The sequence below is a fragment of the Acipenser ruthenus genome, chromosome 13, assembly GCF_902713425.1.
Source record: "Acipenser ruthenus chromosome 13, fAciRut3.2 maternal haplotype, whole genome shotgun sequence".
Taxonomy (NCBI): Eukaryota; Metazoa; Chordata; class Actinopteri; order Acipenseriformes; family Acipenseridae; genus Acipenser; species Acipenser ruthenus.
Window position 1 is genome coordinate 386,173 of NC_081201.1, and position 60,948 is coordinate 447,120.

General features: G+C 42.9%; 4 protein-coding genes across 11 annotated transcripts in view; 1 reads left to right on the forward strand and 3 right to left on the reverse strand.

Moving 5' to 3' along the window:
- LOC117418249 (MHC class II transactivator) overlaps positions 1-3,499 on the reverse strand; it is a 17,219-nt gene extending 13,720 nt beyond the window's left edge. For 2 of the 4 annotated variants that reach the window (XR_004663973.2, XM_034031074.3), the window contains exon 1: positions 2,354-2,757. Coding sequence is in view for 2 of the 4 variants with exons in the window: in XM_034031074.3 (XP_033886965.3) it covers positions 2,354-2,627 (274 nt within the window). In the remaining 2 variants the exon portion in view is untranslated. Of the gene's footprint in view, positions 1-1,062; positions 1,153-2,353 lie in introns of those variants that run through there. The other 2 variants (XR_009330800.1, XM_034925967.2) reach the window with 2 other exon arrangements.
- Positions 3,500-7,002: 3,503 nt separating this feature from the next.
- LOC117418315 (cytosolic Fe-S cluster assembly factor nubp1) lies at positions 7,003-18,657 on the reverse strand. The gene is given in 9 exon segments (XM_059035290.1): positions 7,003-7,168; positions 7,476-7,559; positions 8,119-8,172; positions 8,175-8,220; positions 8,457-8,567; positions 11,029-11,061; positions 12,224-12,292; positions 17,806-17,924; positions 18,645-18,657. Coding segments are annotated over 9 exon segments (600 nt in total). The 3' UTR covers positions 7,003-7,097.
- An 11,451-nt stretch (positions 18,658-30,108) lies between these two features.
- Positions 30,109-41,820, forward strand: LOC117418234 (epithelial membrane protein 2). Its single transcript, XM_034031037.3, has 5 exons — positions 30,109-30,266; positions 38,520-38,624; positions 39,906-39,999; positions 40,287-40,427; positions 40,532-41,820. The coding sequence occupies exons 2-5, from the start codon at positions 38,547-38,549 to the stop codon at positions 40,696-40,698; spliced, it is 480 nt and encodes a 159-aa protein (XP_033886928.1). The 5' UTR covers positions 30,109-30,266; positions 38,520-38,546; the 3' UTR covers positions 40,699-41,820.
- A 1,654-nt stretch (positions 41,821-43,474) lies between these two features.
- On the reverse strand, positions 43,475-51,922 carry LOC117418235 (activating transcription factor 7-interacting protein 2-like). 5 transcript variants are annotated; one of them, XM_059035359.1, is made up of 12 exons: positions 51,824-51,922; positions 51,089-51,455; positions 50,733-50,836; positions 49,618-49,745; positions 49,211-49,342; positions 48,785-48,874; positions 47,879-48,057; positions 47,324-47,403; positions 45,496-45,569; positions 45,253-45,316; positions 44,910-44,974; positions 43,475-44,801 (listed from the first exon to the last, which is right to left on the reverse strand). In XM_059035359.1, exons 2-12 carry the CDS (start codon positions 51,451-51,453, stop codon positions 44,391-44,393), a joined length of 1,692 nt encoding a protein of 563 aa, XP_058891342.1. In that variant the 5' UTR covers positions 51,454-51,455; positions 51,824-51,922; the 3' UTR covers positions 43,475-44,390. The 5 variants fall into 5 exon arrangements, with proteins under 5 accessions (XP_058891342.1, XP_058891341.1, XP_058891340.1 ...); XM_059035358.1 differs by having other exon boundaries at positions 44,910-44,971; positions 48,767-48,874; positions 51,824-51,921; XM_059035357.1 differs by having other exon boundaries at positions 48,767-48,874; positions 51,824-51,921.
- Positions 51,923-60,948: the final 9,026 nt, after the last annotated feature.

The following is a 60,948-nucleotide window of genomic DNA, read 5'->3' on the forward strand; positions in this document are numbered from 1 at the left end:
GCTCTGGACTCTTGACCAGAGGATCGTGAGTTCAATCCCAGGTGGGGGACACTGCTGCTGTACCCTTGAGCAAGGTACTTTACCTAGATTGTTCCAGTAAAAACCCAACTGTATAAATGGGTAATTGTATGTAAAAAATAATGTGATATCTTGTAACAATTGTAAGTCGCCCTGCATAAGGGCGTCTGCTAAGAAATGTAATAATAATAATAATAAAGTATATAGGGTTCCTTTGTTCTGGATTTTAAAATATATTGCATATAAACAAAATAAAACAGCGGTGTCAATATGATGTCTGTTGTGCAGGTGAGTTTTCTACATGTTTCTCTTGCTGTGTATATGCAGCCCTCGCAGGTTCTGACTAACTCAACCTCTTTTTGTTCTCTTTTGAGAATTGCAAGGTGCGCGCAATCAACGTTGCAATATAGCCAAAGATGAGAATAAAATGTATTTAACGCGCTGGAAAAAGCAGAAAACGCACTTTATGAATAGAAAAACACTATGCGTGTCGGCCACTTACCCAAATGCCTAAACGTAAGCAATACAAAAGTTAAGAAAGTCGCTCCTGTACAGAAACCCGACTGCATGCTGCACACACGCACACACTGCATCTGTTAGTCAGTGTTAATACGCTATGATAAAGTAAATATCGTACATTAAAAAAAGTATTACAATAAAAAAAATAAGAAATAAAAATCAAATGCTGTACGCACAGAATAACATTTTAAAACGCATGCGTGTATTCTCTGTTTACCCAATTTCAGACATTCATAAAACACCGGCCACTTGGAATTCCCCAAGATTTTCCCCGATGACCTTAGAGCTATTTTTAATAACTGCACCAAAAAATATATATCCCTGTATATATCATTCATAAACAACTTATTAAAACGCATTTCGTTTTATATTATATTATTATATTTAACCCAGCAAGTAGACCATCAGCCTCAAATCATAAGGAAAGAAAATGAATCATTTGTCATGTTAAACTGAACTGCTAAGCTGTTCACATCACGGCGGTTTGCTCAACAGCACCATTGAAATAAAATAATACTTGGTTACCTCTAATCGCAGCTGCCATTGTATCACCGTTTAGCACCTCTTAAACTCGCCTCGGTGGAGCGCGTCTGTGGGAACTGTCCAGAGACGAGTACTGACTGATCGCAACTGTTTACTCACAACAGCCCGCGTCAAGAGTTACTTTCGATATCGTAACCTTAGGGCGTTTCACACAAGGCACAAGCAACAACACGAGGCAATTACAAAAAATAATCATACACTATTAATGCATGTCGCAAAAGTATATATTTTTTTCCCTAAATAATTTTTTCCTATAGTAAAAAAAATAAGTGGATAGTAGGCTGAGCGCCTCTGATACTGCTGAGTCCTGCAGTAGGTCTGGTTTATTATTATTAAGTATTTCTTAGCAGACGCCCTTATCCAGGGCGACTTACAATGTTTTTTTGTCTTACACCTTATTTTCACATACAATTACCCATGTATACAGTTGGGTTTTTACTGGATCAATCTAGGTAAAGTACCTTGCTCAAGGCTACAACAGCAGTGTCCCCCACCGGGGATTGAACCCACGACCCTCCGGTCAAGAGTCCAGAGCCCTAACCACTACTCCACACTTGCTGGTTTCAATGCAGAACTGCTTGGTCAAAAGACCACAGCAGCGCAGCTCCACACCAAACAAGCAGCCAAGCACTCAAAGCCAGGGCCAACAAACCGGAACCAGAAAACCAGAAAAGCTGCAGAAAGTCCCAGTTCATTTCTTTTGTTCAACTGTTGTGTCCATAATTAGTTTCAGTTTGTCTGACCAACGCAAACCCGACTCACTGTGCAAGAAGTGACATCAAATAAAAGATCCCATGGGCAGGTAGTTACTGAAAACCCTGTGAGCCAGTGCAAGCTGAGGCTTACAAGGATGCCAGGAACTAAAGCACATTGCTGCTGTGGCACGCCAAGACAACTTTACAGCCAGTGCCTTCATCAGGGTCAGATACTCCAGGCAGCTTCCTAACCCTGCCACTAATACAGAACCTGTCCTCCAAGGCAGTGCCCTCTATTCACATAAGTTATAGAATCTCTTACACAGCTGAAAAAAAACATCACAACTGGATATGCACCTTTTTGCACAGAATAATGTAACCCTGTTCCCGATCAGTGATATGCCAGACCTGCCTGTGCTGTTGCTGGACTTTGCTACAGCTGGCTGTGTTTTCACCAAGGTGTCGTATTTCACTGTTGTCCATGTGGAATAAGGATTGCGTGGAGAAGGATTACCTATCCTAACAGTGATCACTATCATTATTATTTAGTCATGCATGAATAAAGTCAGAAAGCTTACTGGTCGGAGCTGCTTGTCCCTTGGTTTTGCAGCTCTGTGCTTTGTCCAGCGCACAGTGGATGGTGCTGTGGCAGCAGTCCCATTTCTCCCACACTGGGAGGGAGATCCTCCTGGCCAGGTCCTCTGCATCCTTCTCCTTGAGCAGGCACAGGTAGTAATCCCGGGACAGGATGCCAGCCTCCAGCAGCTGTGACAGCAAGCCCTGGACCCCGCGGGGGGAGGCACTGCACAGTGAGCTCCTCACGCGGGAGAGCACCTCTTCAAAGTGAACCATTGTGTGTGCTGTGGAGCGATACAGAGCAAGCACAGTTAAGAGAAGTCTGGCTGAAGCAGACACTGCATTCCGAGTTCCTATTCCTCTTTTCAATCAGACCTCAGCTTGGATACAAGGAGATCAAAGGGAACAATACTTTATTGTGAGCGTGACGTCTAAGGAACCACAATGAGCTGAAATACGCAGGACAGAGGGAGGCTGTTGAAGCCGACATGAAGTGACACTGTCCGCCATGCTGCCAGTAGACTCAATGCACTATAAAACACAAAGATCATTGAACATCAATCAATACAGACTGACTCCACATCACACTTCAGCTCCCAGGTGGTCAATCAAAGTGGAAGAGCAGCCTGGTTTTGTCATCTTGCTTTTCAGATTCACTTTGCATGTGATTGTGTACGTCTCCGTCATCACATCCTGATTACCTTTTAAACTCTCTCTGTGACCTCAATATACTCCCAACTCTGTCTTCAGAATCAATACACTCGCAACCCTGTCTTCAGAATCAATACTCTCTGTCTTCAGAATCAATACACTCCCAACCCTGTCTTCAGAATCAATACTCTCTGTCTTCAGAATCAATACTCTCTGTCTTCAGAATCAATACTCTCTGTCTTCAGAATCAATATACTCCCAAACCTGTCTTCAGAATCAATACTCTCTGTCTTCAGAATCAATACTCTCTGTCTTCAGAATCAATATACTCCCAAACCTGTCTTCAGAATCAATACTCTCTGTCTTCAGAATCAATACTCTCTGTCTTCAGAATCAATATACTCCCAAACCTGTCTTCAGAATCAATACTCTCTGTCTTCAGAATCAATACTCTCTGTCTTCAGAATCAATACACTCCCAACCCTGTCTTCAGAATCAATACTCTCTGTCTTCAGAATCAATACACTCCCAACCCTGTCTTCAGGATCACAAGGATGTGAAGGCTGCAACAGAAAGTTAGACACAATGAATCTTCCACATGTTGGAGACACATTGAGACGATCTGCTTTCCTGTGTATCAATTAAGATACAGGAGTTGTTTTGTTTGTACATTTCTGCAGCTGAGAAAAAAAAAACAGAATTGAAATTAAATGGAGCTGATTAAGGATTTCGTTTTTGGAGGATCAAAACAGGCAACACATCATTCTTTCACTTCACCTTTCTTGTTGTTGGGTAAGACACTAAAGAAATCTCTATCTGATATACTTTTCAATTCATTACACAGAGTAAAGATTCCTCTATTGAAATGCCTTTAAAAATTTGAACAATTGGGATTATCCTTTATATACTCACCTGCATGAAAACCTCTGGGAGTGAGAATTTTAATTTTTGGCCAGTAATCACTGATACTGAAATATCAGGCACTCGTGTGAAAATGTTAGACTGCTTTGTGTTTTAATTAGGCGTCTTAAACAACTTCTAAAAAGTCTCCTGCATTTGATCATTTGTGGCTCTGTGTTCTCTTTCTCTTAGTATTTAAATGAATTGCGTGTGTGGCCTATTAAAGTCATCAATTAAATTAGACAATCACTAATTTGTTGACAGTTATATAACATTTTCAGTTACATGGTTTGATTTCAAATGCACAACAAATCAAAGTATATTTGTATATATAGTTGAAAATATTAACTCTACAAAATAGTTTTACAGTTATAGTTGATATATATATATATATATATATATATATATATATATATATATATATATATATATATATATATATATATATATATATATGAATATGATGAAAAACAAACCCAAAACAAATCCTTCTAGTCATACAGACAGCCACAGATAAGTTAGTAGTCTAAATTAATTTCCTGTGCGACAGCTATTAGAATCCCTCCCAAAACCAAAATCAAATGAAATCTGTGTTTGCAAAAATTCAAATTCATATGAAATCTGTGTTTGCGATAATTCATATGAAATCTGTCTTGTGTTTGTGATAATTCAGATTCATATGAAATCTGTCTTGTGTTTGTGATCATTCAGATTCATATGAAATCTGTCTTGTGTTTGTGATAATTCATATGAAATCTGTCTTGTGTTTGTGATAATTCATATGAAATCTGTCTTGTGTTTGTGATAATTCAGATTCATATGAAATCTGTCTTGTGTTTGTGATAATTCAGATTCATATGAAATCTGTCTTGTGTTTGTGATCATTCATATGAAATCTGTCTTGTGTTTGTGATAATTCAACTTGGGTCTGGATTCTGTTGTTCCAATGTGTTGTTGTAATTTTTCTCTAAATCGGAAGTGCAGACTGACGAGATTTCCTCTTTCTATTGAGTTAATACAAATATTCAACCTGCTATTATCATGATATGAATTTTCAGCGTGTATTCCGCTGTATGTTTTGCCAGTATAATATCACGTTGTGCTCCTTTCTGTTTGTCACCAAGAGGAATCCGCTAACTATTTTTCTGGTTTGTTTTTCAGCCGGACATTATAATTGGAGAACTATAGATAAAAGGTAACTGAAGATAAAGTAATTAATAAAGGCAGCTGCGTGTGATAAATTATAGTTTCAGTAACGTTCTCTTTGTGCTGGCTGTGAACCAGGCTTCTTGTGATCTGAAGCAACACACTTGATATTCTTCCCCCCCAGACCACGTGCTTTCGTTTGCATTTAATCTGTGCTGCAGTACGGCCACAACAGTCACAAAAATATCTTTTACAAACATCTCAGTAGCACAGGAAGCGGTGCATTTTCAAACTGCCTTCCGGCACCCTGTCCCGACCTTTTATAATTACACTGCGTTTCTAGAGCTGAGGAAAACACAAAGCCAGCGGCTTGAAAACCAGGTTGAAGCAGCTTTGCTGTATCAAACCCCAAGTCTCCCCTGGTGTGCCATGCAGTGGCCTGAAAACAAGTTTCGTGGGCCATGCAGTGGCTTCGTGTTCCCTCAGCTTTCCATGTTTTGCTGTTGCACCTTTCAGAACATCTTTGCAGGATACAGTGCCCACAGTTCAGTCTGTGTGGAGCATGTGTTTTTGTGCTTTTCCTGTGCTTTAGTTAGGTCTGCCGTAGAGGAGTTGAATTGATTTGTTTGTGTAATGGATTTTATTGCATCAAGTTTGTTATTTGGTGCTGTAAAGCATAATAAAAACAGGTGAGGTACAAGTTTAAAGTCATTAAGGAAGTTTAATTCTATGGTAATATGGCAAGATAAGCTAACCTTGCAGCTTTGATTACTGCTCATTGGTGCCAATGTAAGACTGCGTATAGATTATTTTGTACTAATGCCAAACCAAAGGTTTTGTCATAAAATAAAGCACAACACCATTGTAACTGTGCATCAAGGTTACCCATTAAACCCATTAATTGTACTTGGTGCTATTCTGCAAATCAATATTTCTGAAGGTCATTTGTCTTTTCCGTAAGTATTCTAATGTAGGAGGTCAGTTTTGCTCGGGTTACTTTTTGACACTCCAAACTTAAACCCGATCTTCCTTCTGTCTTACAGACAATCTGGAAAAAAAACACTGTTTTCAACTCAGAAACGCATCAGTTTATTAAAAGTTTGCTAAATTTTCCGTTCACGTCTACTGAACGACCAACCCAGGCTGCTGTCCAGTCTGTTACCTTAACAACACAGCCCCGGGAAAGACAACGGAATGCCTCATTTTACAAATAAAACCACATGTTCTGTTTTATTACATTTTGTATCAGACTGTTTTTAATATAATGGTTTAATTGCTATTTTTGTGAGTGGAGCGCTTTGGGATCCTTGTGATGAAAGACGCTCTAGAAATGTGAATTGTATTGTATTGTATTGGTTGTGATGAAAGTTATTGGTTTTTACTTCCTGTCTCACTGGGGCTATTGGACAGCAACTGACCTACAGCACAGGAAGCAATGAGATACCAGGAAGCAACAATAGCATGTTCTATGATGTTGTATTTGAATTATCTGCGTGTCCCGATAAAGGACTAAAGAAAACAAAATAAAATAGAACCAGTAACAGTGTTATTAAAAAGAGTTAAGAAAAAAAACAAAAACAACATTTTAAATCCTGGTTAACACTCCTTTTAAAATATTGAAATAGTGTTTTTTTTTTTTAAGTTGTTTTGATTTTCTTGACAGTACGTGACTATCTTATCACTGGAATAGTGATTTTATTATTTAGGGTTTTGCAGATGTGTTTCTACAATAACTCCCTATATCGCAATGTAGCAATAAAGAAGGTGGTTCAAATCTGCAGCTTCACAGACAGCACGCTGGCCAGTGGCTAAAGCACATCAAAGCTGTCGCACTGTACACCTCCAATATGAGGGGATAGCACAGCATTAACGTGTTCACCTTCACTGCTCTGCGAGAACATCCACAAGATCCTTTTTCAAAACTCCACATCCTCATGGCAAAGAGCCAGTGTTTGTGGGGTTCTTTGTTTCTCTGTTTAATTCTTGAGTTGCAAAAACACACACTACAAACACTTTTACAATATTCCGGGGTTAGGTTTTTGTTTATTCTTACAGCTCTGGAAGGCAAACAGATTTCCATGTTGCCTGGGACTCCTGTTTCATGCCAGCAGACCGTCTCCCTGGAGGAGAGAGTCACAACATTCATCACGACTGCTTTTCATTGATGCAAAGCTTCTACTGTGCAGCTAAACTGTGCCCCATCAGCATTGGGCTTGTGCTGCCCCTTACAGAGGCTCTGTGAAAGAAAACCACAAAAACATTGCTGCTGTAAAGCTTAACCAGAACAATTCTTAAAAGGAGAAGTGTGCTTTAATGTTTCCATGTCTCACTGCAGGGCACGGCAAACTAACCACCATGCTTCGACTGTGCATTGGTTTTTGCTTTTCTATCAAGCTCACTGCAAGAGTACACATTTCCAGCACTTACTGTGAATTATACTTCTATAGGCAGCTGTGGCTGCAGATTCTGGCACTCCTGATAAGAAAGACTTCCCTTCATCGCAGCTCTTTCCTACAAAACCAGAATGGAGAAGTTACTTCACCGGAACTGGAGACGTCTCATTTTGCTGATCCCTTTAATTTATATAGAAATCTATATACAGTATACATTACATACACACAGTGGGAGAAAGCTACATAGCGGAAGCAAGCTTATTTCTCTCATCCTGGCCTTATGCTGGACGTCAAGCTTCAGTTTGTAAAAACAAGACGACAGCGTTCTAGTAAAACAGCGATGTACAGCACTGAACTCTCACTAGGTGAGGTGTTGTGTTGCTTTCATTTTATTTTACTGAAGGTTTGACACCTGTCTCAACAAATACTTGCAGTTACCCTCCCATCGAGACTCTTTTAACACATTTACCAGTGAACGCAGCACGCTGATATCAAGAGTATAGGACTTCTGTTTAACATCCAGTTGCAGAGTGGCTGGACGTTTACAAAGGAGTGGGCCATTTGCTTGTGGTGTAGCCCAAGCCGTGCTTTCACAGCCTGGTTTCATGGTGCAGATGGAGACGTCCCACACTGGTTCCCGGCACACTTCCAGCCCCTTAGTGATCCTTCACTCCTACCTATCCGCGGGTCCAAAGGCACTTTCCCAAGCAGAGGAATGTTCAGCTCCTTCACATCTTCTCCACACCTCCAGTGGTAGGAGGGAAGATCTGAGAATTATTCTGAGAAACAAAACAAACAAAAAAAAATCACACAGCCTTCGTTTTATTTTTATTTCTTCAGTATTGCACAAGCCTGTAAATTCCTATTGACACGTTTATATCAGTCTAGCACTAAAAGCAATTTCAATGTTTTTAGTTTCTCAATATTATTTTGTTCAAATAAGGTACACCAAATATAATGGTGTTTAAGAATGCTGTAAAGGGGGGGCTCTGACCACCAGAGAGATCTGTCTCACCTTGCACCTGGGACACACAAAGCCGCTCATGTTCTCAACCACTCCGATAATCGGCAGATTCACCTTCCGCCAGAAAGCGATCTCTTTCTGGACATCCTGCAGGGAGACCCCCTGGACAAGAAGCAGGGGGTGCGTTCACGAGTGCGGTTCGGTTCTGGAAGCGTATGAGAACGATCCAAAAAGAACTCTGCCCCTTTCAGAGTTCGTTTTAAATCAAACCCAACCGAGACCTTCTCAAGAGGTGGTCTCAGTCCGTTTGGGAAAAAGGACTTGAGTTTGGTTTGTTTCAGTGCAATTTGAAAGCACTGAAGAAGATGAATGACTACAATACAAAATAAAATGACTCCTTTCTCTATAATACAAATATAGTGAAGCAAAAATGTAACTTCCCATGAATTAACCATGCATGAAGCACCATGAAATCAACGCTGTATTTTTTTTCAAAAAAAGGGTAACATTCCCACTCGTGGATCATTTTAATTAGCAGTTTTTAAACTATAAATAACCTGGCTAAACAGCGGTTGGGAGTTCAGTTCGAAGCGACAGACAAGCAAACCAAATGCGAGGAGGAGAGCGGGTCGGGAGAGGGGAAGAGGGAATGGGCTCGCCCCAGATTCGGCTGCCGGAGCGGGGCTGAAGCGAAGCTGAACCGGCTCGTCTCTCTGAGAAAGCCGCAGCTCCTCTCGCAGCACAAAAGTAAATACATTAGTTAAGATAACCGCGTAATAGGCCTAATATTTATTTAGTTATAAAAACCAATACTGAATCAAATGTTATAAAGTGCCAGCGCAGCTTTTCTTTAGTTCAGATACCGTATCAAAAGGGAGAGACAGAAACAGCCTGATAAGTTGTTTACAGTTTGAACAACACGGTACTGTATTTACTGTAGAAATATTGCATGAATCACTAGAATAGGGAATTGGGGGACATGCTGTAGAGGCGTTATATCCGAGGCGTGTTATAATTGAGAGCCTAATAGCGAGGGAGCACTGTGTATATTAAAATATTATTTTAAGATCAGGAAGTACTGTACAGTGTTCATAAAAGTAAACAAAGTGTGTTTTCCCACCTAATCAGCTGACAATGCAAGAAAGGAATGTTTAATAAAAATATTTCTAAGAAGAGTTATTTGGTAAAGCCGGATAAGGAGTTATTTGGTAAAGCCGGATAAGGAACTGAAAGTAACGGTATCACTGTACGGGGTGGGGGTGGGGGGTGCAGCAGATGGTCGGAGTTTTTTGTTAAAAAATAATAATAATAATAATTTGATCAGGAACCAAGAACCCCAGGGGTACAATCCACAAGGCTGAAGGGAAAGAAAGGGGAGTGCACCCACACAATGATTCTTAGTGCAGGGTTCCACAGCTACGAGATTGCGTTGTTTGTGTGCCACCTTATAACAAAAATGCTCTTGATGTAGCTTTTGTTGCAAGCAGAGACACAGAAGCCCCAAGAGACAATGGCCCTTTATCAATCCAAACATATCACAGCAGCTAACACATGACTTCCTCAAACGAATGCTAATCAGCACACAGTGAGATGCTTCAGAGCTCTGGCTTTGAGGGATGTAAGGGGTGGAAGGGTGCCCTCTTCAGTGACTCTAGGGTATTGCACTCACAATGAACGCACCAGGAGCAATCTGTATATTATTGGAGAAAAGACTGACAGTGGGGGACTTAAACACCTTCCTACCTATTCTACTGTTAAAGCTGTACAGCATGCACTTTGTGTTGAACAGGAGTGTCTGAAAGTGCAAAGGAAAGAGTGGGGGAGTGGAGATCCCATTGCATTCACGACTCTGAGCAGGCTGGATTTCTGTGTGTTTTTTCTCTTTCAAACGGAATTGTCTTTAAATAGGAGGCTGTGTGGTCCAGTGGTTAAAGAAAAGGGCTTGTAACCAGGAGGTCCCTGGTTCAAATCCAGCCTCAGCCACTGACTCATTGTGTGACCCTGAGCAAGTCACTTAACCTCCTTCTGCTCTTTCGGGTGAGATGTAATTGCAAGTGACTCTGCAGCTGATGCATAGTTCACACACCCTAGTCTCTGTAAGTCGCCTTGGATAAAGGCGTCTGCTAAATAAACAAATTATAATAATGTACAAAATCCCCCACAGCACTCCAGCACTAAGTGCGTTTGTGCTGCAATTAATCTTCACAGGTCCGGTGGTTTCCCTCGCACATTTCTGGCTGAATTCTGACTTGCACACTTCCTAGCATCAAGTCGTGGGGCTAGATTCTCAAAGAACCCTCCAATTACAAACAGCGTCAGACTGCTTACTGTACAAGCCCCTGAATGAAAGGGGTTTTTGTCTGGTTTGTAGCCCATGCTGTTATTATTATTACTGCTGTTTTGCTGTACTGTGCGTGGGGTGGGGAAGGCAAGCGCGTTCAAAGTATTCTTTTGACCTTCAGATGCTTCCTATTGTTTTGTATCACAATAGCAAAAGCAGAGCGGTGGAAAACGACACCAGCTACCTAAGAGAACAGGCAGAATGACATACTGTGAATTTATCAGCAGAAAATGACCCCCCAACAGTGACAGAATGATGGGCAGTATAAATATCTTATCTTACCACTGGAGACCACCCGGAGCCACTGTGGTGACCCTGTAAGGTGGACAGTAAACAATGTTACAGGGTGAGAATGAGATGTTTATATTTATCAAATGATTCCTACTATTATTATAATGATCATTACTATTTAGTGATGCAATCTCAGTACAGTGAGTGCTAGGAAAGAGAATGCTCTTCTCCTGCTTTTAGGTTATCTAATGATGTTTTTTTGTAATGGGTGTGCATCTGAACTGCATGCAAACAAGAAGTCAAACAGACAGACAGGCAGGCAGACAGACAGACAGGCAGGCAGGCAGGCAGGCAGACAGACAGACAGACAGGCAGGCAGGCAGACAGACACAGACAGACAGGCAGGCAGGCAGACAGACAGACAGACAGACAGACAGACAGACAGACAGGCAGACAGACAGGCAGGCAGGCAGACAGACAGACAGGCATGCAGGCAGACAGACAGGCAGGCAGGCAGGCAGGCAGACAGACAGACAGGCAGGCAGGCAGGCAGGCAGGCAGGCAGGCAGACATACAGACAGGCAGACAGGCAGGCAGGCAGGCAGGCAGACAGACAGACAGACAGACAGACAGGCAGGCAGGCAGGCAGGCAGGCAGGCAGATAGACAGACAGGCAGGCAGGCAGGCAGATAGACAGACAGGCAGGCAGGCAGACAGGCAGACAGGCAGGCAGGCAGACATACAGACAGGCATGCAGGCAGACAGACAGGCAGGCAGGCAGGCAGACAGACAGACAGACAGACAGACAGACAGACAGGCAGGCAGGCAGGCAGACAGACAGGCAGGCAGGCAGGCAGGCAGATAGACAGACAGGCAGGCAGGCAGGCAGATAGACAGACAGGCAGGCAGGCAGACAGGCAGGCAGGCAGACAGACATACAGACAGACAGGCAGACAGATAGACAGACAGGCAGGCAGGCAGGCAGGCAGGCAGGCAGGCAGATAGACAGACAGGCAGACAGGCAGGCAGGCAGGCAGGCAGGCAGACAGACAGGCAGGCAGGCAGGCAGGCAGATAGACAGACAGGCAGGCAGGCAGGCAGATAGACAGACAGGCAGGCAGGCAGACAGGCAGGCAGGCAGACAGACATACAGACAGACAGGCAGACAGGCAGACAGGCAGGCAGGCAGGCAGGCAGGCAGGCAGGTACATGTATCTAAGGGTTTATTTCCTGAGCTGCATGTTACCTGCTCTCCCTCCAGCCCCATGATCCTCGGTATTGACGGCCCACAGATGTCAACATCAAGCAGAGCAATCTGTTTAGAAGAAGGAATAAAAAAATAAAATAAAACATGAATAATATTGTGCATCGTGACGTTCAATTCACAAGACTCTCTCAATATTGTGCAGCTTGACATCCCCAATTCACAAGACTCTCTCAATATTGTGCAGCGTGACGTTCAATTCACAAGACTCTCTCAATATTGTGCAGCTTGACATCCCCAATTCACAAGACTCTCTCAATATTGTGCAGCTTGACATCCCCAATTCACAAGACTCTCTCAATATTGTGTATTCTGTTTTACTTGACATTTTAAGAGACGAGAGACTAATATTTATAACAGATGGATTACAGCTGCTTTATGTGACTGTACTTTAAAACTCATTAAATAAATTAAACCCTTTCTCTGTAGACATTTGTAGGGATGTACAATCTTCTTGCACCTGACAGGAACAAGCGTCTGTTCTCTTAAGTTTGCTCTGACTATTGAGTTGGAAAGGAGTTGCAGTTCTGCCGTTTAACAGCAGAGGGCAGCCTTTACCGCAAAACCTTCCCTTGCGTACACACAACCGTCAGAGCTTCGGAAACTCGATCCCATGACGCAGGCAAGTTTCTGTCATGCAGAGCACAGCACAGCACAGCACCCACCCACTGAACAACCCTCCTCTACAGCACAGCACAGCACCCATCCACTGCACACCCCTCTTCTATAGCATAGCAACATGCCAAAATAAAAGAGAGAGAGAGAGAGAGAGAGAGAGAGAGAGAGAGAGAGAGAGAGAGAGAGAGAGAGAGAGAGAGAGAGGCACTCTGCATGCCTTCTGGATTACACTGCGTCCCAGACACATCACACTCATGTGCTTTAGTGAGCAGAACTCTAATCCCTCAGTAATGTGGATCAGTGTTCTCCAAATCGCCACAGAAACCTGGAGATCTAAAACAGACAAACAGCGAGGAGGGCGTGGTGCATCAATAGGGAAATAAAACTAGCTCAATGCAAAAAAACAAGTTTAGATTAGGAGCTCTACTAGCTGCTACTTTTTGGTACATTTAACTAAATAATGGTGTACATTTTTACTGTGATCTTTACGCTGCAACCAAAATCTGCACCATTTCTTGTCAAAACAAACCAGAACTGTTTACATTGCAAAACTAGTAATAAACAGCCAAGGGACACATTTGACACATTTTATTTTTGGTAGTTTTATAATATTACAAGTTTTATTTTACTCTTACATTAACTATGGGTGCACCTTGCATGCTGGAGCACAGATCTTAACAAAGGGAATGCTTACTGACCTGGGAGAGACAGGGCACTCCACAATCCTATTGTAACTGAGGACCCTTTACACTCTCTGGGCTTTACAGACTAGAGCGCTGGCACAAGAGCACAGGGCAGGAAAAGAGTTACAGCTAACGGAAATAGACATGTGCTCCTCCTGGGAGGACAAACACATGCAGCTCCTAAACTTGAAGTGTTACTGTCCCGTGGAGAGCGTTAGCAAAGAGGCTGGGAGGATGAACTGAGCAGCACAGAGAATTCATTTACACCTACACTGTACTCTGCAACGACAGGCTTTAGATTCTGCTGGCCTCTTAATTAGGAACATTTTCTGAATGCATTTTCATGTTTTAATTCTATTTGAAGGCTTTTCTGAAGTCTTCCCTCTTGCTATTGAATAATAAAGTGTTCTCAGTGCATGTTTGCTGCCTGCCCTTCTACCATCCACCAGACAGAGCTGCCTGCCCTTCTACCATCCACCAGACAGCTGCCTGTCCTTCTACCATCCACCAGACAGAGCTGCCTGCCCTTCTACCATCCACCAGACAGAGCTGCCTGTCCTTCTACCATCCACCAGACAGAGCTGCCTGCCCTTCTACCATCCACCAGACAGAGCAGCCTGTCCTTCTACCATCCACCAGACAGAGCTGCCTGCCCTTCTACCATCCACCAGACAGAGCTGCCTGCCCTTCTACCATCCACCAGACAGAGCTGCCTGCCCTTCTACCATCCACCTGGCAGAGCTGCCTGCCCTTCTACCATCCACCTGGCAGAGCAGCCTGTCCTTCTACCATCCACCAGACAGAGCTGCCTGCCCTTCTACCATCCACCTGGCAGAGCAGCCTGTCCTTCTACCATCCACCAGACAGAGCTGCCTGTCCTTCTACCATCCACCAGACAGAGCTGCCTGCCCTTCTACCATCTACCAGACAGAGCTGCCTGTCCTTCTACCACAAGGACGCTTCATGGCTCAGTTTAGGTTTCGAGAACAAAACTAATAACCAAAGAAAACACCACCTCAATACAGACAAACTCGCTGCACCGATTAAGGCAGGACCCGAGACATCTGTCTAATAAATCGACCTGGTTTCTTAAAAGTTTATATCCTCGGACAGAAGTTACAAATTTCCTTTTTCTTGTAAAAAGCTGTGTCTGCTGAACAGGAAGATCGGAGTGAGTTCATCCAAGGGGGAACGTCTGGTTGTTTTTTGAACTCCAGGGACTGTAGATGGCAAAGACAGCTCTGAACACGCTGGGCCGAGGCTCGCTTTGTTTTTTATTGCAGTGGTCGCGAAGCCAACATATTTGATGTGTGCGCTCTGTGCTTTACAGAGTCTGGCCAGTACAAGGTAAGACAGAGGGAAAGCAGTGGGGGGAATCAGAATGCAAGTCCAGACTGGGACATGGGCAGTGAAACAGGCTGACATTAAGATGCAAAGCAGCTCCTGCTACCAGCACTGCTGACAGGGGTTCATTGGGAGAGGGGGTTGTGTGCGCACAGCAATATCTGCCCTGATCTTAACCTTTTTCATAATTAGTAATGCCTTGCAGAACCGTAGTAAATGCAATAAAAAATCTGCTGATTCCAGTCACAGTAATTCAAACAGAATCTCAGGGTTTGCATCCAAGAATAATGCATCAGCACACCAGCATCTAAACTAATTAAACACACTGTGCAGGTATTGTGTTCCCTTGTACAATCACTTCATACTCAGCTTTCTATTCCTATAGATAAAACTCTTTCATGCAGTTTCCATGTACTGCGGTCTTCTGAGAATCAAGTATCTGTAATCAACAACCAGAAGCAAATAGTATATTAGGGAAAACACCGTGCATGAAATGATAGCCAAGTGCATGGAATAATCCATAATGCATGCAAAATCCTACCTGGATTCTATTAGAAAGAGCTAAATACTGCAATTAATAAGTGTGCTCAATGCCAATTTAAAACAAATCATGAATATAGGCTATTTTTTTTATTTAATTATCACCCTCATTCTGTGGTTTGTATTATTTTGCACATGTGTTTCCTGAGGATACAAATGACCTGCCTTTGACTGCAGGATGAAAAAGAGAGAGAGAGAGAGAGAGAGAGAGAGAGAGAGAGAGAGAGAGAGAGAGAGAGAGAGAGAAAGAAAACTTTGTATCTCTAAATATGAATCCTGTGCGAGGCCTCGAGCGCTGTAGAACCACGGAGCCCGCCAGGGTCCTAGGAATGAAAGTGATCCCAAGACGATGTTTAGACGCGCCCCTTTTAAAGAGACCCAATCCAACACAGAGAGCAGAAACAGGGACGGGTATAAACAGGGAGAGAGTTACACCAGGGGGCTGTCAGATGAAGAAGAACAAAGAGCAGAACATCAAGAACTGCAGAACCATCAGCAGGGAACAGGATGCTCTCACTAATGGCCACTTTCCTTTCTGTTAATACCTGATTAGAACTTTATCAAATCACTCATTAAGGCTGACGCATCACTAGCTAATCTGCAGCACTCAGGCCTGAGTTAATAATAATAATAATCATAACTGTGTGAATAAGATATGAAAATTCCTTCATATCAAACCCAGCTGGCGCCGTACATTTCATTATTTCAGGGAGCCAATGAGAGTCACTTTTGAAATGAGACGGGCATCTACAGACTTCCTGGGCACGTGAGCATTCTATCAGTGTGTACTGTGTTTGTAGCGTGGACTTCAACCCCCCAGGAAAGAGGGCTGTATGGAACTCGCACAGCGACTTATTCCATTATTCAAGCCTCCTGAATCAATGTCATCAGTGGGCACTTTGATAATTAGCAAGCTGTAACAGAGCCAAACAAAACGATCGGATATCCCAAAATCAAAAGCAGGTCAATCTTTTTCCCAGCAACGGACCCTGCTTTGGAAATGAAACCAGACCAGAACCGAAGAAAAGCAGATTTACTGCAGACGTCCTTCAGAGGGAACTAAGCCCGAGCTAAACAGGTTCTGCAAAACATTTCTGCACAAAGTGTTCGCCACACACTGCCTCCCCAGTCTGTGAAACCAACCAAACAAAAAAAACAACGTTTGGGTATGTTTGCAAACGTTTGCCTTGTTCACAAAAGCAAACTCCAGCTTCCCAAGAATACTGTGCAGCATTGCCATGACCATTCAGAAACACTTTGCTTCAGTTTCAACATTTCAAGTCATAAAAACCACAGTGAGGGTCTCACTCCAGAAAAATCATTCTCCTGGTAGAGGCACACTGCTTATAATGGACAATGTGTGCATGTGATTGATAAACTAAAACTATTACAAAAACAATAATCTAAATGAGGAAGAAAAATGTAGTCCCATGCCTGTTATCTATTCAAGTGAATTATTAGATTTAGATGATGAGACTACTTTGTTAATTGCATTTCGCAGCATGTATTCAAATTAGCAGGGGGCAGTATTGAAAAAACCCTTGTGGTTTAAAATGTGAGCACTCGAATTTGACATGCTGCCTAGCATGCGATTCACTGTGCTTTGATCCACAGCTGTAGCCAGCTGATATGAATTACATTTCTTTTAAATACAATTCTGATTTTGGTATTTTTCTTAAACCACACATGAGCAAGGCCAAAAAGCTATTGGATATCCAAAGGCTTCAAGGACGGATTCTGATTAGCAATGATCTGCAGGACTACCTCATGTTATTATTATTATTATTTATTTCTTAGCAGAGGCTCTTATCAAGGGCGACTTACAAGATATCACATTATTTTTAAATACCATTACCCATTTATGCAGTTGGGTTTTTACTGGAGCAATCTAGGTAAAGTACCTTGCTCAAGAGTACAGTAGCAGTGTCCCCCACCTGGGATTGAACCCGTGACCCTCCGGTCAGGAGTCCAGAGCCCTAACCACTACTCCACACTGCTGCCCGAACGAATGTGAATGCAGAGTTTCATCTGCCTGATCCTTACACTACTGGCTTTGTCCCTCCCATGCAGCAGTGGGTGGTTATAACATCTGACTGGTTAGCCTGGAACAGGGGTTCCAACCGCGCCCTTAATTGTTTAATTATATCAATGAATGAACCCTCAGACCAGGTGCCACAGCAGTGAATTCTTCCATTGTGCCTGAGATTCCTGCAGCAGAATGTCCCTCCAGGACCCGGGCTGTCCAGTCCAGGTGCAGGAGCCAGCGAGCCCAGTGTGCAGTGATGCTTCACCTCTTTAGACTCGTCACCTGCAGCAGTGTGCAGTGATGCTTCACCTCTTTAGACTCGTCACCTGCAGCAGTGTGCAGTGATGCTTCACCTCTTTAGACTCGTCACCTGCTAAACCGTGGGCCAGGTGTGCACTGAAGGTGCTCTTCCCCACTCCCCCCTTCCCTGACAGAACCAGGACTTTGTGTTTCTGCTTTATCTCTTCTACTGCTGCATGAATAATAAAGAGAGAAAGTATACTGAAGGAGCATGCTGCTTAAGCAGAAAGCATGCAGAAACAGAATATTCAGACAGGGGCGCTGGGACTAGGGGTGCTGGGGGTGCATGGCTTCCATCATATACAGGGGTTGCAGTTTTGTTCAATGGCTTTCTGCACCCCCACTTTAAAAATGGTTCCAGTGCCACTGCATTCAGATTCTCTTCCTTTTTCATGACGCGGACACAGTCACCACCATTGTAGCTCAAAGAACATTATATTTGAATAGCATGATATTTATGGTAATCCTTATTAATACTGCTACTCCTCCTACTAATAATGGTAACAATAATAATAACCGTGCAATGCAATTCAAATTTGAAACAGACAGCATTCTTATATAATATCTAAGATTTGTATTTATTAAAAAGAATAAGCACACACACACACATACTCACACAGACACACACACACTCACTCACACACACACACACTCACACACACAGACACACACACACACACACACACACACTCACTCACACACACACACACACACACACACACACTCACACACACACACACACACACACACAGACACACACACACACACACAGACAGACACACACACACTCACACACACACACAGACACACACACACACACACACACAGACACACACACACACACACACACACTCACACACACACACACACAGTTAAGAACGGCACAGTACACCCGCGCCAAGCATTTCTATTTAGTGATTTTTTAAAATACATATTTGTATTACATTTTTAAATAACATACACACAGTCTTATACTACAGAGATACTCCCAAACTTTACATATATTTACATACGTGTAGAAACCCACAACGACAAAAATGAATGCGGTAATGAACAAAAACACATGAATCATTCAAGAATATTTTTTATACATAGCAATTTCAGAGCAGTAATTCATTAATTAGAAATGTAGGTTAAATATCCGTTTTTCTTTCTGCTGTTAGAAATTAGCGGCATTTTTTTAAATGCGTTTGATCATATCTAACACACACACAAAAAACTATGCTTCTAGGAAAGCACAACACGGAGATAAAATTGCAATTGCCTTAACAATACGAGTCGGTCTGCACACCTATGCTCTTTTGTTGTAATACTTTAGAGTCAATCGTCTACTTGGAAACACACTGTGTACTGGTGCAGCTATTTCTGGTAGGTTATATATCTCGACACAGCAAGTTTTCCAGCACTTTCAATTCACAAGCATAGCCGCTTGTGAATAATACTTTTAAAAACGCAAGTGCTTGAAAAGGAACCCTGTTCATATATTTTTATAAGCTGTTGCCCTTTAGTAAACAGGTAACATGAACTGGTGGTTGCAGGGGCTGTATTCTGCAAACTGTAAACTCAAAGTTTATCAACAGTTCTTAGCAGGCTGGACGTGGACACGTGCGGTCTGATCGCGAGCTTGCAGCCGGTTACTAAGGGGATAATGCCCAGCGTCCCTAGCAACAGAGCAGCGCGCGCGCCTGTCACTGCAGCCAGACCATGTGTGCGCATAATGCAGTTCAAACGGAGCTGGAGCGCTGGGCATGCAAACACGAAATCAAATCAAACGGACCAGGGTCAAATCACCGATTAACTTAACAACTAACAAGGGTTTATTGCAACCGCAAACAATGCACAACACGGTCGACCTTCTGTTAGAGACGAACGTGTACATTTATTTTATTTTATTTATTTATTTGAGATGTCATATAACTTCACAGTTTGGGTATTAAAAAGAAAAGTGCAACAATCCACACCACCGGGGGTCCTAATGACCTTCCGGAATTATTGTATTGATGCTAACGGCACCGAATGAAGGTCCAGTATGGAATACCTGGGTTAACAGGTAGAACAAATGAAGAAATCAAGTCTGTGTGTGTGTGTGTGTGTGTGCGCGCGTGTGTGCGCGTGTGTGTGTGGGGGTTATGATCAGGCTTTCTGCATGGCATTATACAAGCATCCTCAGTTATGATCAGGCTTTCTGCATGGCATTTACATTATACAAGCATTCTTATGCAGAAGGGGAGCACTTGCTTTGCTTTGCACTGTAAAAGAAAGTCTTGCTGCTCTCCCTGGGCTCTGCAGCTTTGACTAACAGTAGATGTGTTCACACCGATAGCCAGGCCACTTGCACAGCAGATGGCAGTATGCTGATGCCGAATCCACAGATTCAAATGAAAACAGGAAAGACACACTGATAGGGGAGGCTTGGCCACCCCAGTACCGGTTGGTCCGCTCTTGTATTTGCATAGCAATGCAGCTTTGTTAAGAGTCCTGTTTGTCTGCTGAAGGGAACGCAGCTGCATGGAGGTCTGAGCAGGCAGTTTGGGAAGAGGAAGCCTCAGGTCACTGCAGACAGCAGTTCATTGAGAAGTGCTGAGTTGGCTGTGAAGGGGTGTGGTCGCTGCAGGGGGCTTCGTGTGGTGGGATCTGCTGTGCTCCCTCCCCACCCCCTCCATATCTGTGTTTTTATTAATGTGCTTTACCGTACCTCTCTGGGCTTACAGTGCTTACCTATGCTTCCCCATGCTTTCACTGTGCTCTCTTACACTTTGAATTTGAATATATAGGATTTCATTTGAGAACAATTCAAGTTTGCAAACAGAGCTACCTGGAGCCTGCAGTATTTTATTTCCAAAGATGAAGGTTATTAGTTTAGAAAAGTCTGCCTGTCTGCCTGCCTGCCTGCTGGCTGAGTCAGTGGGTATTCACACTACACAAAGCATGTTTGCTGCCACATAGTGCTGATTCAGGCAGCAGTGTTTCCAGTGCAGTGGTTAGCTGGCATTGTGAAGCTTTGCTGTGCACGGCAGTTGCAACGAACATGCAAATTGCTTGGGGAGAGGGGAGGGACGGAGAGGGGGGGGGGGGGGGGGGGGGAGGGAGAGGGGGTGGGAGAGGGGGGGGCGGTAACTAATATGGGCACAGGTGCTGTATAACCTGTTCGTAGAGATTACTATTAAGCTGAGTTTGTTAAAGAATAGAGTATACACACGTGTCATGTTAATGTATTCCATTATATGTAGAACTAAAAAATCAATAAATGTGAAATACATTTGGGATTAAAATGTAGCTGTCTATCTGTCTATCTATCATAGATAGATACTAGATAGATATGCCAGCTGAATGATCTGTTCGCATAAGGTGTGGGTGTGAGAGGAAGAGAGAGAGAGAGGGAGAGAGAGAAAGAGAGGGAGAGAGAGAAAGAGAGGAGAGAGAGAGCGACACAGTGAGAAAGAGAGCGAGAGAGAAGAGTGAGAGCTGAGTAGCAGGTGTGGGTGGGAGAGAAAGAGAGAGGGAGAGAGAGAAAGAGAGGGAGAGAGAGAGGGAGAGTGTTGAGCTAGCAGGTGTGTTCGAAGCTGGAAGATAATCCTGCCATCTTTTTTTCATCGAGGCAGTGAGACAGTTCCCAGCTGTGAAAACAAACACACACACGCCCACCTGTAAGTGCACAGCTGCTACTGTTCTTAACTCTGCAGGTAGAGAAGGGGCAATGATTGAAGCAGTCCTGTATGCAAAGCTCTAGGATTTTGATTATTTTTGGTTCCTGGCTATGTTTCAAGTAGAATAAAAGACCCACATCTGAACAATGCATCTTACTAGAAAACGTACAAGATTGCAGACCTGACTCAAAAAAACAGGATCAAACTTGGATCAGGATGCTGTGAAGCGCCACGTAAACGTTGTTTTCACACGTGAGAAATCAACCAGTCACTGTAAAGATGTCATCCAGGGCATAGAACATGACAGAATTCTAAAGCACAGAAGCAGCATCATTTTGTTTAATGTAGTTAGTGAGTACAGTGTTTGTTTTAGTGATTAATAATAAGTTAACACGTTGTGTGCCGGGTGTCTCCTGTTCATTTGCACAGTTTGAACAGCACAACAATAACAGGCACCCTACACTCACTGAATTAACGTATTATATTTATAGGTGCTGTGGTTCTCAAACCCTCCTCTTGTTTCACTCCAGCGTTTCTCTCCCGGAGTCCTGGGCAAAGTGTCTGGACAAGAACATCCTGCGATCCCAGAGGGAGAGTGCTCTGTGTCAGCAAGGCTGCGGGACGAGGCGGAGAGAGCCATGGAGCTGGCCTCCAGACAAATGTGGAGCCAGTACAACACAGTCTACGTGGCCTTCACCAACTGCGTCCACGAGGTAGCCAGCGCCAAGAGCAGGCTGCTGACCCACTTAGACCAGGAGCGCTGCCCCGGGGGCACCCCAGCGCAGTGCAGGGACTGGACGGGTCATTGCAGCTAAAAGGAGATGTGGTCACGTGGAGGCAGGTTCTGATGGCGTTGCTGCCCAGGTGACCAGCGATGAGGAAATTCACACAGCGGTGAGTAAATTCACACAGCGGTGAGTAAATTCACACAGCGGTGAGTAAATTCACACAGCGATGAGTAAATTCACACAGCGGTGAGTAAATTCACACAGCGGTGAGTAAATTCACACAGCGGTGAGTAAATTCACACAGCGGTGAGTAAATTCACACAGCGATGAGTAAATTCACACAGCCTGGTGTTCTGTATAGGGTTCTGGGCTAAATCAGGCCAGCCTGTGAATGAGGAATGTTTATCCAGAACTTTTTATTTTATTTGAATGGAATGAGTGTGGGTCACTGAGGCTACCCAAACCACATGGTGTAATATAGCTACAGCAGAGGGGTGCTTATCAACAAGGGCAGGTTAAGAAAACTAAACTCATAGAATAACAGAAAGAGCACAGTGGACGTAATTAGAACTGTGTGATTGAGCTGGCGTTGCGAACTGCCCTTACAAACTGAGATCCACAACCTCCGTGCCTAATGACTACAAGTCTCCCTCTGCTTTCGAGTGCTCATTCTAAGCATCAGGCACAGACAGGAGCTCATTGAAGACCTCAGGGGTTAATATGGAGTGCAGATTGATATGGTCTCCAATGGAAAAGGCCATGCAAGGTCATTGACGTAAAGATTTAGATATGGTGGCCATTGGCCCTCAAAGCCAGAGGGTGTGGAATCTTTAGATTCTAGAGGTTCTAAAGCGTAGAATGATGGAACAGCGACCCCACCTCAGAACTTCTAACCAGACTAATAATGCCTTTGGTTATTTCAGTAGCTTCTCAGCAATCTCAGAAGAAAGAGATTAGCCTGCTACAGCTCTGGAAATACTCTCTGCACATTATCAAAGAATGCAAGGTTCATTATTATTATTCAGTGTATTATTATTAGGCCATTGACGTAAAGATTTCAGCACATTGCCGTTCTTCCATCGTGAAGATGTCCCGTGTGGGGTGGACCTACATGTGGGGTGGAGCCAGCTCTCTGCAGTCTCCTGGAGGTGCAGTCTTGACTTTCAATTTGAGGAGAGCCAAGTGGGTCACGGTCACGCAGTTGTCATCAAAGCTCATGAAATGCAGAGTCGAGTTTATTCAGCCCATCAAGGCTGGTCACTGGCCCACACGCCTACAGTTCCACGGCAACTCCCATATAGTCTCCCAGTATATATATAAAAAATACTACCGCATTTTAGTAGTGGAATTCTTTAGAGAACTCTACCAGAGAATAATATAGCATTGCCTTTAATGGATGGTTCAGCCTCTGTCCTCTGTCTTCCCTTATAATAATTTACCATGTTAGTTTTCCATGTTTATACTATGCATTTACTGTAGTTTACCATATATTTTATCATGCTTTACCATGCTATATTACAGGTTGCTATGCTTTTTTCAGGCTGGTGTGTTTCTGTGTGAATCGTGTTCCTCTTTAATAGAGCTTGTCAGTATTTGAGTTGGCATAACTTCCTGATGCAAGCAGACAGTATGTTTGCATAGCTAAGCAGCCCTGAATAACCGAAGAGGGAGGGGTGAAAACGTCCATTGTTTAAGTGAAAGAACCTTCATGAGAATGAAGAGGGAGCCCCTCTGACTGGATCAGAAGCGAGTCATGACAGATCATGCCACAGCGAGCGGGAGAACCTCTACAGAGGTACTAACAGAACCCTAATATATTCAATGACCGACGTTCACATCTGTTATCGATGTTATCGAAGCGGAGAGGAATATAATCAGGAGCCTCATGAGCGGCATGGGGGCTGAGCCCTGACCTCCTGGCCCCCTGACCTCTGACCCCCTGATCTGTGGTGCTCTGTGACTGTCCAGGAGATCTTCCAGACAGAGAGGACCATCTCCCAAATCGAGAGGGCCCTTTACACCTGCCCCCCCCCACCCCCCCACCTTCACCACCTCCCAATACCCCCTCCTCCTCCTCTCACCGTCTCTCTGCGCAGAACAGCAGCACCTAATAACATGCAACTTTAAAGCTCTTGCCTGCTCAATAATAAACCTCAGAAAGCTGCTGTAGCTCCGGAGTGATTCAGGCTGGTTTGAGTCTGGTCTGTTAGCACAGGGCTCAGTGTGTGTGAGTCCCGCCTGGCAAAGCTGGTGTTTGATTTCACTCAGAGCAGCTCGATAAGAAGATGTTTTATTTATATATATATATATATATATATATATATATATATATATATATATATATATATATATACCATATATACACTCAGTTTCCTATGCAAACATTAGTGAGTCAGGAAAGCAGGTTACACCCATAATATATTCATGATATGGGCAGTTTAAGGAACTGTGTGTTCAGTTCCTGGGTGTAAAGGTCGTGGGCTTGGAGGACGCCCACTGAACCTTCAGTTCTCCAGAGCAGTGTGGGGAATTGCATGCGGTGAGGGAACATCACTGGACAAATAACTGGGCACACTGAATGTATGTTACAAAAAAATCATTGTTCACCTTGTTTCATTCATTTCGAAAATCTACAAAACAGAAGCTCAGACCATGATGGCATTCCCCCCCCCCCCCCACCCTCGAATTGCGTTTGTGTTTGCTAAGCTTTGCTTATTTGTTAGTTTGTGTCCCAGAAGATCACCGGACCCCAGAGCTCACAGCCAGGTCGTTACCATCTGGAGTCTCATGATCCTTCAGTAGAATCATTTTCTTTCTGTTTTATGTTCTTTTTCATGCAGTGGAACAGGTCGTTTTGCTCCCATGAATGAAAGGCCGTCATGCTGTTTAATAGGAAGCCTACACAGCACATGACCTTCAGGGATTCCATTGGCTCTTCTGACCGTTATCACTGGAGGGTTTCATGGTAAAAACTAAAAGACAGATTTATTTTTAATTGCATGTGGCTTATATTAGTTTTAAATTGAATTAAAAAGCTGATGAAAATACCCTCTTTGTAATTGAGCTAAGTGTTTTAAAATACCAAGCGTTGGACACAGCCTGGGAAGGAAAGTGTGTGTCAACAAACTGACCAGAAGACAAGCACAGACTACCCTGATCTGTGACCCACAGCCCTTATAAACCTCACCATAGTAAAAACAAAGCCAGATTTAATCAAGCACAGCGAACGCATTGTAAAGCAAAGGTAAGAGTTGTTTTGCATTTCACCTCCAGCAAATAATAGTCAAATATCTGTGTGAACATTTTCTTTTTTTGTTTTGTTATCGTCATTTACTTTAAGGAAGCTTTGAAGAATGCTCTTATTGTGTGTGTGTGTGTGTGTGTGTGTGTGTGTGTATGTGTGTGTGTGTCTGTGCGTGTGTGTGTGTGTGTTTGTGTGTATGTGTGTGTTTGTGTGTGTGTGTCTTTGTGTGTGTGTGTGTGTTTGTGTTTGTGTGTGTGTGTGTGTGTGCATGTTTGTGTGTGCGTGTTTGTGTGTGTGTGTTTGTGTGTGTGTGTGCGCGTGCGTGTTTGTGTGTGTTTGTGTGTGTGTGTGTGTGTGTGTGCGTGGGTGTGTGTGTGCGTGGGTGTGTGTGTGCGTGTGTGTGTGTTTGTGTGTGTGTGTGCATGTGTGTTTGTGCTATGCTTTCCTAACTAAGCTCATCTGTGTATCTCAGGAATCTTCTGCTTATCACACAAACAGAACCCTCATTGCATTCCAGAGTAGCACAGCGAGGAGGAGGAGCAGCAGTGAGCCTGGTCTGCTCTGAGTTACTCACTCACACTTGTGTTTTTGTTTTGCAGTTTGCTACATGAATGCCTATTTTATTTGTAACCAGCAATTAACATACTTGGCAACTGTTTCGTAATGCAGAGACGGTGCCAAATGTCTTTCAGTATCTGAAGTTTCCACCTGCTCTCCCTCGTGTTCACCTGTTGCTGTTCCTGCTTTGCCAAAGGGAGTTGATTTATATCTTTTTTTGAATGGCAGTAGGTGTTCCTTTATGTATAGTTTTAGGTATTATGTTGGATATATGTGCATATATTTTATAATGCATACCCTCAACCCAGCTTCAGAAGCCAGCAATTTCATATGCAGTACGGATCTTTAAATTTGTGTTAGGAACCAAGGAACGGGGTCTGCTTACATAACTGTAGCAGCTTTTCTCCTTGCAAAAACTCGAGTGTTTCGTGTGCATAACTATTTCATTGAAACTGTATTGAATCCTCAACTTGGATAGCTTTAAAGGTTAGTGTGTGTTTGTTTTGCCTGTTTGAATTGTGCTTTCCTTGTTCTCTACTGCATGGAGCCCTTCCCCTGCTCTGCTCTTTCTGACCAGAGAGCCTGTTTTGGAGGCAGCAATGCAAATGGGAGCCCCTAGGCGTTTTTCTTTTGTCTATGCAAATCCGAGACACATCTGACTGCAGACGAGGCTTGCTTCTGTTTTTGAGATTTGAGAGACAACCTGAAACTAACAGACAGTGAGCCCCGTTGTGGACTTTCCTGTAATGATGAGACGGGACCTTTTTATCACTGTAATCCCACTTTCTGAAGCTGCATCTCCTTCAGCTTTCCTCTTCACTCTTAAATCACACTGCAGATATTCCACAGAGATATTGAAATTCAGTAAAGAGGAACACTGGGGGAGTCTCTTAAAGTAAAGACTCTACAGGCATCCCAAATGGGAGGGGGCGGGGTCCTGGGTGATGCCACGGGGTCACAGGACAGCCGTCTCAAAGCGGCCATAGAACTTTCCAGTGCTACACGGTTCAGGTTTTTTCAAGTTTGATTTTACAAGCAGGTCAAATTGAATTTGATTGATCATGATCTGGCTGCAGCTGACTCCCTGAATCTATTATCTGTAGAGTATTTCCTGAGTTCATCCCCCAGTAGGAATCTGGGAGCAGGAATCAAGAGCACACTGCATGCTGTTTCCTGTCATGCTCTGAACAGGAGTTCTACTGGGCGTGGTGTTCGTCCTGCTGTCCTGTGAACTTCTGAACCACACACAAACACAGCAGCGCTTTCCTGACCAACACCTGCTGCAGCGCGCTGGGAAATGCAATCGGCTTCTCCACCCCCAAACAAACAGACAGACAGTCAGTGTGCATCACACAGAGGTTAGGTGAGTTTCATTAAAGCAGATTACCAGATTGCTGTGGGGCAGTGCGCTGTGAAACCCTCTTGTAGTTGTTAATAGAATAGAAAGGTGTTCCTAAGCCTTCGGTGGTGTTGCTCTTGTAGATAACGCTCAAGCAGCCAGTAGTGCATGGATTAGCAATGCCTCACACGCTGGGTGATAATCTCCAATCTCAGCATGGTGGTAATCACCAGGAATGTCAATAGCAATGCAGTTATATAACACAGCTGCTCTCCTCTCCATAGGACTGCCCGAGAGAATGTGTCACAGCAGGGCCATGCATTCTTCTGGATACAGGAATCCTGGGAGTGAGATCATCCCTCGGGACTCTCTCTGTTCACACACTTCCAAACCTGTGAGGCACAACCCCAGAGACACATCAACACCGACCCTATTACCAAGAGAAACAAACATGTGGAGTGGCTTGTCTTTGCTTTTCCAATTTCTAACATCCTTGTTCCCGCCAGCAGGGCATCTTTTTGTTTGGATTTGTAAGGGGTAATGGACAAGTCTAGACTGCTCACTACTCACTCACCAAAACAAATACACATGCAGCCTTTCAAAGCAATACTGCACATAACAAAGAACCCAATGAGGATACAATCGCATTTATGGAATCAAAGCCAAATCGCCTCCACAATCACAGAGGGTTTGTTATGGACTAAACCTGAAGACAAACTAAAGGGAATGCACTGTGTGTTCAGGGATTCTTTTGTGCAAAGCTACAGGGCTACTCCCTTACAAAAAGTTCCCCATAGTAAAAGCCTAGAAAAGTCTAATAAAGTATAGTGAAAGCATTGTAAAGCCCACACACTTTTAACAAGTCAAAGCCCTTTTAAAAACCAGTGATAAAATACTGGTAAAAACATAGCAAAGTGTAGTAAAGCACAGGCAGGCATGGTAAAAACCATGGTTACCCACGGGGATAAGCAAAATAAATGTGTTGTATAACCATGGGGAAAGCACGGTTCAATGCAAAACCACTGTGCTGGTCATCCTGTAGCAACAATCCTGCGCTTCACTCATCAGCTGGAAACAAAAAAGAAATAAGCTCCAAAAAACATCTGCCTGCATCTCTGTCAGACTGACGTGGGCGGAGAACTCTGGCACGAGACACAGAGAGGCTGCCGAGGACACACGGAGAGAGAGAGAGAGTGAAAACAGGCTTTCCAGTGGTTCAGACAACAGGATGAGGCTCCCCTGGCACTGAGCTGCGGCCGTCTGAGTGGAAACAGAACGAGGAGCAACTCCACTGCCTCTCTGGAGTCTGGGCTTGTGTAGCGACACTCTCAGTGAGGAAATGCAGAAAAACAAACCTGGGAGACCGTGTGAGAGGGGTGACGTCTGGAAGGGATTACCCTGCTGAGCGGGGCAGTGTGGCCTGATTAACAGCTTCCTTTCAGAGTAAATCACCAGAGATCCTCTTCCTGCTATTGGTCCATCTCTCTCTCTCTAAACAGCCCGCTCTTCCTCCCCCATACTGTTCTGTACTGTACTTTCCTGGCATGAGCTGCAAGCATTCGAAAGGCTAGAACTAGGCGAGCAAATAAATGCCAGCTTGGTGTGCTATCCTGTGTGCAGCCCCTGTGTGCAGCCCTGCCGGGTGTGCTATCCTGTGTGCAGCCCTGCTGGGTGTGCTATCCTGTGTGCAGCCCTGCTGGGTGTGCTATCCTGTGTGCAGCCCTGCTGGGTGTGCTATCCTGTGTGCAGCCCTGCTGGGTGTGCTATCCTGTGTGCAGCCCTGCTGGGTGTGCTAGCCTGTGTGCAGCCCTGCTGGGTGTGCAGCCCCTGTGTGCAGCCCTGCTGGGTGTGCTATCCTGTGTGCATCCCTGCTGGGTGTGCTATCCTGTGTGCAGCCCCTGTGGGCAGCCCTGCTGGGTGTGCTAGCCTGTGTGCAGCCCTGCTGGGTGTGCAGCCCCTGTGTGCAGCCCTGCTGGGTGTGCTATCCTGTGTGCAGCCCTGCTGGGTGTGCTATCCTGTGTGCATCCCTGCTGGGTGTGCTATCCTGTGTGCAGCCCCTGTGTGCAGCCTGTGTGCAGCCCTGCCGGGTGTGCTAGTCTGTGTGCAGCCCTGCTGGGTGTGCTATCCTGTGTGCAGCCCCTGTGTGCAGCCCTGCTGGTGTGCTAGCCTGTGTGCAGCCCTGCTGGGTGTGCTAGCCTGTGTGCAGCCCTGCCGGGTGTGCTAGTCTGTGTGCAGCCCTGCTGGGTGTGCTATCCTGTGTGCAGCCCCTGTGTGCAGCCCTGCTGGGTGTGCTATCCTGTGTGCAGCCCTGTTGGCTGCTGGGTGCAGCCCCTGTGACAGCCCTGCGAAGGCATCTAAACAAGAGCTATTGCTCCAAATTCCCTTAGAGCAGAACAGTAACGCTTCCCCTAGTTATAAGTGTCCTTCAATTTATCTATTTTATAACGCATCATTTACTGTACACCTTCAGATACACCTTTTTAAAATAGAATTTCTTGGAATAAACTCCAGGCGAAACATTCCTGGCAAATCAGAGTCTTCTCTTCTCTCAAGTTCATCCTTCTTCTTTTAAACAGCCCATACAGTACTAAGGATACCTGTTATTTGTTTTTGTTAAGAGTCTATTTCGGCTATAGCTGCAGCTTGCAGGATTGTTCGCTCATTTCTTAACAAAGTCCGTCGTCCGTCCGTCCCCCCCCCCCCCCCCCCCCCCCCCGGCCGTTTCTCCAGCAAAACAAGAGTTATACTGTGACTTCACTCGCACAGAAGGGGGAGGAGAGAGAGAGAGAGAGAGAGAGAGAGAGAGAGAGAGAGGAGAGAGAGAGAGAGAGAGAGAGAGAGAGAGAGAGAGAGAGAGAGAGAGAGCGCTCAAAACACAGACCCTACTAGTACAGCGTCAGTCTGCTTCAATCACGTTTGCCTTGACTTCACACGGACTTCGCAACCAGACTCTATACAGTTAAAATCGACGCTTCTGCAAGACTTTAGAGCTACCTATGTGAGTACCCCTTCTTTGAACTTGGTTAGCTTGCTCAGCACACCGTACCGTTGCACGAGAGTTAGCTGATGGAAAATCTACGTGTTTTGCTGAGAAAAAAGGGGGAGAATTACGTTTTTTTTTTTTTTTTAATTTTACAAAAGCTACTGGTATTAATAAAACAAATTAGCAACAAGCATCTCAGTTAATGTATGGCAATAGTTTTTTTGTTGTTGTTTTGTTTTGTTTTGTTTTAGCCCAATAAACTTTACTTGCAATTCGAATGTAGTAATTCGTACTGTAATTTAAAGGGGCGTTGCCATGTCTGTATTAGAGTGAATTTTTATAACGAAGGCAACATAATACATTGCCTTGCTATTGTAACTCACAAAGTTAAAAACTACCTGAGGGTTTTTCATTTTTTTATTTTTTATTTTTTTACTGTCCAGAAATCATGAACGTAAATAGATATGGATATAGAAGGTTGTATGGCCATTAGCTGTTGGCCAATATGTTATTATATATGTGTGTGTGTATATATATATATATATATATATATATATATATATATATATATATATATATATATATATATATATATATATATATATATATATTGGACGATACTTTGTTTAGAATGTTTTATTTATTTATTTATTTATTTTATTTTAAATGAGAAATTCAAAGTGTTTTGTTTAAATAAAACAAACGTAGCTGGTCATTTCTAATCCCCCTTCTCCCCGCCTCCCTCCTACATCAGACTGGTATTTTTCTTTCTTGGTGTTCGGGCGCCGCCTGGTGGCTAGTTTAGGTAGTGAAGGGATTCTGGGGAGATCTATTGTTTGTTTAAAGGATTTGACTACGAGCAGAATCACGCCACGCCTTAAATCAAGTCCAATACTACTAGCGAGTTTAGAGAGAGAGAGAGAGAGAGAGAGAGGCACAGAACAGTCAGTCAGTCGATAACTAGTGTAATTGTGCCTTTCTTTATTTGTCAGCGGATTTGAACTCTAGTCCCCACATACAGGTCTACACCAGGGACCCGCTGTTAATATCAGATGCTGCAGCTGATATTAATGGACTCAGTCTAGATTTACGTACTGTGGATGCCCTTGTGCCCACACGTTTAAGACGTCACTGCCTGTGGATTTTGTAAGTACACACACCCTGCTGGAATGCTGTTGCTTTTTTCAGTGTCTGTACCGGAGTGGCTGTCCTGCACGCTGGCACGTAGAGGCGTGCTAGCAGTGAGCCCCCTTGTTCTCTCTGCACGCTCTGCTTAGGATTCAGCAGTTCCTGCTCTGCTGCATTCCTGAGCTCTGCAAAGGAAAGAGTGGAGGAGTGGAGATCCCATTGCATTAATCACTCTGAGCAGAGTGGAGATCCCATTGCATTCATGACTCTGAGCAGAGTGGAGATCCCATTGCATTCATCACTCTGAGCAGAGTGGAGATCCCATTGCATTAATCACTCTGAGCAGAGTGGAGATCCCATTGCATTCACGACTCTGAGCAGAGTGGAGATCCCATTGCATTCATCACTCTGAGCAGAGTGGAGATCCCATTGCATTCATGACTCTGAGCAGAGTGGAGATCCCATTGCATTCATCACTCTGAGCAGAGTGGAGATGCCATTGCATTCATCACTCTGAGCAGAGTGGAGATCCCATTGCATTCATCACTCTGAGCAGAGTGGAGATCCCATTGCATTCATGACTCTGAGCAGAGTGGAGATCCCATTGCATTAATCACTCTGAGCAGAGTGGATATCCCATTGCATTCATCACTCTGAGCAGAGTGGAGATCTCATTGCATTCATGACTCTGAGCAGAGTGGAGATCCCATTGCATTCATGACTCTGAGCAGAGTGGAGATCCCACTGCATTCATCACTCTGAGCAGAGTGGAGATCTCATTGCATTCATGACTCTGAGCAGAGTGGAGATCCCATTGCATTCATGACTCTGAGCAGAGTGGAGATCCCATTGCATTCATGACTCTGAGCAGAGTGGAGATCCCATTGCATTCATCACTCTGAGCAGAGTGGATATCCCATTGCATTCATGACTCTGAGCAGAGTGGAGATCCCATTGCATTCATCACTCTGAGCAGAGTGGAGATCCCATTGCATTAATCACTCTGAGCAGAGTGGAGATCCCATTGCATTCATCACTCTGAGCAGAGTGGAGATCCCATTGCATTCATGACTCTAAGCAGAGTGGAGATCACACTGCATTCATCACTCTGAGCAGGCTGGATTTCTGTGTGTTTTTTCTCTGTCAAACGGAATTGTCTTTAAATGTGTGAAGTCTGTGTTTTACGAGTGCAACACATCCGTTACAAGGTCGATTAGAATGACAGCGTGACACTTAGGCAACAGCAGAGAATTACACATCTTGACTTCATCTTGCAGATATGTGAAGTGTGATGTAAGTGGAAAGTGATGTGCTCCTTTTCGACAGAGCAGATTGACTGGTGTTCGTGCATATTTGATATGGCAATAAACACAGTCATAAATCAGCAATCTGCCCAGGACTTCTGCATGTTCTTGATGATGATAGTTTTACAAGGCAGCTGCATGGGCGTCACCCAGTATTAAAGCATTTCCAGTGTAATAAATTCACCATGCTTTTCATCTGCATTGCATTGGTTATCCAGGGAGCCAGGTCAGGTGTGGTGTCACGTTACGAGGGGCGGGGTTTCAGAATGTCGAAGAAGAATCGGAATGGAATGCTCGCACAAGAATGCTGAGAAAACCAAACGAAACTAAATACCGTTGTACGTTAAGACAAGAGATCCCAGGGCTGGTTCACAAACTACAGGCAGAATGTGGAGTTTGAACCCAGTTGAAGGGAATTCATGTTTTGAAGATGATTATAATTTTGTAGTAATCTACTGTATATTCCTGCATGTAGGCTTCCAGTGAGTGGATCATGTTTCATTTCACATGGCAGCCATTTCGATTCAGAGCCCTATTGAAACGTTTCTGCACGGCAGAGTGCAGATTTCAATAGAAACGATCAGGCACGGAGCCTCTTATCCGGCTCTGTCCCGACAGACCTTTGTGATTGTAAACGCTGACTCTCTGTGTTCTCACTGGGTTTATATGCCCACCGCAGTGAAAAAGCTCTTGGCTGCACTTCGTTGCCTCCAGATGTTGAGCTGTTTGAAAAGGTTGTTGAAAGGGCCAGGGTCTCCGAAGGAAGGTCTTCACAAACTCAGTCCAGGATGTGAAAGCCGTGTGCAGCAGAGGAAGCAGGAGGTCTTTAAAACAGCCAGTTCCAGTGTTTATGCTGAACCCTAACAGAGAGGGGTGTTCACAGTCAGAACACAGGAGCTATCAGACCTTTGAAAATGTGGAGGGGGTGCATACTTATGAATTAGACTTGACGGTGTTGTTTCCACAGCTGGTCACTGTAGAACTGAATGGTATTCCATTGGAATTTTAAGTTGAGTGAGATTTTCTTTTTTAGATGGCTGAAGATATCTATTACTGCATTCTTTCGTTTTTATAATTGCGCTGTCAGTGGAGGATTGCTTTTAATCCCGGTACAGGGTTCCAGGGTTTTCGTGTTCAGTAGGTTTCATTATAAACCCTTCCTGACCCTCACAGCGTTAAAGCATGACTGGAACTGAGAACTGTTTTCAGTGCTTTATGGCTGACGTCTGGCAGATGAAAGCTGGTGGAAGAACCCAAACAGCTTTCAAAGCACAGCAAACACACCAGGGAATGCTGGGAAAGGAGGAGAGGGGAGAGGAGAGGGGGAGAAGGGGAGAGGGGGAGGAGAGGGGGAGAGGAGAGGGGAGAGGGGGAGAAGGGGAGAGGAGAGGGGGAGAAGGGGGGAGGGGGAGGAGAGGGGGAGAGGAGAGGAGAGGAGAGGAGAGAGGGGGAGAGGGGGAGAGGGGGAGGAGAGGGGACAGGGGAAGGAGAGGGGGCTCTTCAGTTAAGGGTGACAGGCTGTATTTCAGAGTGTGATTGGAGGCTCTTCAGTTAAGGGTGGCAGGTTGTGTTTCAGAGTGTGATTGGAGGCTCTTCAGTTAAGTGTGGCAGGTTGTGTTTCAGAGTGTGATTGGAGGCTCTTCAGTTAAGGGTGGCAGGTTGTGTTTCAGAGTGTGATTGGAGGCTCTTCAGTTAAGGGTGACAGGCTGTATTTCAGAGTGTGATTGGAGGCTCTTCAGTTAAGGGTGGCAGGTTGTGTTTCAGAGTGTGATTGGAGGCTCTTCAGTTAAGGGTGGCAGGTTGTGTTTCAGAGTGTGATTGGAGGCTCTTCAGTTAAGGGTGGCAGGTTGTGTTTCAGAGTGTGATTGGAGGCTCTTCAGTTAAGGGTGGCAGGTTGTGTTTCAGAGTGTGGTTGGAGGCTCTTCAGTTAAGGGTGGCAGGTTGTGTTTCAGAGTGTGATTGGAGGCTCTTCAGTTAAGGGTGGCAGGTTGTGTTTCAGACCAGTCTGGGATGCCATGTGGTTTGAGTAGAAGTGGAATCAGGAAAAGAAAGCACGCTTCACTCCCTCTGATAAAAGGAGACACAGCTGTCATCTAGCCCTGCAGACTCCGAGCGATTCAGCAGCATGCAGTCTGGACCATCATGAGGAGACACAGCATCTGGAGAACTCTAGCTTTCCAACCAGGCTTTGATTGGACTCTCAGACCACAGCTGCTACAGGAGTCCCAGCTGATTATTCTTCTGATGCAGAACTAGACTGGTACAATACAGAGGGTTATTGCAATGCTTGACAGTGATTAGCGTGCAGATTGCTTTTCTTCCAATTGCCTCGGGTTGGACAGCACACTGATTCTGTCCGAGTGCACGGCAGGCATTTCATTTCAAGAGATAATTCATTACTGATCAGACAGCACTGTGTCTGCTTGGGCTAAAAAGCCTCCCCACGGGCTGGATGTGGAAACTACAGTACTTCAAAACATGGCTTAAAATTGCAATGAAATCAATTATAAAAACATGTGTTTAGATGGAAATATAAGGGCAAATTCGATTTCCATACAGTTATCTGATAAGATCTCTCCAGAAGATTTGAACATGAATACATCTCATCTCAAACGGTACGACCCATCTTTGTCCATCAGTATCCCTGGGGCAGTTCGGATGGGGCAGGGGTTACAGTCTACCTGCTGGGTTATTCTCTGAACTCTTCACATGCCAGCCTCTCTCCAGCCAGCTCCTCTCTGCTGTTTGCACGCCGCGGGCTGTCGCCCTCTCCTTCCTGTCCCTGCTGATGTTTTCCTTCTGCGGCTCAGCGCTCAGAAGTCATCTGCAGTTTGTTTTCACTCTGAGGTGGTGCTGAGATTTCTGAGATTTGGTGATTATGGGGTTAACTTGCTTTGGAGAACCAGAGATCCCCAGACCCCCACCCCCAGTCACATGGTCTTATTTAGTTTTTGAAAGCGTGCAACCACACTCTGCTCTGGCTGTTGCAATTTTTTGCAGAACTAAAACCAGACCAAATTAGCTTTGTTCATTGAAGCCACCTGTGATTGGCTTGGCAATGTAATACAGTGTAATACTTTTACATACAGTGAAGGTCAGTCCAGCCGTCCTATAGGAGCCTAGGGGGAGTGCCAAACATTCCACTCCAGTGAATGTCATTACAGACAGACAGACAGACAGACAGACAGACAGGCAGAAGGACAGACAGACAGACAGAAGGACAGACAGACAGGCAGGCAGGCAGACAGACAGGCAGAAGGATGGACAGACAGACAGGCAGAAGGACAGACAGTCAGCCAGGCAGAAGGACAGACAGGCAGAAGGATGGACAGACACACAGGCAGTGCCAGGTTTATTGTCGAGTTTATTGTGAGCCCATTTCTATATCTGGTTCAGTTTAAAAAAAAAAAAAAAAAGCTGTGGCAGAAACTTCACAGTCATCTCATAAATGGTTTTTTTTTTTTCCCATATTTTAATAATTTGTTCCACAAATAAAAGTCAATGTGTTCTGTGCAGCAGGCCGGTTAGGGGGTTTGGTAGGAGGTATACTGGAGACTGTGGGTTTTGTTTTATGAAAAGTGACATTAAAAAATGTTAGTCAGCAGTTTCCATCATACTGAAGGACTTGGGCACAAACAGTGTGGCAAACACGAGAGAGAGAGGGAGAGAGAGAAAGAGAGAGAGAGGGGGAGGGAGAGAGAGAGAGGGAGAGGGAGAGAGAGAGAGAGAGAGAGAGAGAGAGAGAGAGAGAGGGGGGGGAGAGGGGGAGGGATAGAGAGAGAGAGAGGGAGAGGGAGAGGGAGAGCAGGATTTTAATGAAACCTTTTATAGCTGCTAGAAACTTGGTGACTCTGCACGCTTCCGAGATACATCTCGCTGAGTTTCATGTTCCTTTTCCACCTGCAGCAGAAGGAGGTTATGAATGCTTCACTGTGCACTCAACCTCTATCCAATATTTGAAAATCCGCTAGCTAGAAACAGCATAGCAGCAGAGAGGAGCAGTTCCTGTGTGTTCCTAGTGGATTACATTGCTAGTTTTTGCACTTGCCTCTCAATAGTACCCTGCATCTTTAAAGCAGTTTGTATTCTAATGGGAAGTTCATATGTCAGAGCTGGCTAATTTTAGTGCCGCCTCTTCAAGAGAAATGTCAACCGTCTTTTCTGCCAGTGGTTACCACCAGCCTGTTGATCTGTTTAGCTCATGTAAGCATGCAGCACAGTACAGTTGTAGGATTCTGCTACCCACGTTGGCAGTGAAACTCGCCCAGTTTTTAATTTGTTAGCGTCTGTGAACAGCAGCACTCTGCTATGCAGTTACCAGGGTTCACCAGAACCTCACCTTTGTTTTTGTTGCTAGACTACACGTTGATGCTTTTAATGTGACCAAAAAACACAACGCAGGACGTAGCGGGATCCTTGTAGCAGTCTAGAGAGCTAACTCACTAACCCTGACACCACTCTGCTCTCGCTCTGTACTCTGGACAGAAGGCTTTACCGGCTTCGTTTCAAACGCCTGCTTGCCAGTAATGTCTGGCTCAGGGATCCCGTAGGCTCAGGAGAATGTGTTTTACATTTCCATTGCATTCATTTGTTCAATTTTTTCACATTTAGTTTCATTGATGTTGAATGTGAATGTGAAAGTGCCTGTTTAGACCTGGACAATTAGGAAGTGCTGGATGTTTTCTTTTCATGCTATGGAAGATCAAGTGCTGAAAAATGCACAGCTTTGCAGAGGTCTTTGGGAGGGCGTGGTTTTACTTTGTTTCAGTGTTTTTACAATTTCCTCAGTTCTCGACCGAGTCTGCAATCCTTCCAACCTCAAGCATTCCGAACAGGAATCCCGGTGGAAATCCGAGAGCATCTCTGGAAAAGTGATGTGTGTCTGTGTGTGTGTGTCTCTGTGTCTGTGTGTGTCTGTACATGTGTCTGTGTGTGTGTCTGTGTGTCTCTCTGTGTCTGTGTGCGTGCTGGCAGGGTGTAAGCCTGTTTTGGTTGCTGGAAGACTCATAACTGGCCTTGGCTTTGTTTTTCCTGTGTGTTTCTTTGTGCAGATGTTTGTGTGGATGTGGAGAGAGCTCTCCTGAGTCAGTCAGCATGCCAGTGGGAGGGGTTCAGCAGCGCTCATTCCTCCCTTTGTATGTAATGGTCAGGGGATGCAGGGTTAGCCACATGTGCTTCTTAAAAACGCTGTGCACCCCTTCCCAGGGCTGGGGTGTAGAGCCTGGGGGTGCAGGGTGGGGGGGTTCTTAACAGGACGTTTTCTGCAGCTCCACTGCCTGAGTCTGCAGAATGGACGCTCTTTGATGCTGTCCGCAGGGTTTGTGGAGGGGATGCTGAGGCCCTGTGAGTGTGGATGCAGACTCTAGGCTCCAATGTTTTCTTAGGGCCCCCTCCCTGCTGTTGATTCATGCTTCTGTTTCCTTGTTTATTTAGCTAGGCAGCCACTTCCTGTGTTAGGAGAGTTGAGCAGGCAGTACAGTAGTGGGTGTGCGAATGTGTGCAAAGGGATCCCAGACCAGGGGTCCTCCCTTCATCCAGCTGTCTGAAAGTGGCTCTAGACAGGTTCTGACGCTGTGGGTTTCAAAAATCACTTTAGAACAACAATTGTTTTTTTTTTGTTTTTTTTTTTAGACATTTAAGGCTGTTAATAAAAATACAGTATTAAGATTAGGAAGAAATAGCAGGATAATAATACCCTTTGTTGTCCTTCGGCGCCCTCTTGTGTCCACACCCCTGCGTGTTCATCAGCTTATCGATGCACAGCACGAAGGGACTGGAATACCTATCTGAGAGGACTGGCAGGCAGTAACGCGGACTCTGATTGCCTGTATTTCAGCTCCAGGTCTCTCCTCTCCTGGTCAGGATGTTGGTCATTCTTGCTTTGATTATCCTCTTCCACGTGGTCTCAGCTGTCCTGCTTTTCATCTCCACGATAAACAATGTGAGTATACAAAAAACAAAATAACAACAAAAAAAACATTCTTCTCATACCTCCCCAGCCAGCAGATCGTTACTCTTGCGCTCGGGAGCCCGGGCTTGCTGCGTCTCCATTTTTCAAATGAAGAGCCCGCTTCACAAAACTGTAACGAATGTTTTAAGGAATGTTTTTTTAAAGCCCATTTTGATGAATTGCTGTAAATCAAATTCACAAAGCTTAAAGCAGAGCTTGAAGATAGGGTTCCTGTTGTATTTTGTCTTGGTTTAAACAAACTAGACATGCATTTATTGACCCATTTCCATAAAAGCAAATGTGTTCTGGTTTGATTTTGCTGTGACAGACCATGACGAAATGAATGCCATGATATTCAAAGTAGATTTGGAGTTTGCGTTAACTTATTTATTTGTTTTTGCTTTTATTAAAACCATTGTTTCTCTCTGCTATTCATTTGGTTGCTCAGACTCTTCTGTTTTACGAAGCCAGTGTAATTGAGTGTACACTGTGTAGGCTAGGTACTGATTGAGGAAATCGATTTCAGGATCATTACATGAATACAAGTGAATCTGAAAAGCGGGATTCCAGTGGGATATAGAGTTGGCACGACACCCGGTCTTACCATGTACTGCAGTTCAGAGTGTCTGATTTGAAGACCTGCACTGTTATTTCTCTCATGGGACAGATGCATTTGTTAAGCAAATTACACAGCTGCCGTTTATGCTGTTACCTACAGTATGAAAGGTGATCTAGCAAGGGTTCTGGTAAGGGGTGAGGCTCCAGTCTCCAAGCAGGCACAGCCTCGCGTTGTTTCAGCAGGAACAGTCTCACATGCACAGACCCTATAGGAGAGACCACAGTGCTACACACATGTACGTCTCATCTATAAAGCAGCTTGTCCTGTTCCACACACAGGGGCAGCAATCAGGATGCGTAGGTACACAATGCCCCCCACACACTGAACTGAGCTGCTGTTATCTCATCCATCAGCTGTCCTTCGGATAGCATTTGAATAGGGTTTCTATCTGGAGCCACTGCTATCTAGAGCGGAGCCGTCAATGCAAATTCAAGGAGCTGTGTTAGAGTAAAAGGATGAGAATGAATGTGACTGGACTGGCATGGAAATGAAGGTTATTACCAGAGTGTCTTTCTGCAGTTTCAGTGTGCCTCTGTCATGACACTGTGCTGTGCCCTGGGGAGGGAGGGACACCACCGGATTGCACACTTTCTGCACAGCTCTGTAATTGTGGGTCTTTTTCTATTTGATACAATGTCCGACTTTCTCTGCAGGCTTGGTGGACATTGGGTGAGATCTCTGTAGATCTGTGGCAGAAGTGCAATGGGACCGACCCTTGCACACCAACAGATGCCAAAGGCTATGAGGGTAAGTGTCCTGGCTTCTTTACCTTGACTGATGAATCTCAACTTAATAAATGTGCTGTTAGTGTATTTGCATTAATATCTATCTATCTATCTATCTATATTACATACTTTGCATTATTATTATTATTATTATTAATAATAATAATAATAATGATGATGATGATGATGATGACGACGATGACATCGGTGTGTATTTTGGGGAGATTTTGCATGCTGGAGTTTGTAAACTCAGTTGCTTTTAAGACTAATTCAATATTGTTGTTCTTTATGTATGTGTGTATTGTTCAGGCTTTGTTCAGACTGTCCAGGCCTCCATGATTCTGTCCACCATTCTGTGCTGTGTCGGGTTCTTTGTGTTCATCCTCCAGCTCTTCCGTCTGAAGCAGGGAGAGCGATTTGTCTTCACGGCCATCATCCAGCTCCTGTCCTGTAAGTACTTTTTGTTTCCCCTCAGAAAACCCTCAATAGACTTCTCTACAGTTGTCTCTCCATTTTGATGTTTGAAATGTATATACATATTTCTGTGTGTTTAGGTCTCTGTGTCATGACTGGAGCTTCAATTTACACTGCCGAGCATTTGAACTTCCACAGTGACTTGAAAGATGGGGAGTATGGATCTTCCTTCATTTTAGCCTGGCTCGCCTTCCCTTTCACCCTGTTCAGCGGGCTGATGTATCTAGTGCTGCGGAAACGCAAATAAACAAGCGCAGCCACGCCCTCCCACCAGGAACAACCAATCACAACTAGCAGAGGCCAAAGCCAAATACATTTTGTATATCTTTTTTTTTTTTTAATTATCATGTGTATTGAAGATACATGCACTCATACCAAAAATAAATAATATTAAGACTGCAAAAAAACATACATATACATTAACAATAGCATACTGGAATGGGATATAGATAGATAGATATACAATGTGTGTGTAGAACCTTTTTGTACTTTTTTTATAATTATATGCATTATATTCTTGAATGGTTTGCTGATTGATCAGGAACCTTAACTAATCCATCAAGCAAGCTGTAAAATATAGTAAACAGTTGCTCAGTTAGGCTTAACTATGCTCGGTTGAAGTGTTAAGCAGTCACATTCACCACCCAGACAGTAATTCTATCACTAGACCAGTCAGCTCTGTTTTTATTGGAAAGTATTTTGATCTCGACCCGGTCTTGATTATATTAAAAGGCCACAAGCAAAAAAAAAAAAAACTTACTTGAAAATGTTCTTTGTCAATGTTGTTGTTTTTTTGTTGCAATGTTAAATGTACAGTTTTGCCAAGTTACTGTGGCTGTATTTGAAATAGAGCCCAGTGCTTTGAAAATGAAAACTCAATTCAGAAGCCAAGGGCTTCATGTTAAACTAATACAAATCCACTTTGTGCAGTGCTCCCTACAGACTGGCCTGCTTATTAATTAAACATATTCTATGAAACCTAGCAATACTTTGCAATCTTTTGTTACAGTGGTTATCGGAGTCCAAATATGGAACAAACAAAAAAAAAAAAAAAGAAACTTTTTTTTTTTTTTTTTTAATGTTTTTGTATTCATAAATGTAATCAACACACTGGAAACATCCTTGTTTTTTAAACATTAAAAAACGATTGGTTTGAAAAGATGGTTGCAGATAAAAGGCAGATGAAACCTTGACCTTTTCTCTCTTTTTCAATACATAACATGTGATTCTGGATTTAAAAGCAATCAATTAATTACTGAACACACCATACACCAAAATGTAAATTCAAATTGTATTTTATGGTAGTTTTCATACAATTAAACTTTTGGAACAGTTTTGGTTTTGTGTAGAAAAAAAAAAAAAAATAAAACCTTTTTTGCTTACTTTCTTAAAAACCTGAAGTGTTATTATTAGTTTGATTGAAAATATACACAGTACATGATATACTATTTACATGGGTTATATAGCTGTATACCAGTTCAAAGGTTTCCTTTTGGTACACGCAGTGAAGGTGCAGTTGTACATGCTTTGGGTCTTAGATTGAAGTTCTGAATTAGTATTGCCACTGAGCCCATGTTACAGAATCACGGCGGATCAACGAGACTATGAAACAGACCTGAGCTCTTTCCAAGTGTCTTGATAAGGAATTACTAGGCTAGCTACATCACACACACCACTGTACCAGGTATAGTGAAAAAAAAAAAAAAAAAAAAGCTTAGACAGCACCAGGATGGATGGATGTTTTGGCAGGAACTCAGTAAATCCATTTGTGCCTTGTGTTGTGGATTTGTATTGCATCTCTTAACGTGTGAATAAATTTCCAGTGAAAAAAAAGGACTCTGGCTTTCATTTTTTTTTCCCCTTTAAAAAATATAAAAATAAAGATATTCTGTGTACCTAGATTGTGGAACATCACATTACACCAATTGCAAAAATAAACAGACATCTGACTAAGGCCACTTAATACTTCGAAGGGTCAAATGGATTGTACTTGAAAGGCCAAATTGTGTTAAAAAAGGCATTTGAAAAGTAATTCATATAAGTTCTTGAAGCTCAGCTCTGTGAAACTGCAAAAGCAAGTCCAAGTTCTACCAGACTACAGTCGATCTGTCATAATATCGAGAATAGGACACAGATAACAGGTGTCAGTGGGGGAGTTTCCACGTGCGTTCTAAAGCTACTCGAGACATTGTGCTCGAGCCAACTGTAAAACGGCCCTATACAATTCGGGTTTCTACGAGGGGGTTTCCATGTGTGGTTATTTACACGTGAAGTGGTGATGCATGTGCACGTTTGGGAGAATAGCGAGAGAGGATCAGGTTTGTAGCCAAAAATAAACCTGAAACATATAGAGCCATTTTTCATTTGGCTCTAGCAATGCATAACAAACATGGAAACTCCCCCCGATTTTCCACCACAAAAGAGGGAGAGGGCTTGACATGGCAGAGCCTTTTCTCTAGAGTGGAGGAAAGTGTCATTATGGATTCTGTTTATACATCAGGCCACTTCATTAGCTGAATGGTTTGATGTATTATGTTAAAAAGGCAGCTGAAAGCCTGGCTTCCGATTGTAAAAGCGGTCCGGTACTGCCAGACATTAAAGTGGATTGTGATACCACACAATTGAGAAACATTGTCATCCATCACAAGTGATCTGGGATCAGAATACAGAACTGGAATAACCCAACAGCACAAACAGCAAATGGTCAGGGCTTAAGAGCATAAGAAAGTTTACCAACGAGAGGAGGCCATTCGGCTTATAGCTGTTATGCTAGCATTTTAATGGAGTCATTACCAGTTCCTACCCGTAATCCCTACAACCTACTGAATCTGAAAGAAAGTTCTAGAAAGTTGCTCTGCTGTAAGGAGTTCATTGAAGAACATCTCAGTGTGCTGCAGTATTGGAAGACTGCACAAGTACAAAGAAGAAACTGCGTTTTAGTGTTGTGTAGTCCTGTTAAAAAAATACTTCTTACTTTGCGCAAACTGCTGAACATTTATCTACATTGTAAAAACTAAAACACACAATATATATATTGTTTATTTATAAAAATAATAAAAAACACCTCAACAGCTCAACACTACACAATTTAAATTGTTAAAATGCATACACCTTTGTTATTGATACACTCTGTACCTCAGGAGTAATTCACAAAGCCTTTCACTTCAAAACGTCATTAGCAGTTTGAAGATGACTGAAAAGGCTTCGTGAATTTCACCCTTTGTCTAAATACATTTAAAATAAAACAATAAAACACAAGTCTGGGAACGAGTTTACTGCATAAGCTCTACAGTTCACATTCCTTATATTAAAAAAAGTGATTATCTGCACCATGAAATACAATAATTTGTGCCAGTGTATTATTTATTACTTGTAAAACATTCTGTAAATATTCCATTTATACAAAAGTATGTTCTTGACCTATTTTTATGCAACTAATTAAGAGGGAAAAAAAAACCACATTTCACTCTCCAATCAAAATCAGTCAAAAATAATGGTTTGTGATTCTCCAAATCAGAAGTACTTCAAGACTTGTTAAAAACACAACAGGCAGTCTGAAATCAGCTTCTGCAAGAGGAGGCACCTTGTTTACCTAACATACAATTAAGCCAATTTCTTTCCTACCCAACAATAAATAAGCTGTCATTTATCTATATGCTGAAAGAGATTAAACTTGTTCATGTTCATTACTGAAGTGCGAACATCATTTACCGGCTCCCACTTAGCTCTTGCATGCATTCAAATCCACCAGAGTGAACTGCACTGCAAATTAAACCTTGTTGCCAATTCAGGGTTAAACACACTTTTCTTTCTTGCATACATTAAGTTACACGGAGGGCTGTGTTTATTTCACACAGTGACAGACTGGAATAGCCACTCTACTCCATGCATGTTCAGAATCTCCCACGTCATAAATAAAATATATATAATGAAACACCCCTAACAGTCAACAGCACTGACTGTAGTAGATTGTATATCACTATAGGGTCCGTACCGTCCATAAATATCCTTTCCTACAACTGCAAAATGATACCTTCCAGGGTTCAGCTTAGTTAGCCTGCAACACATTGGAAGCTGTATTGCTTTGATGAATCCCATACTCCTCCAGCGCAATTTTCTAACATTAGCATTCTCATGAAGAACATATAAACAGTAGCTCTGAATTGAGGCAACGCTGGTGTCAATCTGTGACAGATCCCACAGTATGCCCACTGCTTTGGGGTTTTCAATTTTCGCCACTTTTAGCTCAGGTTTCTGAGGCATATTAAAGGAGGCAGCTACAGCAGGCAGATCAGGAGGAACAGCCGTCTCAGGAAGCGGAGGCAAAGTGCGTGTAGGACTCACAGAATCCTGCAGAATGCATTGAAAAACATCAGCAGCACATTACCACTGCTCAGGAGCCATTCAGAAACAAACCGCAAAACAATTCTAGTAAAGCTATTGAACAATGTACATTACCTTAGCTGGTAAGCGGAGTGTCAGGCCAACCCGTGCAACACTGACACTGCTTTCATTCACTGCTGCTGGTTCATGTGCAAAGGAAGAATAGAAAAAAACTCAATGAAAATTAAAACAAAATTGTTGTCTAATAAAACCTATTTTCCATGCTAGAGAATGAACTGGAATCTCCTGACTGGAGTTCTTTCCTTTATTATCTCCCTTTGACTTCAACTTGAGCTCTCCGGCCAACTCGCTAATAGAATGAAAAATAAATCGGTATACAGGAGAAACAACTTGGGTAGCTGTGCTCCAACATGCACCCCACTTGTGAAAAGGTGCCAAAACTGATGGCCCGTTTTACCGAGTTGGTCGTCATGATCGTCTGTTGTGAGGTCAATCATTTTCTCCACATCACTAATGCAAACCTAAAATACAAAAAGGGGGTAAATATTGAACAAATGCATTGCATGTTTTATACACATTATGTAGGAACATGCTATACGACCAAGCAAAAAGAGAGAGAAACACTTTACTATTGAGAGGAAAACAAGCTAAAGACCTATAAAACACAAATGGTAATGAATCAATTGAAAGGGAAAAGCACCTGTCTGTTCTGCCCAGCATTCTCTTCGGATTCACTCCCTGAGCTCTGAGCACTTTCCACTTCCTTCTCCGGTACTAGAAATTGAATTGAGAGTGCAGTTAGGCAGTAACCAACACAAGCTTGCCACTGGCGTTCTCCTGACACCAGGTGGCAGAAGTGTTCCACACCCAAGTTGACTTCCATTCCCTGCTTGTGCAGACAGTTGGTTATAGTAGTTTAAGAGCTGCAGGAATGTTATTCTAGGTAAGAAAGGGGACAGCATGGGGGAATATAACGCTTTATGGCACAGAATGTTTCTAGGGGCAGATTTCAACCCCCCCCCCCCCCCCAACACTAAATTTAATTTGTTTTAAAGTGATCTAGATTACCTTCTCTGTCTGGAGGGATGTCACCAACTGTCTGTAGCTCATGCTACACCTGTTCCTCAAAACTTGAAAGCACACCTTTGCTTAAAGTGCTGACCTTCATAAGAGCCGCCTTGCTTTTGGCAGTCAGTATGGATTCTTCCACTGCCTTTTTGCTGGGGGTGTGTGAAGAATTATATTGTGATAAACCCCTGACAATTGATATACCAGATCACTGCTTGCAATTGGTGAACAACATTCAGCCAGCAGCAGATCACATCGCATGCATAGATATTCAATATCTGCGATTGCCTCAACTGTGCTCATTTATCTGGTTCCTCACTGGTACAGCTAGATAATGTAAAGGGTTCAGAAATCATTCTCCAAGTACTTCTGCATCCACAGTTTGGAAAGCCTCAAGTTAAGGACCCCAGTTTTGCTTTGATGATGAATGAACAGTCTATGTCTGTAAACCTCTCATTTTAAACAGAGATTTGTCATGTCCAGATCTATTTTTCTGATCGTTTGTTGCTGTAAGAGATGTTAATTTAACAAAATGATTTTGGAGCAGTTTCTCCCTGTGGCTTAACAGCATGTGTTTCATGACAAGACCTTGCAGAAATCTGCTTTTTGGCAGACCTCAATATTAGTGGAACTCTACTGGGCATGTTGAAACTTCCTGGGTTTTGATCCTCTACATTCTCGTGCAATATCTGCTGTTCTAGTCTTGAAGCAGACCTGGATCTCATCGCTTCTCTGGTATTTAAAATATATATATTTCTCTTCAACTCTTGAGTAAAGTTTGCAGGTCCAGCATTACCTTTGTTGGTAATTAGAAGGGTTTGACTTTTAGTATTCGGATCAGTGTCTGAGGTCACGTTTTGAGATTGGTGTTTCTTTTGCAGACAATGTAGCAGCTTTATTCTGCTTGTACTTAACACTGGATGAAAGGATCTCTCTGCATTTTCAGAAGCAGGTTGCAGGGGATGTGCAACACAAGAAACATCATTGACATTAGTTAAGCCTTGCAATTGAGGACAAGAAAATGTTATTTTAGACATTGTTTCAGTTATGGCCAGTCTTAAATCTCTTGCAAAACTACTATTTTGCATATTAGCAAGAAGTGGGTTAATGGACTCCTTATTTGTAGCAGATTTTAAGGAAGTGTCAACCAGCGACAGCCCTTGGACATGCATGCTTTTTGCAGGAGGCTGCTGAGTGGAAGCCCTGTCCTTTTCAGTATGTGAACAGTTTTGTACAAGAACTTGCAAAAAAGACTTTGGTAAAGGCATGTTAGGACAGGAGATCTCTGAAACATTTGAGTCTAATGATGTAAAACCTGCAGCAACCTCCTTAGCTGATGCTGTATTTGATTGCAAAGACTCAACTGCAACTGTGTAACAAAACAAGTATAAAGCTATTAGTGTTCGTGTCACAGTATTTTATAAAATGTAGAAAACAAACAAAATCAGTAAGATTTTTACCTGACGATCGTGCACTTGCTGTTCCTAGAATACTTGTCTCATTTCGGCAAGATGAAGCAACTCTTGCAGCTTTTGGTGCGCTAAGAGAGATTTTATACATCAAAACAAATCTTATCCTTCCAACGTCATACATTTTAGAAATGGCACACTGCAGAAGGCCAATAACAATAGTTTTAGATATGGTACTTCAAATTTAACTTGCAAACTATTTAAAATGAAGTCTGAAAAATTCTAGTGGTCTCAAGAAACCATATTTACGTGACATTAGTTTACAAATGGCCCATTTGTATTTAGTCCTCACTCTAGCCAAAATAATTCCCAAATACATTACATAATTCCCCAAACTAACACAGAAGAGACAACATGGCTTCTGTATCCTTGGGGCCCTGAACTTCCATGAAGTTAGTTTTCAAAATAGAAATTCCCACGTCATGTAATCTGACAGTGATTTACATGGACATGCGTCCCCCAGCTGGGGTATTAGAGAGCCTTGGGATGCATACACTTTTCACTCACAGCCACTCTGTCTACAATTCCTGCATTTAAAATAATTACCTAGACACTAGAACGCAGTCGGGGCCATCTGTTTTCTCCCACGGAGAGACCTGGACAGATCGCACAGTTGCTGAAGAAGGCGAGGATGAGGAACCCAGTGAATGGGGCCGAGTCGCTGCTGTGCTGGATTGCTGAGCTTGTTGCAATGATGGTTGAGCGGAGGAAGCCTCTGGTACATTCTACCAAGACGATTTAACACAAGGTGGTAACAGATAGCAATGACGTTTAGTGAACTGGTTATTTTACAATATTCAAAATGGGTCACCACTTCAGAAAAGAATGATCTATTGCACCCTTTATTCAGAAGAACATGACTGATTTACACTTTGACAGGCGCTTCCTGTGCATGGCAAACACCCTATATTAAAATACAGAATGAAAATAAGATTTACCACTTCTGGAGAAATACCTCTGCCAAATAAGCAGGTGTTTGTTGGTTGTAAGAAAAAGCAAATTAACTAATATCTCTAGTTGTGACTTATATAAACTCAGTCTCAGTTTGCCGTGATGCTGCTGGGTGTGGATGCTGTCTGAGTGTGGCTACAGAGTAAATGAATGTATTCAATTACTGCCATCAGCCACACCTGGGATGTGGCTGTCAGACAACCCTGAGTGGAGTAATCGGTTTCCTTGACATGGAGGAGTCTAGGGGGAACTCCAGAGGCTGGATTGTTTACTTTAGTGTAACTGAAAGATAAGAGTATCAGATTCCCCAGATATGATAGTCATTTATATTCTCCTCTGAACAGTAATTCTGAAAGTAAATGGTACAAACCTGTTGGTCAGAGACTTACGGCAAGGTAGGCGTTACACATCAATTAATTTGAAACAGATCAAAAATAAAAATAATGAAAGATAAAATAATTTTTTTTTTTTTAAAAAAAGTACCTCATCTAGCACGATTACCGTTGAAATCTTGGGCTTCATGGGTCTAGCCACTTTGTTCACAGAAATCAAAGCCTCTTGCAACCTCCTCTTTATTTTGAACATTTGTGCCTGTATTATAAAAATAATATACTTAAACTACAGCAGTATACAAAATAATAAAGAAGATGACCGTATTTGTTTAAGAATAACTCTCAAACTCCGTGCTTTTAAGGTTTAAAGAAACATTAATGCAACCTATAGAGCCTGGTACTTTGGGGTACCCAAGCCCTCAAAATAAACCAAGCCTGGTTTACAGTGGTCAGGACAGCCCACTCTGAATCTTCAGTTTAAATTACTGAACACATGAAAAAAAAAAAAAAAAATTATATATATATATATATATATATATATATATATATATATATATATATATATATATATATATATATATATATATATATATACCTGCAACTTTGTGACCATCACTTCATGTTTGGGGCTGCATTCCACCTTCTTAACTCTTTCAGTCAGTTCTTCAAACTTGATATCAAACTGTTTGAAGAGAGCAAAAGCTTCCTGCTTAACCATGTCTCGAACCTGCAGAAATACAAACAGATTGTTGTAATAAAGCATAGTAGAAAGAAAGCCAAAAGTGAAACAAACCTATGAATACAATCCAGTATACTTCGTTACCATGCATTATTCATTGCAAAAATAATCTCACTTGCAGTGCATGCACACAGTGTAAAAATATAAATAAAAGACCTATTAAATAAACCAGCATTGTATTTTACTTACTAAACTTGGTTCTCACAATCCCCACAGCCGCTTTTTCTTGTCCTAGAACCACAGATCACATATTAAAAACGTACCTCTCCCAAGGACATTTTACTGTTTTCTTCCGATTCCTCAGATTCCAATCCTGACGTGTCATTGGCCGAAATCTTCAAACGTTTGCACGGTTCGCTTTCGTAAAGGCTTCTTTTTCGCTTAGCCATAGCTTCTCAAAGGGAATGATATACACATATATATTAATTTGTAAGCCTAGCTGTATAATAGCTACATTTTAAAGGACTGTCATACCTGTACCGCTTTATACCGACTGTAAAAGTAAATCAGCCTGTTTTACGCTGCTACGTTCTGGTACAATTTAACCAGATGCACAGTGCTTTACACAAGATATACATCTTGAAAATGTGGCGTTTAAAAACGAATCCAGCAAGCGGAAGTTACCCCAGGGAAACGTCCTCTCTTAACACAAGTTGTCCGAGTCTTAATAAAGACGAATAAAACCCTAGTTTACACCAGACTGTCGTAAAGCACATCGCGTTTCCTTGGGGCACATTTGATTTTCGCTTGCTTGAAGCTCAGTTTGTTTTAACAGCCACACTGAATGCTAAATCCGAGGTAAACAGTAGAACCACCGTAGGCCGTGATGTGGCGGCAACTTGTTATTTTCCCCCCACAGTTCAAAGTTTTTTTTTTTTAACAATGCAACCTGAAGCCAGTCACTTCGTCACCACCCCGCCCCCGTTCTTTAAAAAGTACCTACCATTTCCCTGTTGAAACAATGCAATGGCAGTTTGTATTTCCTTATTTTAAACGGTACGCTCGTATCCCTGAATTCCTTGGGCTTGACTTCCCTCTTATTAAGAGTCTGAAGTTACAGCCGCTTGCTTCCCGCCCCTGACAGCTAGCCTGCCCCGCTTTCTGGCAGTGGGCGTGTTTATATCCTTGCACCGCTGGAGTTGTGTTGGGCGCAAAACTGACTGACATTTACTACGACTTACAACCGACAGGTACACATCCACACAATGATAGCAGGTACATACCTCTGTCGTGCAGTATTCTTTTCAGATCTAGTTTATTTTCCACTAAAGAAAACCTTTTATTCGTAGCTGATCTCGGTTGCATGCACTCTCAATTTCCCAGTGTTTCACAAGGCACAATACACGTTTAAAATGTAGAGAACAATGTAATCACCTACCATCCGAGTTCTCGTCCCCCACATTCCATCTCATGCACTCTGGACCAAGAGCATGATAAGATTTATTTGCAGAAACTGCTATTTGACTTGATCCGGGAGCCTGCCTGTTGATAAAGCGATCTGTTTTCAAGTCAGTTTTTAATGCCATTTTTTGTAGAACTGGCACAATATCATCTATTTTTGGTAGATTACCAGCAGTAGTGGAAGCTACATTATTGTTCAGGTCAATTTTGCTGGTGCAACCCTTGTTCTTAGTAGGTTCACACGCATTCTCTTGTTTCACATACAACTTGCATTGCTGAAATCCATTTGTTGAATACACTTGCAGTTTGGAATCTAAAGTCTTACCTACTGACCTCGCAGTAGTATCCGCAGCAGTGCCAATGCTCACATCATGGGCTTTTTCCATTTTGATCGATTTCGACCCCAGTCCCAAATCATATCGAGCCTCAAGGTTTTCCAAACCTTGAAATATTTTGTGACAGCTGCAATCTGAACCTGGCATTCTTGGGGGCTTCTTCATGTCATTTCCAGGGCTGGGTTTAGCCATGGCATTTCCAGGGCTGGGTTTAGCCATGGCATTCCCACCCTCTGATTTTTGTAAACCCTTAGATTTACTTTCTTTAATTCTCATCAAAAGATTGACTTGTTTACGGCAACTTAGTGGCATGGTCTTCTTTGCTCTAAAAATCTTCCTTTGTCCATCATTGGAGTTTTCCATCTCTGAAATTGAAATTAAATGAAATTATTTAGTTTTCTTACCTTAAGCTCCATTCATGAAATCTGGTCATTGGGGACAGGGGTCAAATAACCATAATAATAATTTTTTAAAAAATACATAAAAAGTAATAGGTGGACTATAACACTTCTTTGATGGCAAAAATGTGTGAACCCCACTGACCAAAGCTGAAGACAGCTTGAACCATTAACATTTTCATGTTCAACAAGACGGCATTTTTAAACTCAACCGTCCCCCGTCCCCCAATCCAACACTGAAATGTAAAAAGTGAAGCCTGTATCAGAAGACGTGATAGCCTTACTGTACATTAGATATTTGGGGAAGAAAACCCAGCCACATGCAATTTACCTACCAGTACACTAGTGTGCCGCTAGCTGAACAATCGAAAACCGTTATGTTTCTAGTTTTTAAACCAAAGCAAATCCAGCACGCGCCACTAAATCACAACTCAGCAGCGCTAAACCGTCGGGTTTTATCGTTACCGAGTGCCAGTGACGTCATCGAAACCGCGGCACGGGTCAGCCGTTCTCTGCCAATGACATTTACATTCCAATCTGGTGTGTTCGCTTCACGTGCATTTCATTAATAATTTCATTACATAGGAATAGTTAAGAGAAAAAAAAAAAATCTTAACCTATATTAACCTTTTAACCGACCAGTCATTAAATGCATTGCTTGAGCGTTTGCATTGTTATGGTGTTTTGTTTATTTTTTTAAATATAAATTCCTTCCGCTCGCTAATTGTATATATATTTTTTTCTTTTTTGTGTTGAACATGTGAGGGCGTGGTCTATAATTGTTAATTGAATACGTTTGAAGTATTTAAATAGTGTGCGTTGATCATCCCAGCAGCAACTCGTTCTCCGGCGTCTTGCGTTATTTAAATCTCGTTGTGCTTTGTTTGAATTGCTAGCATGTCATCGAACTATAATAATAATAATAATAATAATAATAATAATAATAATAATAATAATACTTTAAGTGCACGCATTCGTCCGTCGTCTTTTTAATTTGGGTTTTCTAGTAGGTGCGCGGGGCCAACGTGCAAGTCAGACACCCGACTCTACGTTGCATTGGGCCGGATGGCGGCACTGAAATAGGTAAAGCCGTTCTCTCAGTTAAGTGCTGTGTTGGTGATCATATGCTCATTCGTGACTTGAAGCTTTGTTAATAAGGCCCATGGCTGTTGCATGATATCTATTTGATACAGTCCTTGTATACGTTCTGTTGTATGAAAGAATATGACCATGGGCAGTTTTGCCATGTATTTCAAGCCCTGTTTGTTCAAGTATTCAAATATTTGTTCCAGTACTAATTTGAAAGCCCTGGTACTGTGCGTACCCATGGACCACTGCCAGCGCTCAGAGCTGTGCTGAAACAAGCTAGCAGTAATATGTAGTGTCCTAACATGCCAGCATTCCGGACCCGCGCCTAATAATCAATACCAGCCTCATTGCCATTCCACTGAGGTACTGTCCTGGGATGCATCAAACTGTGTCGAAATGTTATCTGGGCAGCTGAATTGAACCCAAAGCACTTTATCATGCATGATTTATATGAAGCTTTATCGTTTCTGCTGTGTGAGACTGCAGTGGCTGTACAGTATCTAACATACTGTTTAAGTGTCATTGAAACTGCTATTGAATGAACACCAGTGACAGTAGCATCAAATTTTATTATTCACGCTGTATTGTTGAATGGTGTATGGGTAAGAGGTTTTATGGCTATGATTTTAGTGCTAAATTCCTAACAGGCTGGTGTATATGACAGCCTTTCAAATGTTTGCTGTTTTGATGCTTAAAATGTACGAGCACACTCTTGTCTTGGGCCTGTGAATTGCCAAGTTTGTCAGTCGTGGTTTTTTAAAACAAAAAGAGGTTGCGGGACACGTTTTGTAAAAGTTGCTGCTTCACAGTGAATTGTCGGAACAAATTTAAGAGGGGTCTGAAGGGTGAGAGAGATGTGTTTTGCTTGAGACTGAGAACCAGGACTTGGCTCGCCTCTTGTTAAAGATGCCTGGTTTCTACACGGTACGTGATGTTTTAGTTGGAGATACAAGAATCCCACAAACCACTAGAAAAGCTGTCCACGAGTCCCCAGAACAATCTGTGTGATCTGTTCTGTGATCACCTGGCACCTGCTGCCTCTGCATCTCTTTCTGTTCTACAGAGAGACTCTGATGGAGTTGTATAATCAAACAAAAGACATTTTTAAATCGTAAGCACTATGGGGAGAGGCATTTCAATCTCTAACAGCTTTTTGTGATTTCTCAGAGGAAATGATCAATACAGTGACACTAATATGTTTCACCACCATATTCAGAAACACTTCAGTGTCTGTGTTTCCCATTTACTAGTGTTTCATATGGAGATGGCACACTCTGAGTAGTACAATACCACTGAAGCATTGCCAAATACGGCTTTTGACAAAATCAGTAACATTTTCTTTTTTTTTTTTTTTGGTTTAAGTTGTGGGTGTACATTATGCTTTGGTTCTGTCTATCTAAAGTACTATCATTGCTTGTTTGTATACAAGTAGTGTTTTTTGTTTTTTTTTGTTGATGCAACTTTATTAATTAATGCAAACAAGTTTGTCCAGCAAAGCAAACCAATTTTGATTCAGAGCAAGGAAGTTTACAGTGAGTGTTGGCAAAAACACAAACTTGCTGGCATGACAGTACAGTTTTAAAAACTGTCTGCATCTCTCTGGGGGCTACCCATTTGACAGCTTACTGACAACTAATACATTTTTATTTTCTGCCCTTTCATTCTTTGAGAGCTCTGAGGTTTCTGTGATCTTATCTGTATTGATCTCTGCACTCCTCTCAGAATGTATAATTTAAAGATTCAGTTCACAAAGAGCTCTTTTAGCATGCACAGTACTGAGTATTTGGGTTCCTATCTCCTGGTCTCGGGTCTGCTTCAGAGACTGCATCTGTTCTCATGAGCATCCCTGACCCTTTTCTAGGGATGCATCCAACCTTCAGAAGATAAAAACAAAATAGTTGCTCAGAGGAACTCTAATGAGACTTGCCATTTTGTCCTATCCCCCCCCCCCCCTTCACTAAAAGTTGTGCTTCTGTAAGGAAACTAAAGGATTTATATATTTGTGTGTGCAGGAGGATGTTAAATTCTTTATTGAACAAAATCTCCACACATACTGCTTCAGCATTATCGTTTAGATATAAGAGTGTAGCACCTGGTTATAAACACAAATAAAGTAGTGATCAATTACCTAATCCTGTGGAAGACTCGAGGGCACCGGATGGGCAGTCGTCCGGAGAGGACTCGTTTCTGCTTCTTGAATGCATCTTCGGGTGCCTGCTGTTTTTATACGGTCTCTACAAGCCTTTGCGTTCAAAGCCGGCTTAGCTCTGTGTGTCGGCAACGTTGTGACGAGACCACTCGTACTTGCACCAGGTCAAGGGGAGGTCAGTTGTGTTGTATTGTCACCCCTTTCCAAGGCAATAAAACATTATTTCACTGATAGCAGCACACACTTCCCCGCATACTGTAACAGCTGCAACACAGTCCTAGCTTTGTATTCTTTTCATTAACCCTTTCCGTACACTTCCATGATCAAGAGCATATTCACAAAGACGCCCACTAAAGCAGGGAAGGTGAACTCACCAGGCCATGTACTGTATGTGTTCAAACCATGTCATCCGATGTTAAATTGAGACATACAGACTTCATTCAGGTCTGAAGGCACTGCCTATACATAAACATCTGTTTCTACCAAATAATGGGAGAGGGAGGGAATTTATTATAATGGATCGGACAATTTGACTGATACGTTTTTCGAATTCCACTCGGTTTATTGATTAACAGAGTATTCGCAAGTAATTATGATTGCATTTCATTACTTTAATTGGTTATTCAAGATACAGAAACCTCACATTTCACCCAAGCAAATTCAATGAAGTGCAGTCTCAGTTAATCTTATATAGTACAACTCCTTTAACTCTGAACATGCGCAACAGATTCTATAGTTTGAACGTCTGTTTTACATTTGTCTCAAGTAATAATGCTGAAACGGCACATTCACAGAAATTGAATGGAACAGGTGACCTGCATTTCCTTCTCCATGCAACCCTGCACCCCTGTTGGAACTTTACAATAAGAGAGTCAACCCCCTTCTCCATGCAACCCTGCACCCCTGTTGGATCTTTACAATAGGAGATTCATTCTAATACACATGGAGACAACATGTTAATTGTAACCCTTACATACACTTTATATTGCAGCTCATTCATTCTGTTCAGTGAACTTGTACAGTAATTGTAGTCCATTAATAAAAAGCTGTAATAACATTTCGCATTCTCTGAATGTGAGGCAGCTTGTCATTAATACCATTTGTATTCTTATTTAACCTAAACCCAGATTTGCATCCAGAGGCTTTGTCTCTGTTGTACCACAGCTGACCGTTTTCATTAGTTACTTTAAACGCAGCTGGATTGAATTAACAACTTACATGTGTACACAGAGGCAATTGCTATAGTGCTGGAACTATGGTAAAAACAATTGGAAGTCTATATGCAGTGTTGGGCTTTAAAACCATAACTTTTAGTCAGTTGGCTGATTGATTACATCCCTATTCTCTGAGCCAGATCCCTTCGCACAGATTTGTTCATGCTATGATATATAAAACAAAAAAACAAAGTATTCCTTTCTCCTCAAATGTAACTGATGCAGTTAAAGGTGGTTTCTGTTAAGTCAGACTTCAGATTGCTAGCATTGGCAGTGTTTATTCATTCATTCATTATTCTCCTGTCTCTATTGTTGGTACCTTTTCAAAACTCCTTCCTGATTTAAAAGGTAGCCATCCCATTGAGATTATCCTTATTGTGTAAACTTGGCGACATGTTTTGTCTCGCAGATGCTTGGCTGATTTATCATGCAAGCTGTTTTTGAAGAGATCTAGACCCAATTTTTATTATTTTTTTTTTCACAACTGCGTGCTAAATCACATTAAAAAGAAATGGCTCTCAATAAACATAACCTTGGCAGTGGTCACTTGAATGGCATGTTTCTATTTCCAGCCCAGCAATGTGAATGTATCTGTGATCCTTTATAAAACATATCATGTGCTTCGCCTCCTCTGTTGCTGAAAAGCTCACTTGTTTCTGATCTCCATAGTTACTTTCTATATGTTTTCTCAGTTACAATTACTGAATAACTGAGTTTACTGTGCTGTTTATCACGCTGAGATGTTGCAAATATTAAAAGATGATCTTGTTTAAAGATGCAAAGTCGAGACAGAATACTTTAAAATGGGCCTACATAGGATCTGAAAAAGAAGAATGTGGCGATCATTTCTGCAGATATAACCCGTATGTTAGTTCCATTAACGGTGAAATGACTGCCACAGGAAATATTGCATTTTTGTCCACTTACTTTTACAGACAATGAAGTTAGCACACGTGGCGTCTGAACAAGGCATTAGCAGTTCAATTGAACTCATGTTTTCCACATTGTTTAATGTGCTTTAGCAGTTGGAAGACAGAGTTTGTGTTTGTGTGTGTTTTTAAACCAGAGAGATACAAAAGAAGAAAAACGACATTGCTCTCTGCGTTAAATTCATGTAACATCCCAGATGGTACTGTACAATATAACAAACCGGAAATGATGATTCTGCTGCATTAAGTGTAATGTCGTGCTTTTGTATGTTTAGAAGCTCTCTTGTGGCAATGCTGAACTGTCTGCACAGGATACAGAGGTGCATGGGGGTGTTGACTTACTATTTTCAACTCCAGCAGTGCGATTGCAGCAGCAAGCCTGACAAGGTTACTGCCTTGGAAAAACAATGGGAAGCTCACCTGCTGCATGTCTGTGAAATGTATTCTCTGTATGCAGTAGTTAATACATAGAGTAGCTTATGTCTCATATTTTAGTTTGCCTCCAGTCCCTACAATGATATCCGAGTGAGAAGCTGTGTCCTTACAGCAGCATGGCTCCAGTCCAGCCAGCCTGGAGCTCTCTCTGCCAGCTGGGTCGAAGGCACATGCTGTAGATACAGGCCTACAGTGAGCCATTTGTAGAGCAGATGCAACGGCTTTGGCAGCAGCACGACCACAACACTTAAATGCCACCTTGCAAAAAAAAAAAAAAAATCTTAGTTATACCGGTGACATTTTCTTTTTTTTCATATATTAAAAAAAAAAAGCAGCAAAATCGATGAGAAAGACTAGAGGGAGATTGCATCTAAGATTGAATCTCTGTAATTGTCTTCACTGAGGAGGCTGTTTAGTAATAACAATGTTTGGATCATATAGATCGCTGCTGCCACAGTGCTCTGAGCAGCCCAGGTGGAGAGCACAGTTTAGTGTGTGTGCTGCCTGGAGCCTGCAGGAAAAGGACAGCTGACTGTATACAGTGCTCAGAAGCGAGCTGGTCCTCTGTCCCTGTCCCTTCGAGCTTCGACATGTCTCAGCTTGGAATCACTCAGCCTGGGATGTCTCGGTGTCTCTCCGAGCATGTTCTTCATTTCCTATTGCATATGTGGTGGGAAATTACTTTTTACTGTCTGTACACTTTGATGGCTTTGCTAGGTCCGTAGGCCACCAGAACTTTAGTTATAGAATAATGTGTGTTTTTGCTTTTATAAGTATATTAAATGAAATATAGAAATAAAGTATAAAGATTTGTTTGTGGTTTCGTCTGTAGCTGTGAGATAACAGGATAAGTCAGACGTGTCTCTCCGCATGTACACCCAAACCACAATCCCGTTATTTACTTGCTTAGCTGTAGCCACCTATGCTTAGTTGGAAGTATTTTTCTCATATGCTAATACCTGAATCAACATTACCTAACCCTCATGTGATTAACTAGCTGATGTGTGACAAAAGCCACATACATTGATTAAACTGCCTATATAAGGAAGGACCGAACATAGGGTCGGAGAGCTTCTTTGCGATTGCTTGCAGGGTCTGTGTTACTCTGTTGAACGCTCCAGTTTGCAAACTTAATAAAGCTTTGACTTATTGATTACTCCAACTTACTCTGTTCCAGGGTCATTGAGTATAAAGAAGTAGACTTCTACCACACTTAGGTTCAAAGAAGTGAAACTTCCACGACACATACTCGCTGGAAATGGATATGACAGTTCTCAGGCAATGAGCTAAAAGTGGATTGTAGGGCTGCATGATATTTATAAGACGACACCCCGTTCGGAACAGATGGCAGAATGAGTCAAGTCTTTTGAATCAAGTAAATAAGCTTTATTAGAATTCTCCCATAGATACCTCTTGCAGGTTCAAAGACTGGAATCTGTATCCTTTCCATCCCGGTGTGAAGTCTTGCAGTCTGGTTGCCTCTCCTGTCTTCGCTATCATTTAATCCAACCATAATCTTTCACTTCCTCTTTTTTAGAGAACGTTTGTTCGAATAACCATCATGTGGCACTTCCTCTCTGAACAGAGCTGTTAAAGTTCCCCCTTTTGTCATTGTGGTCATTTTTTCTAATGGTGGAGGGGGTTAATGTGCAGCCATAGGAGGCTGTGTGGTCCAGTGGTTAAAGAAAAGGCTTGTAACCAGGAGGTCCCCGGTTCAAATCCCACCTCAGCCACTGACTCACTGTGTGACCCTGAGCAAGTCTCATAACCTCCTTGTGCTCCATCTTTCGGGTGAGACGTAATTGTAAGTGACTCTGCAGCTGATACATAGTTCACACGCCCTAGTCTCTGTAAGTCGCCTTGGATAAAGGCGTCTGCTAAATAAAGAAATAATAATAATAGTAAAGGTTGGTTGGTTTTCGTTATGTCTGCCTATGAAGAATCCTATCTGCAATATGGAATCAACAATCCTCCCCCCCCCCCCCCCCCCCCCAGCTCGCAATCTTCTCTGCATTAGGAATCCAATAACCTTGATTGCACCCTTAGTGACTGCTGTTCCAGCACATTGGCTCTTGTCAGCTCGAGCCATCTTTACACGAGGCAGCTGATCAATCCCAATGATCCCATATTTCATTCCAATCTCTCTGCACAGCCCCTGGAACCACATCATCACAAATACATGAGCTTGTTTTGGTGGAATGGGGATAGTGGTGGCTTCACAGCCAGTGGGTAAGAAAATGGTGTACGCTGTTGGGAGGCTCGGAGTCAGGAAGAAACCAGATCAATCACAGCTCAGGCTTTCAAACACAGGTGAAAGAAAGATGTTAGTACAGTCAGGTTAAACAAAAAAATAAAAACTCTGGAACAATGGAAAAACATTGTAAAGCCCAGAGAGGTACTGTAAAGCATATTAAAAACATGGCAAACGATGGTACAGTAAATGCAGAGTATCATTTATTTTATCGCAGACGCCCTTCGCCAGGGCGACTTGCGGTTGTATACAAAAATACATATAAAGAATTACAGTACAATTAAGAGCAAGATACAAAATACGATGTTTTCAGTCCTAATAAGAGAAAATACAAAACACAGTACGATTTGATATCGGGGCAGTTTGATAGCAGATAAGTGTTGATAGATACATCAGGGTTGGATATGAGTGCAAGTGACATACAAAGTACTACAGATTGGGTAAGGTGCAGGTAAACACAGTAAAATAGGGAGCAGTTAAGTGCAAGTTAAAGTACATTAAAGGCAGAGTGCTATATTGTCCAGAAGGGAAGAGTTGAGTTTTACAGGTGTTGTCTGAAGAGGTGTGTCTTGAGGAGGCGCCGGACGGTGGTCAGGGACTGGGCAGTCCTGACATCCATAGGAAGGTCATTCCACCACTGCGGGGTGAGGGTGGAGAAGGAGCGGGCTCTGGAGGCAGGGCAGCGTAGAGGAGGTACAGCCAGTCTTCTAGTGCAGGCGGAGCGGAGAGGTCAGGTGGGGGTGTAGGGAGAGATGAGGGTCTGGAGGTAGCTGGGTGCAGTCTGGTCAAGGCATCGGTAGGCGAGTACAAGAGTCTTGAACTGGATGTGAGCGGTGATCGGGAGCCAGTGGAGTGAGTGGAGTAGCGTGGGAGAAGCGAGGCAGAGAGAACACGAGGCGAGCAGCGGAGTTCTGGATAAGCTAGAGCGGACGGGTGGCGGATGCAGGGAGGCTGGCCAAGAGGAAGTTGTAGTAGTCTAGGCGGAAGAGTCCCAGGGCCTGGACGAGGACTAGTTGGTGAGAAAGGGTCCGATTCTTTGTATGTTGCTCAGGAAGAATGGCAGGTGCGTGCTAGAGTGCAGATGTTCTGGGAGTGGGAGTAGGAGAGGGAGGGGTCCAGGGTTACTCCAAGGTTCATGGCTGAGGAGGGAGAGAGTGTGGTAGATTCCAGAGGAATGGAGATAGAGAGAGATGAGGAGGTGGAAGATGAAGAAGGGAAGAAAAGGAGGTCAGATTTAGAGAGGTTGAGGTGATGTGAGTGCATCCAGGAGGAGATAGAAGACAGACAGGTAGAGATACAGGAGGGGATGGTGGGGGGGAAGGAGAGGAAGATCTGAGCATCATCAGCATAGAAATGGTATGAGAAACCATAGGATGTGATGAGGGGGCCCAGG

What these genes read in the sequence shown, in the direction of transcription:
- LOC117418235 (XM_059035357.1), bottom strand. Translation starts at nt 51,453, where the DNA reads ATGGAAAACTCCAATGATGGACAAAGGAAGATTTTTAGAGCAAAGAAG. An exon ending in CGGTAATCGTGCTAGATGAG is followed by an intron (nt 48,058 to 48,766) that starts GTACTTTTTTTA and finishes TCGTCTTGGTAG; the next exon opens with AATGTACCAGAGGCTTCCTC. An exon ending in CGATCATGACGACCAACTCG is followed by an intron (nt 44,975 to 45,252) that starts GTAAAACGGGCC and finishes CACATGAACCAG; the next exon opens with CAGCAGTGAATGAAAGCAGT.
- LOC117418234 (XM_034031037.3), top strand. Translation starts at nt 38,547, where the DNA reads ATGTTGGTCATTCTTGCTTTGATTATCCTCTTCCACGTGGTCTCAGCT. An exon ending in AGATGCCAAAGGCTATGAGG is followed by an intron (nt 40,000 to 40,286) that starts GTAAGTGTCCTG and finishes TGTATTGTTCAG; the next exon opens with GCTTTGTTCAGACTGTCCAG. An exon ending in CATCATCCAGCTCCTGTCCT is followed by an intron (nt 40,428 to 40,531) that starts GTAAGTACTTTT and finishes CTGTGTGTTTAG; the next exon opens with GTCTCTGTGTCATGACTGGA.